The 72,089-nt window shown below is 32.2% G+C and overlaps 4 protein-coding genes across 7 annotated transcripts; 3 read left to right on the top strand and 1 right to left on the bottom strand.

The window, feature by feature from the left end:
- The first annotated feature begins 25,414 nt into the window (after positions 1-25,414).
- Positions 25,415-25,936, top strand: LOC141679517 (uncharacterized). Its single transcript, XM_074485999.1, has one exon. It carries the CDS (start codon positions 25,415-25,417, stop codon positions 25,934-25,936), a length of 522 nt encoding a protein of 173 aa, XP_074342100.1.
- Positions 25,937-27,168: 1,232 nt separating this feature from the next.
- LOC141677448 (scarecrow-like protein 13) lies at positions 27,169-30,831 on the top strand. 2 transcript variants are annotated; one of them, XM_074483391.1, is made up of 2 exons: positions 27,169-27,292; positions 28,807-30,831. In XM_074483391.1, exon 2 carries the CDS (start codon positions 29,044-29,046, stop codon positions 30,670-30,672), a length of 1,629 nt encoding a protein of 542 aa, XP_074339492.1. In that variant the 5' UTR covers positions 27,169-27,292; positions 28,807-29,043; the 3' UTR covers positions 30,673-30,831. The 2 variants fall into 2 exon arrangements, with proteins under 2 accessions (XP_074339492.1, XP_074339493.1); XM_074483392.1 differs by lacking the exon at positions 27,169-27,292 and adding an exon at positions 27,305-27,451.
- Positions 30,832-32,887: 2,056 nt separating this feature from the next.
- Positions 32,888-35,550, bottom strand: LOC141677447 (thymidine kinase-like). Of its 2 annotated transcripts, none has more exons than XM_074483389.1 (4): positions 34,972-35,543; positions 33,938-34,082; positions 33,543-33,664; positions 32,888-33,280 (listed from the first exon to the last, which is right to left on the bottom strand). In XM_074483389.1, exons 1-4 carry the CDS (start codon positions 35,304-35,306, stop codon positions 33,136-33,138), a joined length of 747 nt encoding a protein of 248 aa, XP_074339490.1. In that variant the 5' UTR covers positions 35,307-35,543; the 3' UTR covers positions 32,888-33,135. The 2 variants fall into 2 exon arrangements, with proteins under 2 accessions (XP_074339490.1, XP_074339491.1); XM_074483390.1 differs by having other exon boundaries at positions 33,138-33,293; positions 34,972-35,550.
- A 3,975-nt stretch (positions 35,551-39,525) lies between these two features.
- LOC141677084 (heterogeneous nuclear ribonucleoprotein 1-like) lies at positions 39,526-44,545 on the top strand. Of its 2 annotated transcripts, none has more exons than XM_074482819.1 (4): positions 39,526-39,646; positions 40,624-40,846; positions 41,092-42,298; positions 43,935-44,545. In XM_074482819.1, coding segments are annotated over exons 1-4 (1,446 nt in total). In that variant the 5' UTR covers positions 39,526-39,644; the 3' UTR covers positions 43,949-44,545. The 2 variants fall into 2 exon arrangements, with proteins under 2 accessions (XP_074338920.1, XP_074338921.1); XM_074482820.1 differs by lacking the exon at positions 39,526-39,646 and adding an exon at positions 39,653-39,938.
- The last annotated feature ends 27,544 nt before the right edge of the window (positions 44,546-72,089 follow it).

Below are 72,089 nucleotides of genomic sequence, written 5' to 3'. Positions count from 1 at the left end.
GCAGAGCGCAAGATGCTCGGACCAGCAGTGGTCCAAAGGACCAGGGATATAATAGATCTAATCAGAGGACGGCTGGTAGTAGCCCAAGATGGACATAAGAAGTATGTTGATTTGACACAAAAGGACAAAGAATAGGAAGTAGGGGACCTAGTGCTGTTATAGGTATTCCCTTGGAAAGGATGGATGAGGTTCGGAAAGAAAGGAAAGCTAAGCCCACGAATTGTTGGACCCTTGGAGATATTAAGACGTATTGGGAAGTTAGCATATGAGCTAGCCCTACCCCCGAACCTGTAGCAAGTTCATAACGTGTTCCACGTATCAATGTTAAGGAAGTGTAATCCGGATGCCAGACAAATAGGGGCATATGAGCGCATAGACATGCAACCAGACGTAACCTAAATGGAGCAACCATGAAAGGTTATAGATTGAAAAGGAACAAGTGCTTAGGAGAAGGGTTATCAAACTAGTCAGAGTTTGATGATAGAATCACAATGTGGAAAAATTGACTTGAGAGTTAGAAAGTGCAATGCTAAGAAAGTATCCCTATTTATTTTCTATCTGATTCCGGGACGGAATCCTTTTAAGGAGGGGAGACTGTAATAACCCCAATTTTTGGAATTTTTGAAACACGGATAAATAGTAACTTTTGCTGATGATGCTGATTAAGGAAAATTATCATACCATGCTATATAGGAGTACTTTTATGGAAATTCTAAGATCGTATTAGTATTCCATAAAGTAAATGAGTGTATGTAAAGGTCGTTAGAATTTGAATCCGGACACTTTGATTTTTCTCGAAAATCCACCAGATACCGAAAGAAATGAGTATAAGGTAACATGATTAAAAGGATTTAAATTCAAGGATTATAAGAGAGGATCATAAAAGGAATATAAAATATTGAGAAAGGTTTAGGAGAACCCAATTAATAAGATCCCAGATATGATCCCTCAAACGACGAACGAGAACGAAAGTTAAGCGAACCGTAAAACAAATAAGCGACCAAGAGACAAGCTTGTACAAGAAGCCAAGGATTGTGACATCATCAAACCACAAGAAAAGGACATGTGTTAAAAAGGTGACACAAGCATGATGACATAAGCATGACAAAAAGAAGTGTGTTGTTGGTTGATTCTTGGCCATGCAAAAGTTACCATGGTAAAAGATCAAAATTTTCCAAGCCAAAAAGGAAATCAACCAAGCAAAATATCATAACACAAAAATTAAAAATTTGACTTTGCTCCCATGAAGAGAAGCTCTCGGCCAAAATAAACCCAGCAACTTGAAATTGTCATATCTCCTTTAATACTCACTCAAATGTTGTGTTCTATAGCTCGTTGGAAAGGTATTGAGATGGCCTACAACTCTTGTTCACAAGTATCGTCCAAATAAGCATGATAAGACCCTCATTTTTACAGTTCTTTCAATCGTACTTTTAGAAATTTCAAAGCCTAACTTTGTGTTCTTGATTTCTTTGGAAAGATCAAGCTTGTAGGAGGCTGCCTAAGGCTTCCTAGCAACTTAACACCTACCAAGGAAGGTATAAACTTCAAACCATAGCCTTTAATTTTACTATTAGTGTGTTTGATGGTTGGTTTCCAAAATGAGAAGCATGATCTTTGATTATTAGTAGTTTGATTTGAAATTGGAGTGATTTGGTGAATGAATCCTGTTATAGTTAATAGAACTTGATTGTGGTTGGTTGAGATGAAGAATCTGGAGAATAAGGACTGGTATAGTATTATGTAGTTGAGGTTTTGATGTGTTAATAATTGTGGGTTATTTGGTGAGGTTTTGGTGTAGTGAGAAACTTGGAAAACTCGTAAATATAGCCGTCGTAATGCCCGTTTTCCTTAGACTGTTGTACATGAATCTCGGACCAGATAACACACTGACCAATCTTTAAATTTCCATGTTTAGGTAGATCATGTCGTAAGCTTCGTTTTGGTATATGGTTCGCTTAGATCCGATTTACGATTTAGGAGAAACGACCGTTTTAAGTAACGGCGTTTCACGAACGAACCTTTACCCCTCACTTTACTTTGAGACCTTGGTTAAGGCCCTTAAATGACTAATTGGAGTATGAAACAATTATGTAAAGTGTATTAGGCAGTTGGTAGAGTACTCGCGAAGAATCGCCTTAAAATTCTTAATGGTTAATTTATTAAAAATGGTGGAGCCGAGGGTACTCGAACGACTTATGTGATTCGTTAAGCGTAGGAGTGACCATATGCGAACGTTAGGGTTCAATTGGTTAAAGTCTAGTTTCTTAAGCGACCGGGGTTTAATTCCGACTTATGTTGTTGTTCATAGGTTATCGGACCCACTCTAAGCTTAAGTCTATCCGGGAACACTCAGGCAAGTTTTCTACCCGCTATACTGTTGTTGTGATGTATACATATGTATATGCATTATCTTGTGATAGATGCATGGTGGTTAATTAGCAAATCTTGCGATATATTGGAGCATGTGATATGGTATATATGCATGTCTGTTTTGTAATCTTGATATATATTGTTGATTCAATTGCTTATAAGTTGCATAATACCTATGCTAGAGATAAGCAGTAGTTGCGTATACCCTTAGTATAGGGGACCCAAAGGTGAACATTTTCTAAAACCGGGAGTCGATGTTCCCGAGTATATTATATATATATATTTATATATATATATAGATATAGTTTTCAAAATTATGAATCGAATAAGGTTTATTCGATAACTTTATTTTATTAATGAATATTATTTTGAATATTCATTCGAGGGCTTATGACTCCGTCTATTTTATTAATGAATATTATTTTGAATATTCATTTGAGGACATATGACACCGTTTATTTTATTTAATGAAAATTATTATTTGAATATTCATTCGAGGACTTATGACTCCGATTATTTACTAATTATTATTCTTTATTTTATTAAAGAATAATGTGTCGATAATCAAACTCACTTTTGATTATTCAAATAAAGATCCTACTTTCGTATAAGTATATCTTTGGTTATTTAATATTCATTTCAATTATGAGTTTTAAAACTCCTACCTCGATTATTTTTATAAGGATCACCCTTATGGGAATATTATTTAAATAATAATATTCAGATATTTTCTAATATATCGGGACTGATTTATTTTACTAAATCAGCATTACTCCAAATATTCTTAAAAATATTTTCGAGTCTTCAAAATGATTTTTAAAGGTTAGGGCGGATCCCAAAACTCATTTTTTTATATTTAAGATCTTCCTTTCGAAGGGGATTTAAATACTCGCTCAAAACCTGAGGGATCCGGCTCTGTGGTGTATTTTATATTCGCAACAAGGTTGTTGTGTTGATAAAAGAGTTTTTGATTACTTACCCAACACTCGGGAAGTAAAATTCTTGGAACAAGTTAATCCATTAACAGGCACCGCCTGGGAAATATCGGTGAGTTTTCCTTTCCAACTAGATACGACTTCTTGGTGGAGCCGTATCAACAAGTTTCTACTTGGGGAAAGGGGGGACAAGCTTTACGTTTCAGAGTCATGGATTTCATCTGAACTAGGAGTGGCGTAAGTGGTCGAGTGGCGCCGGCCCAGCCTTATTATATTGGCCCAAATGGCCTGGAAGTTCCGTTAAAACGGTCCATTCCTTAGGAGTCCAGTGTTCGGTTGACAAGTAAATCCGACAGGTTCTCCTCTACATGTAGAAAATGGTGGGGTTGCACTACTGCGACTGATTATCGTGAGTGGTCTTCCTGGCGCGATAAACTCCCGTAATGAGTTCATCATCCAATTGGATATTTCTGCAACACTACCCAGAGCACTTCGATAGAAAGGCTACGGCTGGGCGATTGTTGAGTGTTGGCAGGGTCGAGTTTTCAAAATGATGTTTTCATCAAATGAAGTATCTCGTAACTTCATTTCATTTTGATGATATTTTAAAGATTGATTCTATACTAGTTTTGTCTTGTAGCTTAATCTATGGGATGAACTATTTATACATTGAACGGTGGTAGTTCAAGTAGTAATCGGAAAAGATATAAGTATATTGGAGTATCTTGTAACTTCATCTTTTAAACTTATATCTAGTAAATGATTATCTTGTGCATGTCAAAGATTTTCAGAAAAACGTTGAGACAAGGTTAGATATATGAGATCACCTTGCAACGATATTTTTATACATTTATAAACTGGAACTCTGTGTATATTATACATGTCAGAGGATTTCAAAGATTGTGAAAAGTATATAGGTATATATATACTGAATATTTTGCGACTTGGTCGCGTTAAGATATCAACTTGGTTCATTTCTTCTTGACCAAGACTTTCATGAGTACTATGAGAATGCTCATATACTGTTAATTATTATACATATTATTTCGGTGGGCTTGTTGCTCACCCTTGCTTTCTTCTTTCATCACACAACAACAGACAGACAAGATGAACAGGACCACGCTCCCAATTTGCGAGCGGATAGGAAACGTTCCGCAGTTTCCTATAGGCGTTGATGTCGCTGTAGCTGAGGTAGGAACTACCAATAGGCTAGGCTTTCAACTTTTGATGTACCAGACTTATGTATCTTTATGAATTGTAATAATGGCAAAGAAATGTAAATTTATTTAGAAACCCTTTTAAGGTGTAACGGTTTATAATTGTGGAATAAAATGACTTGTGTTATTTTTGATATTCATCTCTGAGACTATAACTTGTGGTGTGTGTGTGTGTGTATATTGTGGGGTCACAGTACTCGGTAGTTGGTTGACTGTTAAGATTAAGTATTGATAAAGGAAATGGAACTCGTGACAACCCGAATCCCCGACCCCGGATTTGGGGCTGTTACAGATGTGAGGACCATTCTTAATGCAGTTGATGTAGCTTTCATCTTGAGAGAGAAGATGTAGATGCATCTTCAATTTCCAGTGATGATAATTATCTCTTTCCAGGATTAAAATCTTCACTCCAATATCCTTCTTACTCATGTTGTTAGTAGAATAGATCTTTAAACTCTTTGTAAGTCAAGAGCTTGTTATGATACCAATTGTTATTCCCAAGGAACTAACAATGAGATTTACAGAAGGGGGGTTGAATGTAAATCTCAAAACTTTTTCAAGTTTTGAGCAGTTTTAAAAGATAAGTGTATGATGAACAGTTGTGTGTGAATTGCTTTGAGCAGGTGCCGACAGATGTATATTCAAGACACAAATGTAAAGAACACAAAGGCTTTAAAAACTTTTCTGGTGGATTTGTTGTTCCACCAGAGATGTGTATTTCAGAAAATCTGTGATACAAAGAATTGATCACAGCTGCTTCCTAGTACAAACTAGATGATTTTCTCTCTATGTTTTTCTAAACAGCTCTGGAAAATTCACACCTAATTACTAGCTGCAACTAGGTTTATATATCACGAAGTTTTCAAGTGAAGACAAAGATAAAATACAATTAAAAATATTTATTCACATGTTTCTTCTTCATTTCTCTATCCAATGCAATCTAAGATAATATGTGAATCTTTGAATACCTCATTGTTTGCACTAGAATGGAAATGCTGCTTTTTCTTGATTCCTCCAAGAGGCTACCACATTCCAATTGTCTCTGTCAACCCATGTGCCTCTGTCAGCTTATGAATTATCACTATCAATTGCTATGGGACTAAGCATCCGTTGAAGCTTTCATCCATTGATGGCTTTATCCGTTGATACTTTAGTGACATCCGTTGGTGCTTTAACAGTTGAAACTTTATCCGTTGATGCACTCATCCGTTGATGGATGTTATCCGTTGAAGCTTTAAAGACATCCGTTGAAGCTTTGTTTCTCATCCGTTGAAGGCTTTTAATCTATCAGTTGATACTACTTCACTTATACAAAATTACAAGGCATGACATATTTACAATTAGCCCTCCTATTTGCATATCCACTAGTAGTCAACATGACTTATAATTTCCCACAACTTCTAAAAATTATAACTTAAATGCAGGGACAGAAATATGCTACACTACTAAACTTATTTCTAAGTAAAGCTACTCCATTAACGGATAGCCAAGATGGTCTTATCCGTTGAGGCTACAAACACTAGATTTCTACTTAAGTGTTTTGTTTAACTTATCGTCAAACTAATACATATATTCCTAATAGTTTTTGAGCCATACTATAAGGTAGTTGCTCTTACTAGGAAAGAGAGTAGCCTCAGTGACTTCTACTACAAGGTAGTGATCACTTTTACTTAGTTTCTGTATAGCACTTTAACCCTTTAATTGTCCCGTCTTCATGTTTTCTCTCCGAGACTTCGTATACATCATATAACCTTCATATTCAAGTAAGAATACTTACTTAACAATCCTTCTATTGATAGTACTTAGTTTCCCTTCACGGATCATTGACGCCTAATGCAATGGTCTGGTTCACAAGTGACTAGTTTTGCTCTCAGGATTTCATACTATAATCTTTCTATAACATTTTTAATTCTTCTACCATATACAATCAACTTCACATAGAATCCTTTAGGTCTTCACATTAATCTCAATAATAGGTGTTTAGTCTGAACAGAAGGTTGTTTAGTCTGAACAGGTGTTTCCACTTGATTTGTAGTAGTTTGTGCTTCTTGAACTACATCAAGTTCAATTTTGCTCCCACTGTTTCCTTCAAGGATAAACTCCTTTTCCAAGAAGGTAGCATGTCTGGAGACAAACACCCGATGATCGGTGTAAAAGTAATACCCCAAAGTCTCTTTAGGATATCCCACAAAATTACATTTTACGGATCGAGATTCCAGCTTATCTGAGGTCAACTTTCTTGACATAAGCTGGACATCCCCAAATCTTAACGTGTTTAAGACTCGGTTTCCTTTCTTTCCATATCTCATATGGTGTTTGAGGAACAGATTTGGAAGGCACCTTATTCAGTAAATATGCTGAGGTTTCCAATGCATAACCCCATAGGAATACTGGAAGATTCGCATAGCTCATCATGGACCGAACCATGTCTAACAAAATTTGATTCCTCCTTTCAGATACCCCATTTAACTGTGGAGTATATGGAGGAGTCCACTGGGAGACTATACCATTTTCTTTGAGATAATCTAGAAACTCTCCATTCAAGTATTCACCACCTCGATCTGATCGAAGAGTTATAATACTGTGTTTGGTTTGTTTCTCCACTTCATGTTTATATTCTTTGAACTTTTCAAAGGCTTCAGACTTGTGTTTCAACAAATACACATATCTGAATCTAGATTTATCATCTATGAAAGTAATGAAGTATGAAAATCCACCCATGGCTTGCGTAGACATTGGTCCACATACATCTGTGTGTACCAATCCTAGCAAATCTGCAACCCTCTCTCCATGTCCACTAAATGGAGATTTGACCATTTTACCCAATAGACAACACTCGCATGTAGGATATGATTCAAAATCAAAGGGGTCAAGTAACCCTTCCTAATGCAATGTCCGCAGTCTATTTTCACTAATATGACCTAGCCTACAGTGCCATAAATAGGTCAGATTTTCATCATCTCGTTTTCTTTTATTAGTTTGTTCAATATGAAGTAAATCATGCTCTACGTCATATACATACAGACCATTATTTAAAATGCCACGTCCAAAAAGAACATTATCTCTAAGGATAGAACATTCATTATTCTTAATAATAAATGAAAAATCATCCACATCCAACATTGGAATAGAAACAATATTCCTCACAATAGAGGGAACGTAATAACAATTATTCAAAATAATAGTCTTGCCCGTAGGCATATGTAAACTAAATGATCCTACAGATATGGCCGCAACCCTTGCTCCATTTCCCATACGTAGAATCACCTCATCTTTTTCAAGAGTCCTACTTCCCTTTAGTCCTTGCAACGAATTGCAAATATGAGAACCACAGGCGGTATCTAATATCCAATTAGAAATTTGACCTAGTGACATATTAACTTCGATCATGAACATGCCTGAATCAGAAGCGGTAGTCTCACTACCCTTCTTCTTCAATTCTGCAAGGTAAACCTTGCAGTTCCTCTTCCAGTGCCCCAACTTGTTACAGTGAAAACAAACAGCTAAATTAGGACCAGTCAACTTGTGAGCATCTAGTATGGTACGGAGTGATAGTGCAGAAGACATGACGAATATAGTAAATCTGTAACACATAACAACACTTAGCAAATATTCAATTCGATTTCAAAACACTATATGAATCGGGTCTTTATTCATAAGTGTCTCCCACTAGTTTATCTAATTTTTTCAACCCCCTAAGTGAAAATTAAGCATTCATAATGCTAGTGGGAATAGGGATCCTACATTCCATCACACAACCTCGGCTGTGATACAAAACATCATGTGATGTTCAATAGGCAGAAAACTCTTGTCAATTACATCTTATGTTATTCCCTAATATAAGTTTAGCCTCTTGAATAATTGAGTCACGGCTGTGGCACGACAAACTCAATATTCTAAGTCAAGTCTAACCCAACATTTCGTACAATTGAATCAGTCTCCAACAGCCCACGGCTATAGCACGTACCGACCTTTAGATTCTAATTCAATGTACACATCTCTATGTAATAGATAAGTATTTCTTATTTTGAAATCAAAGCCCTCGGCTGTAGCACGAAACGACAATGATTTAAAAATAAGAACCACTTTCTACCATGTTGGAAGGCTATGACCGACACAAGCCCGTTGTGTCATTGGCCAATTACTACTTGATATTATTTAATTTTAGAGGGATTATATTACGTTACAATTATAATCATATTATAAAGAGATTCTTCCTTTTAAATTAAATATTTCAAATCAATAATCGATAATCAGATGATTCCCAGATCGGGTGGAGCATTGTCAAGAGACGTCACTTAATAACCCTTTCTTACAGATAGAAATTTGTTGTTGACGAAATCATCCTTTCTCTCAATATTGAAAATTCATATTCAATTACGTGTTTTATAAACACAAGAATCTCATAATCGTATTCATAATATTTATTGTTAAGTCAAGAAACGATTTCTATTCTAGATTTTCTAGAGCACGCCTTATATTGATTTAAGTTCACCTAAATCTATCATCGCATGGTAAACATCGGCATATATCTCATATATAAAATTAAATAAACAAGTAAATGTAAAGTGCAATAAAGTAAATGTGTTTGGTTATGGCCCCATCCTATGTGATCTTTATCAAGCTCATGATAAAGATCAAGGTCAATCTAATATGGTGATGGAAATAAATACAACTATTTATTACATAAGTCTTGTTCTTTGTTTAGACTTCTTGTATGCCTCGTCTTCTTCTTTGTATCATCTCCATTGGATAGCCTTCTTGAGTCTTCAATTACATTACATGATTGAAAGTAAAACTAATCAAATGAACTTACAAGAATAACTCGAGTTACATTCGAGATTTATGATTACAAAGATTGACGACATGCAAGTCGTATTTAAAACCAAAACCAAAACCATAACACTAAGGTCGAAAGGCCATAACCATCCACCATGCTCATACAACACATAAAAGCATGTTAAAACACATAATCTGATCTTAACATATCATATTATCCATGTTCTAATTATAAAAAGAAAATATGACAAAAATCAGAAAAATCAGAATCAAATCAGAAAAACAAGAATCACTGTTTACGGGCAGTAAACGACGTCAAACGCCTTACAGACGAGTCGTTGATAGCTTTTTCTATCAGTTTTGTTAAGACGCTCGTTTACCTATGGAATAGGGTATTCGTTTGCGTAAATCGGACAGCAGACCCAGATTTCAGCAAATCTGCAGCAGCCAATTCAGAATCCGTATCTAATAAGATTCTCATAATTAGAACAAACATAAATCATGCATATATCAGTATATATACAGATTACATAATCATCTTATGATTATACAACCCACATGAATATCATATATTCAAAACCATACATATATAAGCATATTATATCAACATCAAATCATGGCGAATCACGTATATGCTCATATATCAAAAACAGTTAAACACATAAATGAATTAAAAACTTTTGGCAAGTAGCTCTGATGCCATTGAAAGGTTTTTAGCACATAAACGCAGCGAAAACGTAAATTTAAATCTTAAAAAAAAACGAAACCCTCCGCAGGATCCATGCGAAAAATAATATTTAATTCGTAGTTCAGTATGTTTACCTTAAGAAGCTTTACGTTAATGGAAAGATAGAGGTCTTTAATGGTGATCCAAAAACGATGAACGGAGATCCTTAGCAGCTGCTCCTCAAGTGTGAAGCACTCTACCGGTATCCACCAAGATAACGATGTAATGAAGGAGGAGGAGATGGAGAGAATTAGGGTTTTGTAAATCTTTTTGGTTGAGGCAAAAATAGGGTCTAGAATAGTATATTTATAGGCAAAATTTTCAGCTGAAAATTTTCCCATAAAATATTATTATTATTAACCCTTTATTATTCTCACTAATAATTAAAACACCTTTTAATTATTAATCCTTTTTCTAAACTCTTTAGAAATAATTCTCTCACTTGATTTAATTTCCAAAAATTAAATTCTTAATTAATAATATTAAGAACCTTTTCTTAATTAATTTATAATCAGTTAAATCTCATTTAATCAATTATTAAATTTTCCAATTAATTATTTATTTCATAAATAAATAATTATCAGCCATTATTAATTAATTCCTCCACCATTAAATCATTCTCTTTTATGGTGTGACCCTGTAGGTTCAATATTAAGCCGGTAGTAGAAATAAATAATAATAAAACTATTTTATCATTATTTATATAAATTCTCTAATTCATTAAATATGATTAATTAATTAATCATATTTATTCTACATCGTGAGGGATACTTCTCAGCATATCGCGACTATCCGGATAATACGAATTCACTGCTTAGAATACCAAGAACCTATTCAGTGAGTAGTTACCGTACAATCAATTTCTTCTACCCTGCAATGTCACGATTAAATACAAGGCATGGAACTTGTGTCAAGCCTATCTTATTTAATCACTTGCTTTCCCATTCACTATGCCTAGTTCTATTTAATGTAAATTAGAAACTCCTTTCAAATTTTATTCACTCTGGCCAGAGATTCCTGAACTAACATAAGTGAATCAGCATTGAACATTCTCTTCCTTCACTGGAAGGGGTAGATCCTTTATTGATCATACACTATCTTCGTGTATAAATTCCTATACCCAGTAGAGCCCTTATAATTGTCCCTTGAGACTAAGAACTAAACCAAAGTATAGTTCAGTGTACACAAGATGACTATGATGACCTCAAGCCTAAGGATACTTGTACAACTATCACTATGTGAACAACTGCTGACACGTGAGTGAACTCCATCAGTTGTTCAGCTGTGTGAGTCATGTTCAGTGAACTTATTCTATAATAAGCACCTACATACTAGCTATAGTGTCGCCACACAAATATCTATGAGAACAGTCATCCTTCATAATGAAGCAAGCATAGTATGTACCGATCTTTGCGGATTATTAATTACCAGTTAGTAATCCTACGACCAAGAACTATTTATGTTTAGAGTTATCATCTTTTAGGTCTCATTATTATGATCTCATCACAATCCATAAAAAGCTTTACTCTAAACTGTGGTATATCTTATTTAAACATTTAAATAGATAGAGCCCGCAATAAAAATAAAATAAGTCTTTTATTAATATAAATGAAATCAAAACAGATTACATAAAAGTTATTCCTAAATCCTCATACATGATTGGACTTAGGACATATCTCTTTCACACATTAACGTTTGAAACAACCTCAACAAATTACAACGGCTAGAATCCAATTCTACTGTTTAAAATCATTGGGATGGTTTCCAACGTTCATGTATATGTTAGATAGATTAGAAACAAAGATGTTCAATGTTCAGAAAACATCTCTTCTATATAGTAGAGTATAAAACGTTTTTACAGATAGAAGAAGATAGAGTTTGATAGAAAAACAAACTCCTATAATTTAGGAAATCAATTTGAATAAGTTAAAACAAATTATACTTGAGCTCTATATATATGATGCACGTATATTTATTAGAGAAGTCCTTACAACTGATATATAAGAAGTTCCTATAATATCTCCATGAAATTCGACTTCCTTGTTGAATCTGGACTGTGCATCTTAGCTTGCTGTTATTCTGAAAATTTTGATCATAGATTGCTGAAATAGATCATTGTCTTATGACAGCTTTCTGTCATGATACTTAAACAGTAATGGCATTAAGCTGTTATATCCGTAAAATATTCTCAAATAACAACATGATGGCTTGTTGTGTTGTGATCATCAAAACTAAGGAGTTACAAAATGAACAATCCTATATTTTGTAAATAATTTTTCAATATCACTATATAATCATAAATTATATTATTTGGGCCCGAAAACATGTTATTGAGATTCAAGGGATTTTTTTTATAAGTAAGTATCTTTTTATTGGAAACTAATTTTAAAAAAACGAATATTCAGAATTTCACATTTTATAGTCATGTGAGTATTTTTCTTTAAGAGGTATATACTATTTTTTAAAAAATAGAAAAACGAGCCTCTAGAATTTCACATTTTGAAACCATCCGAGTATTTTTTTTTCTAGAGGTATACTAGCCCGTCACTCCTAATTTTTCTAAATGGCACCATCTAAAATCTAAAACGTGCCTGCAAGGGTTGGCTTAGCTGGTTAAAGAGGGGATAACTATCCTCTTGGTCACAGGTTCGAATCCCATGGGAGGAGAATTTATGATTATGCCTCCTGAGTCAGAGTCTGTCGCTAAATACGGTTTACCTTAGTTCACGTGATTTGCAGGCTATTGCGTGAGCCCGTAGTGTTTACCCAGTGCGCACCCGAAGGGTAGCGGCTGCGGGTTATCTACGATAAAAAAAATAATCTAAAACCTAAGATAATAACTACTCACTTGAGCAAAATGAGTAATCAAATAAACTGCAACCTTCGTTACTTCATTTTTTACATTTTTTTCCACTCCGTTTCTTCATTTATTTACATTTTTTCACTGCTCGGCCCGTATTTTAAGACATATATAAAGTATATATGACATGTTTATGTGATGACTTATAAGTTACTTATAACTCGTAAGCCCGCATCAACTTATCGACTCAACTTATAGCTCAAATTTATAACCTATAAACTGATAAGTTGAATGTTGGCAACGACGTAATTCTTTTCAACTTATTTTGATTTTTCGCCATTTTATTAACTTAAGTTTTAGCATATATGTTTTAAAATGTTAAATTTAATTTAAATTCACGAATTAAGGTAATTATATTTAAGAATAATTTATTTTAATTTATTTATGTTAAAAATAATCTGACTTATAACTAAAATTATTTAAACACTTATATAACTTATTGTTATTAATCTACTTATCATTTTTAAGTGACTTATTCAATTTAAGTTATAAGTTACTTATTTTAAAATTTTATAAACATGCACGTAGTTCCATAATTTTTTTTAATTTTTTTTCTCAATAAAAATTTAAATATTAAATTTTTATTAATAATAGTTAAAAAATAATAATTTATGAAGTCTTAAAATATATGCCAAAATCATATTTGAGAGGGACGTATGGAATATAAAAGAAAAAAGGGATTTTCTGATAAATACCCAAATTTTATAAAAAAATTGCAAAAGTATTATCACTTTTTAAAAATATTTGCAAAAATACGTGCAGCCATTTTTGCAAACACGTTTACAATTTCAAATTATAAAAAAAATTACAAAAATACTTTTATAAATTGCAACCATGTATGGAACATAAGATGCAACCCGAAATGCAACACAAAACAGTTACACAATTTACACTAAATTGAAACTATTATGCAATATCATATTTTTTGCAAATATATTTCAGAATAAAATAGTATTTTTGCAAAAAAATCAGAATTTAGTAAAATCGCAAATAATGTTACAAAAAGTAATATTTTTGGAAGGGGCAACAACTTTTTGCCGGATACTCAAAAAATAAGAAATCTATAATAACTTAATAAGGAAAATAAGAAATATGGTGTGAAACTCAACCGGTGATTCTTTCACATTACGAGGACTCCTAACTTATCACGAAAGAGGACTGCACCAATATTTTGTAGCTACATGTTATATATAAATATTTTCATAATATTTTTATAATTTTTAATTTTCGTTTAAAAATGTCATGTTTATTAATTTAGTCTTTTTTTTTGAAAAAAATCAGAATTAGTTCAATAATGAAAAGTCATACGACATCTACAAGAACAATCGAGTCGAACAAACATAAAACATATCATATCGCTGATTAATTTAGTCTTTATGAAGACACAATCAAGCGATTTGTTGAAATTGATATATACACATGTATCGTCTTCACCAATTCACCAAAACCAGTTTGAGATATCGATCGTAATTGCAATCCCATATAAATCTTTATCACTGAATCAAACCTCTGAAAATCCGGCAAATCTAACATCCTGGACATCGAATCACACCAAAACACACCAAGCTCTTACAAGGAGAGAATAAACAAAACCCAAATAAATTGGGAACAAATCTCACCCAACAAAGATTTTATCAAACAAAAATACAATCTTAAACGATAAAAATCCTTACCCGGGGAGGAGTATTATTGAAAAACAAGACCAAAATAAGGAAAATAGATGATTTGGGGCTTTCCACTAGTGAAAACCGATGGAAGCCCCAAACGGCGGCTAGAAAAAAAAAGGCTGAGAGAGCTTTTTTTAGGGTTTAAGGAGGTCGGATATTGTTATAATTTGATTTAATTTAATTTTATAGTAATATATTTTTAAATATGTCAAGTAATATACAATATATTTCCAAGTTTTTTTTATATATTTTTCAATTTATTTACAACTATAATTTTGTAAAATATTAATTTCAATAAATCTAAATATCTACTTTTTGTATAATTTTACATTATATTTGTTAATTTATTTTTAATTGTTTAGCATTAATAATGAAAGTAGAAGTTTAAGTGAAATTTGTAACTAAAAATTTAAAGTTACTTTAAAAGTTTTTTTGATAACATGTCTATCCGATGATTATTATTTTACCAAAATAGTGTAATGAAATTTATTTTTACATATTTGTTATTAGTATTTTCTCTTATTTATATTTTTTAAATTATATTGTATAGAATACATTTTAAAACATATCAAGTAGCATATAATATTTTACATGTTACATTTTTCCGTTTTGTTAATTTGATTCTCTACATCTTAATATTTTTTTTGGAATTTATATTTATTTGTGTATTATATTTTGAATTATATTAATAATTTGATATATTATAATATTTTAACTTTAATTAATTTCTCTTTATCGCCAATAATTATATATTATAAATGTATTAGAAACAATTAGAGTTTTGTGTGAAAATTATCTTTTGTGGTAGTGGTGGGATAGTTTAATATGATAATAATATGAAATGACATTGTTAGCCATGATGACCAATCATTTTTTTTATATATATTTTATGTTTTCATGAATAATGTATTTTCCAAAAAATGAATTTTTTGTATTTATATATTTAGTTATTATTGTATTATTATATTTGACATTGATGACTTAAATATAATATATGTGTTATAATATATTTTATTTCTTTCATTTTTTGATTTTTTTTCACATTATAAATTTATGAATATAATATTTTAATCATATCTTATAATAGGTTTAGGTAATTATTTTTTGTTTATATATATTTTTTTTCTTAATCTAGTGGAGTTTGATAAAAAATTAGAAAGTTATTTGGGATTTGCATCTCTGGGTGTTTGTAATAATATTTTATAATTTTTCAGTTCCAATAGTGATTTTGGAAAAAAATACTTTACACTTAATTGTCATAGTACTTTTAAATATATTTTATTCGATTTGTATTTCAATTTTATGGGAATCATTTGCTCAAATTTTTTTAAAAGCCCGTAATTCCCATTGAAGTAAAACACATATAATATTTATACCTAAATACAATCTAAATGTGTTACTTATTTTATAAGATAAAAATTAAAATTATCTATTCAAAAATATTTTTAATCAAACTTACACATTCTATTTTTTTAAAAATAATGATACAACCAAATGATTTGTTGATTGTTACTTATAATTATTTTTATTAAGATAATTATTGCTTGTATTTTATATAACCCTTTAAATATTTTTTTATAACATTTAAGAATATATAACTATAGTTCAATTTCTTTATTAATTACTTGTTGTTACTTATATCAAAATATAATCTAAATATGTTTCGTATTTTATATGATAAAAATTAGTATATAATATTTTTTATTAGATTTGTATTTTAATTTTAAATTATAATAGTTTTATTATTTTTATTATATTTATTCATAGTTTTAATATTTTATAGGATTGATGTACTCACAATATGTCGGAGTTTGCATCTACAATATTTCATAATTTTTCGGTTCTAGTAATGATTTTGAAAAAAATTACTTTACATTTTTTTGTTATAGTACTTTTAAATTATTTTATTAGTTTGTTTTTCAAATTTGAATTAGAATAGTTTTTTATGATTATTATTATTATATTTCTTCCATTGTGTTTGTAAATTTATGTACTCTAAATTTGTAAAAGGCAATCTGTATTTTCTTTTTACAAAATGAAACAAAACGTTTTTAATATTTTTACCTAAATATAATTTTAATGTGATTATTATTTTATATGATAAAAATTAAAATTATTTTTTTACAAATTTTTTTAATTAAACTTATCCATTCCAATTATTTTTTAAAAAATAATATACTTTAACGCGATTAGCAAATAATTTGTTAATTCTTACTTAGATTCATTTTTATTAAGATAATTGTTGCGTGTATTGTATATAATATTCTTAATATTATTTTATATCATTTAAGAATGTGTATTTATAGTTTAATTTCTTAAATAATTACTTTGTTATACAGATTACTAAGTATTATAAAGGAATATTATAATAAATAAAATAAATATAGTATATAACATATTTTATTTAGATTTGCATTCAATTTGAAATTATAATAGATTCATTATTATTATTATTATTATTATTATTATTATTATTATTATTGTTGTTGTTTTTGTTGTTGTTATTATATTTCTTCCTCGTTTTTATATTTTTATACGATTGATGGTTTCTAAATCAGACTTACACTTTTCAATTTTTTGTAAAAAAATGATAATATTTTTAACCCGATTAACAAATGATTTCTTAACTTTTACCTATATTTATTTTTATTAAGATAATTGTTACTTTTTTTAAGTCCGGAAGATAATTGTTACTTGCATTATACATATATACACTATATATGTATAATTCCACATGCACTTCCGCAATAAATCATTGAGTATAAATGTGAACATAAGAAGTTTACGTTAAAAATTGTTTATTTATTATATATGAATATATATATATATATATATATTTTAAATATAATGTACAAAATTCTCCATTTCGAAAAAATGATAGAATTTATACTCAAAGTAATTCATTCGTGGTTCTAATGCGTTAAAATAGTTTGATATATAATTGTATATTATTCTTTTCTAACCGGACTTTATATCATAAATAAATTATTCTAAATTAACATTATATTTGTTAAATTATTATTTTTTATTTTTTAGTGTACTTATTTTACCAAAATAGAAGGTAAAATAAATAATATTTATGTTCAAAAAATTTTAAAAAATGATATCAAAAAATTATATAAAATCAACAAGGGGTATCAAATTTACAATGAATTTTAAAATTTATTATTAATTTTTTTGTGACACAAAAAATTTGTTTAAAAAAAAGAAAAAAAATCACCATTTTCGCAATGATTCATTGCGGAAGCATATACTTTCGCAATGAATCATTGCAGAAAGAGAGAAAACTTTTTATAATTCGCGCGTCACTGGCGCGTTGGTTGGTTAGAAAATTGAATATTCCTTCCGCAATGATTCATTGCGGAAGTATTCAATGCACTTTCATCAACGTCCTTCCGCAATGAATTATTGCGGAAGCATTAAATACATTTTCACCAACATTTTTTTTCGAATTTTCAAATATAAATTACATAAAAACATTATAAAAAGTTGAAAATAATATAAATTTGGTCAAAAAAATTACACTTTTTATTTTCTAAAAATCTAATATTTTACATTATTCTGTAATTTTTTTATTTTTCCTTTTTTATTACTTAATTCTAATTTACATATTTAAATTACTTAAAAAATGATAAAAAATAAAATTAACATAAATTTAGTCAAAAAATTACAATATTTATCTTTTAAAGTTTTTATTTTCCAAAATTTTTCTGGAATTTTTTAAAAATATTTTTATTTTACCTTTTTTTTATCACTTATTTCGAAATTTTCAATTTTTATTACTTTAAAAATCATAAAAAATTGAAAATAATATAAATTTACTTGTGGAAGGAAAATAACAAGAAATTGCCTCTTCTATCGTCTTAATTATTTGAAATTATCTCGGTTATACCTAATTGTGAATTTTAATCGAATAAAATCAGTTAATTATAGAAAATAAAAATTATCAATTTTTGTCTTCAGCAATAAATTATTGCTGAAGGTCTTTCCGCAATGATTCATTGCGGAAAGGTTAGTATTTGTGAAACAGACCCCAACCAACCATGGTTGGGGAAGGGAACAGTACAACCCGCTATGATACAACGACCAAACCATACCATCAAAACTGCCTTACTAATTGAATTATGTATCATATCTTTATACTCTTGCGATGCACAGGATGATTCTAAATATTATTTATAAAAACTTTGAAATCAATAATTATTCTTTACTTTACTAAATTTTAATACAAAAATTTTATTCCATAGATTTTTATATTTCTTAAGTATTTTGTACTTATATGTTTAATTATTTTTACATTTTTATATTTTATTAGGACAACCTTTGTATACTATATTAATAATTTTTAAAAAAATATTACGGCTTTTAAAGTGTTATTAATATGTATAATTATATTTCACAATTATGCATAATTATTCTTTTATTTTATTCTTAAATATTTTAACATTCTAATAACATGTAATATATATTTGTACATATTTATTTTTAAATGATTTATTTTTCAAAAAACAATTATTTTTCAAACGTGTTCATTTAGTTGTTATTACATTTTTATATTTGATTGTGACACATAATTAAAGGAGTTTGAACACGAATTGAAATGTTGGTTATAATTTGCACCTTACTACTTTTTTCAAGTGTGTTTTTAAATAATATTTTATAAATTCTCAGTTGTAATAACATTTAAAAACATATTTTACAATCTATTATCACGCTTATTTTTTTTATTTTATTAAAATTATATTTTATTTTAAGTTGTATTAATATTTTATAATCACTATACTTCTTTTCAAAATTTATTTATTGTAAAATTCGTAACATTCATAACTGAACATATAGTAAATGTTTTCATTATTAAATAATATAAAAAATAATTTTACACATGTACCATGCACATGAAAATTTATAAATAATTTATAATTGTAGCAGTTTTATTATTAAGAATATTTATCTATAATATGTAGATTAATGATTTTGCAAAGTTATTCTCAAATTAAAAATATTTTTGAACTATATTTGATACAAATAAAAAGAATAATAACTAATCATATATTTAAAAAGATTAAAATTATTATTATTATTATTATTATTATATTAGGTTGAAGTTTATACATGTATCCTAAAATAAAAATAAAAATATTTTATTTATAGATATTTTTAATCAAACTTACACACTCTATTTTTTTTAAAGATGATCTACTTTAACCTGATTAGTAAATGATTTGTTAAATTTTACTTAGTTTTATTTTTATTAAAATAAATGTTGCTTGTATTATATATATAATATACTTTTAATATTATTTTATATTATTTAAGAATGTGTAATTATATTTTAACTTCTTACTTAATTACCCATTGTGTTTGTTATACAAATTATTAAGCATTATAATAAAATATTAAAATAAATGAAATAAATATAATATATAGTATTTTATTAAATTTGTATTTCAATTCTTAATTGTAATATCCCGTATTTTTAGAATTATTATAATTATTATTTGTATATATATATATGTGCTTTTATGATTTAGAAGGAATAAAATGGTGTATATTTTATTTCTGTTTGACGAGTTGGTGTTATTAAATGGTAATGTGTTTATTGTTAAGTGTTGTATCGATCCTTGTTAATTTATGAATATATTTACTTAAACGTATTATTTTCAAAAGTTTATTTGAAAGCCGATCATTTTATTGATATCGGTAAATTTAGTTCGTATAGTAATATTAGGGATTGAGTAGATATCCTGTCAGTTATGTGTTATATGTAATATTAATTGTGTATGACTCAGTTGTGATTGAGGACTATTTGTATTATTAATTACTGAGTCGTATCGTGTTGTTCTTGTCTTTAAAAGTGTTTTTATTTAAATTTAATTTTGATAAATATTTAAATTATCTTTAATATTATTTTTTTATATTTTTATAATTTTAATAATTATTTATGGGAATTTGTAAAATTTAGAAATCAATATTTCATGGATTATTTATCCCTGAGTGGTTTTCTGACTGTATTTTAGTATAAATTTAATATTAAATTCCAGGATATTTCAAAAATTATGAAATTCATATTTTCTTAAGTTTTGAATATTTCGAGAATTTAAAAAGTATTTCGGGAATTTTTCCGATTAAATTCACCCGCACATTTATTCGTTAAATAGTTAAATGCGGGTATAAGTTGCGATTAAAAAAATGCTTTAAAAACTATGAAAATTTTATTTTGTTAGTTTTAAATTATTACGAGAATTTTAGAGTTTATTTGATAATTTTTCTGATTAATTTCACTCGCGAATTCGTATCGTTATTTTCATAATTGCGAGTCAAAATCAGGCTTGCAGTCAACAGGGAGAGATGTGTTGAATTTTCAGGATATACACTCACCTGTTCCAATCTCTCTCTCGTTCTTATCTCTCTCTCTCTCCTTTTTATCTCTCAAAATCTCTCATGTACTCTTTCCCTTTCTTAAATCTCTTCCCCTCATCTCTCTATTTTTTCTCCTTCTCCCTCCCCGTTTTTCCCTTGTTCTTCCCTTCCAACCGCTTGATTTTTCTGGTTGTTTTCCGGTAATTGTCCCGCCGCCGCCTTACCTTCCGATGCGGATCATTCGAGTTGGTCAGGACAAGACGTTGGATAAAAAGTAAGATGGAATGGTATTGGGTATCTGGCTTCTAGCAATCGCAGAAACAGCCTATCAGTAAAGTGTTGAAAAGAAAGATGAAGATGTTTTGAGATTTCTTAAATCTCTTCCCCTCATCTCTCTATTTCTTCTCCTTCTCCCTCCCCGTTTTTCCCTTGTTCTTCCCTTCCAACCGCTTGATTTTCCTGGTTGTTTTCCGGTAATTGTCCCGCCGCCGCCTTACCTTCCGATGCGGATCATTCGAGTTGGTCAGGACAAGACGTTGGATAAAGAGTAAGATGGAATGGTATTGGGTATCTGGCTTCTAGAAATCGCAGAAGCGGCCTGTCAATAAAGTGTTGAAAAGAAAGACGAAGATGTTTTGAGATAGAATGTCAGAATAGAGGCGTTTTCACGAGTGTGACTAACTGCTAAAAACCCAAAGGCAAGTATCCCTATCATCACTTATTGTTCAAGTGATATTTATTTTAAATCTTCTCATGCAAGTATTGTTTTCCCTATTCTCAGTTCAGAATAGATAAATATTTTACATATCGCTGAATTAAATGATTCTATTTATGCAAGTACTCTTCTGCTATTCTAGGTTCAGAATAGCTAAGTGATTTTACTTATCAAATCACTGGATTTATAAATGTTTTGGACTTTGAGAAAGATGATTTGGTTGCGAATATTCCTACCCAAGTAAATGGGGGAAATAAAATTATTTTGGGTGTCGATTATTATGACCCCTTCTCAATAAAAGGTTTTAAGATTGGATCATAAATGCGTAAGTGACCGGGACAGACGGTCCAGCGGAGGGCTATTTCTAAGTGTCATATGGAATATTATGACACAATTTTTGCCACAGGCAGGTATATTGCCTTTTTATTTGAGTACTCGTATTTTGGGGACATGTTTCTACGAATCATGACCTTATGCTATCACACGGGCTGATCAGCATGTGATAGTACGTCCGTCGGAGAATGATCCCAATCTAAATTATCATATCATTTTTGATATTCATAGAATAAATGATTTATCAACTGTTTCTGTTTTGGAATAATGGTAAAATGCAGTTTTGATTCAGATTCTGATTTATGCTGATACTTACGTTGTTGTTAAATATCAAAGGTGGTATTAGTATAGATGATTGATGTTGACTTCCGTATGGGATGTTGTGAGCATCAAAGTTCGTATTGATATCTAATTTGATATGACAGCAAAATAAGTATTAATTTCAAGAGTTCGGTTTTGAATAAAGTTTATGATTCAATCCATAATCATTGTTTCATATTATTGTTGTTTACGATATTTCCGTAAACACTGTTTTATGAGTTTTATTCTCGTCAAGATTGAAAGTATTGCTGAAGCATTTCGCTCGAAAATATCAAAAAGAGTTTTGAATACAGTGAGAAACAATTATCCGATTCTTTATTAAATTTTCTGTTTCAGCAATTATGATTTTAAAATGTTTTGCGCTATTGCAGATGTCGGTTTTATATCAAAATGACCATATATATATTACCATGATCTTGATGAGTATTTCTTTCGCTCATACTTGCCTGTTTTCAAATTTAACCTCCAGTGAGGATTAGCTTGCGCTGTTTAACCGCGTAATTCGAGAAAGTAAAGAAGAAGCTTTTGGAATGTGGTTGGTCCAGGGTTTGTGAACTAGTATAAGTTTTGTTGTATAAAGTTGTTTATATTATATTATATTATAGTTGTATATTTTATTTGGGCCTAGTATACTTCATTTCGAAGTTATACTAGTGGGTTTAGTTTTGAGTTGGAATTTATTGAATAGAGTTTTAAAAGAAAGTGAAAAATTATTTATGTAAATTGGATATCTTGTTTTTAGAACTGTAACCTTAAAAGATCTTGGATTAGTTTGGGGTCATAAATGATAAATATCTTCCGCTGGCATTTGCATTTTGATTTAACAGGTTAATTTGGATTGAGGTTTTATAGTGACGACCAAATCCTCTGACCCCGGATTTGGGGGCGTTACATTAATTGTAATAATTTTATTATTAAGAATATTTGTAGTATGTAGATTAATGATTTTGCAAAGTTATTCTCAAATTAAGAATATTTTTAAACTATATTTGATACAAATAAAAAGAATAATAACTAATCATACATTTAAAAAGATTTAGAATTTTTATTATTATTATTTTCATATTAGGTTTAGGTTTATCAATACATGTATCCTGCTAAGCACATCACACCATGTTTTAGTTCCCGGCTTTGTATTTTTTCAAAGTAATCACCAATCTCTAATTACAATATTGAGGACCAAACCATACCATTTTATCTCCTTTAATCCAATTATATATAGGATATATTTAGTATATAATCTGTGTAATAGACGGTCATATTTATTATTATATATGATAATATGTTGCTGGTAGGATTTTATCTTATATCACTTAAATAATAACTTTTAAAATTATATCTAACAGTTTTCATTATTTTAATCTGATAGTTCTAGATTAAGTTACTAAGAATCAAATAGCATATTTTTAATATTTCGTTTTTAATATAATATTAGCTTAAAACCCGTGTGATGCACGGATTATCCAAATTTTTTTTAATATTATATAATTTTTTTTTAAAAAATTATGAATTCAATTCTAAATTTTGTTCATTTAAAACTTTAAATGATAAGACTTCATGATAATTATATTAGTAGATGTATATGTTCATAACTTTTTAGAACATTTAAACTTTTTTAAAATGATAGCTTTGCATCAGTAGGGGAAAAAATATTATTATAACAAAATTATTATTTTATTGAGGGTAAAAATATAATATCTCCATTATGTTGGGACCTTAATTTTTTTTTTATTTTAGCATGGTTATTACTTAATCGATTAACTATAATTTTATAAAAGATATTTGAAAAGGTTTATATTATCGATTGATCGATATAGTTTTATTGATAATTCTATATGTATTTTTTAAAAATAATATTTAAGTTTTAATTAAAATTTAATTTTTTTAGTTCACATCAATAAGATATGAATTATACTTGGTTTAATATTAATTTGATTTATCTCGGATAAGGGGTTTACATTATTTTATTTTAGCCCGATGTTAATACACCGACCAAATAAAACTAATAATTTTTAGTTTAATATTATTTTTTTTTAAATCTGGATGAATAAGATAATTTTGATTTAGACTGAATAATTAGAATATATGATTTTGTTTTTGTTGGTCGAATTGTATTTTTATTTTAGTTTTGTGTTAATCTGAATCAATTGTATAATGTATTTTTTTTATCTTGTATAAATATAATATATTATTTTCTTTATACAAGTTCATTACTATAATTTTTTTAGGAGAATTGATATTATTAATATTTTATCTTAGTCCGAGTCACATTATATCAACTAAATCTTAATAATTATATTTAATTTGTTTAAATTTAATTTAACTTGAAGTAACAAATTATAATAATATAGAACTCGATATGAATTCAAATTTAAATTGATAGAAGAAGTTGAATCTAATATAAATTATAATGATATAGAGTTAGATATAAAATAGAATTGAAATTGATAAAATAATATAGGAAGTTGAATTAATATCAATTAGAATTAGAATTGATCAACCTAATAGAATTAGAATTAGAATAATTAAGTAAGGTTAAATATTTTGCACACGGGAATTTTATGAATGCTAATTTGGGTCACAACCCCATTTTCATTTGGAGGAGTATCTTTGAGGCGAAGCAACTGATTCGGGATGGAGTTCGATGGAGAGTAGGGAATGGTGTCAAAATTAAAGTTCATGGCCAACATTGGCTATCTACAGGAGAAAACCCTTATATAACCACTGTTTCTCGAGTTGTTAATGATATTAATGTTGCTTCTTTAATGTGCACGGATAAAAAGGAATGGGACGTGGATGTTATTTGTGATGTTTTTAATAGCAGAGACCAGCAGAGAATTCTCGACATTCAGTTGGAGGATGCTATAGAGGAAGACGAACTATTTTGGCATCTGGAAAGTTCGGGGGTGTATTCGGTCAAAAGTGCTTATAATTTGCTTCAATTGCAAGCTGGGTCATGGAATATGTCAGACAATTCAAGTGTTTGGAGAGCTCTTTCAGGGTGCTTACCTACTTTGTCTCAGTTGCAGATCAAGCATGTCCCAATTTATCATTGGTGTCCAGTTTGTAATGGAGAGGCTGAGACCATTCTTCACAGTCTGGTAATGTGTCCTTTTGCTCAACAATGATGGCGTCCAATGATAATAAACAAAGGGCGGAGGTTGTGGTCGTGTGTTGGGCCATCTGGAGGGCTCGTAATGATCTTGTTTGGAACCAAAAGTTCTCGACTCCGAATAGAGTAGTTGCAGCAGCAAAACAATTCCTTACACAATGGAAATTATCCCAGAGTAGATCGAATGTCGCTCTTAATCAACCTCAAGTCGAGGGGGACGGAGCTTCAAGCTGGGTTAGACCCCAAACAAATTCAGTTAAGGTTTCGACTGATGCAGCAATCTTTGAGGATCGAGAGAGTGTGGGTTTTGGCTTGGTTGCTCGTGATTCAGAGGGAGGTCTGTTGGAGGCTAAAGCTTTAGTTCACCATGAGCTACTCTCCCCGATGTTGGCGCTGAGCTGGATCGATAGGATGCAGTGGAACAACGTGACTCTCGAGTCTGATTGTCTTGCAGTAGTGCAGGCGATCAGAAGCAAGGCTCCCATGCGTGCTCGTTTTGGCGGAGTGATTAAGGAGTGTAGGGAGTTATTCAGATAAACAATGTTAAGTTGTTATTTGTTAAACGGTCAACAAATGTGGTTGCCCATCAAATTGCTAGGGATTCATATTTATACCCAGGTCGTAACTTTGATAGGAGGACTGTTCCTTCTAGTATTTTGGATTGTATTAAGTTGGATGCTTTGATTTAATAAAATCTCTCAGCTTTTTGTCAAAAAAAAGTAAGGCTAATTAAATAATTTCAGCAAGTACCGACCGACCTTTTTAATATTTCGTCTATTATAATATAATAAATATACATTAATATAAATAAAATGTTATATTTCCTACACTTATATAATCATATCTCCCAATCGTGAATACAAACGTAAGCACACGGTTAACAAGATAAATTTAGCATTTCTCCCTAGAATCTAGATGCTCCATTAGGGGTGTACACGGTTTGGCCAATCCGACCAATCCAAATAGAATCGATCCTATTTCGGCCGAACCAAATCGATTTTTTTCAACCCGATATATAGTTGGTTGAAAAAATGTCAACCCGATTTAATTGGGTTGGATATGATTCTCGATAATTTTAAACCAATCCAACTCAACCCGATTAAAAAATATATATACATGCTAATAAGTTAATCTAAAATTATGTTTAAACCATTTACATAGATCCATATATCTTTAACTCTAAATGTAATTTATAACCTCCGTGTTCATAGTTCATTTCGTAGCAACAATAGATGTTTGATTAGTGTTATATTTTTTTGCATTTATGATTCATTCCAATATTTAAAGCGTAAGCAATATTATTAGTACTTTTGATGTCGAAAATTAGATGCTTAAGATTATTTAATATGGAGGATTGTAATATTGTTTTGAACTATTTTTAAGTGTTTTAAACTTTGAAACCTTATGTTTTATTATAATTTTTTATATTAATTTTGTATATTTAATAAACCGATCAAACCGATCCAAACCGAACCAAACCAAACCAAACCAAACCAAACCGAAGTATACAAATTGGTTTGGGTTACAAATTTAAACGGTTTGGGTTGGGTTGAAATTTTGAAAACCCGAATTAATTGGATTGGATTGCTAAATTTTCCCAGCCCGCCCAACCCGATCCGTATACACCCGGTGCTCCATTGTCTGATCCAGCATTAAGCATCTCAGAACCACCGACCACACGTGTTTTCTCAAGGTATTTGGCAAAATTGTAATTATATCAGACATTAAGGCCATTTATTTTAAGTAGAACTTTAAAATAAAGACAAACGCAATAAGCCACACGGTCTGAGTAAACAACAATTTCTAGGCACAAGACAAGAACACATTGCTTATTTGCTTACAACAAACAAGGTTTACTCTGTTTCTCAAGAATCAAAGTTTGAAACTTTTAAGGTCAAACCTTCAATCTTAAAGCTACTTGCACATGATCATATTTGTTTCCTTTATTTCTTTAGCTATGTTAATATCATTTATATTTGTGTGTTCATACACCTGTTAAAGTTGTTGGATCATACTAGATTTGAGCACAACACTGTTTCTTTATCTATTTATGTATGTATCTTGTACTTTTATTCAGTTACTATTTTTTGTTGATTTCAGCTGATTTTAGTGTGATGTTTTGATGCAAATCTCTTTATTGTGTGTGTGTTTAAGGTGAATATTAAATCATGGTAACTTGAACCAAGTTATTAATAGGCTAACACATATATATGGTGTGTTTTATGTTGATACGGTAGCTGAATTTGTGAATTATGCATTTCTTAGGATTTTAAGTGAAAATCGCTTTGTCGAAAGAATTCTGATACCATGTTAAGCTAACGACTCTTCCATAGGCTTTTGGTGTTAAGGAGGTCCGAAGGATAGGTTCATATTATGCTTAGTGGTTCATAAATGAAAGTTTTTGGGTTTAAGGGGATTTTAGATACGCATTAGTGAATTGATTGATTAATGGTATACGAATATTCGAGTTTGTGGTTTCTACCAATCTTTTTTCTTCTGCCCACTACTAAATTGATTGTATTAAGTTTATGATTCAAGTGGTTAATTAATTGTAATAACAAATGTCACCACTTGGTAATGTCATGATATAAAAGTCAACCTTTTCTTTCCAAAGTTGCACGAGTTAAAAATCAGCACTTGTTTCTCTAGAAATGATGGACGGTAGTTCTTTCCTAATTTCTGCTTGTTACAGGGAGTTTAAGTTGTATTTTTCGCTTTGGATTTGATATAGACTCTTCTTTCTGCAAAGTCATTGCCATGACCTTACCATTCTTATTAACACTCACCAGTGGCGAATCTAGCCTAAATAAATATCCCAGCTGAATTTTTTTCTCGAAGTGAATAATAGACTTCATATATTAAAAAAGATCCAATAAAGCAATGAATATGAGGCTTGAAGTTTTACCTATGATTTAGTGCTCGTCCCCAGCTCTCTCCTCTCTCTGTTTGTGAATTTTTTAACTTGTATAGTATAATTTTCCAAAAATATATGTATTTTTACCCAGCAGAAATTTCTTTTTCTATTTGAAACTTTAAAATTTTGTCCAGCTGAAGCTGGGCCCGCGTCCACTACCATCCGCCTCTGACACTCACCGACCTGCAATATTTTTTGTATCTGTGTTGTAGATGAATTTTTATATATTCCTCACAAGGTTAAGTGTCTCATATGGTCTTTCTAATATTAATTTTTTACCCTAGCAAGTAAACCGACGAATGTTTGAGCTTCAGTTGTTTTGAGTTGAGCATCTTTCTGTCTTTCTGTTCTCCTTTCCTTTCTTCCCCTTTCACTTTTTTCATTATTGAAGTTGCATTGTTGAATGATGTAATGTATTTTTTTTTTTGAATTAATTTTGCAGGCTGCACTTTAGTTCGCGGCTGTAATGTAGTTTTTTGAATTAATTTTGCAGGCTACGCTTTAGTTCGCGGAAAAAAGGAATCTTATCCGGAGGCAACATAAGTAGATAGTTTACTGCAACCCTGTTCTGCTTTCATATGTCAAAAATCAAGATCTGTCAGTTTATTATAATTCTCCGAGATTTAGTTTGACAACTCTACTGTGCGGTAGTTGTAATTCTTTTCTGAATGTTTTCAGAAAAAGTTGCAGGTATTATAGTTTCTCATTAACGTCAAATAATAAGTTTGGGATGCAAACATACCAGGGAAGTCAGACTTCAGGAGCTATCCATAGGTTGTATCACCAACCGATGCAGCATGTAGAACCATATTGTGCATCTCAGTTTCAGATTTTGAACAACAGTGTTTCCTCAGATAATAGCAGCCAAGAGACACCAGATTCATTTCATTACAATGAACAGTTTTTCACCCTGGACTCATTTCCAGCTGATTATGCAGGGTATCATTCCCCTTCTGCTGCAAGCACGTGTAGTCGAAGTCCTTTATCTGCTCAATTTTCTCTGTCAAACCGGTCAGATCAACATCAATCCCCTGACAATACTTATGGATCGCCAACTAGTGGTTCTTCCTTGATCGATGATGGCGATAAATTGAAGCATGCCCTGAAGCAATTGGAAAGCAAATTAGTTGGGCCTCGTTCTGATACTGATGATGTTTGTAGTTACTCCACCAGTGTAACCCCAGAAGTAACTTCCATGATGAAGTATAATAAATTGTCGCAAACAATATCAACATTAGATGTGAAACAACTGCTTCTTGCCTGTGCTGAAGTAATATCAGATGGTGATATATCAAATGTAGCTCCGCTGATGAACATATTGGAACACATGGTTTCAGTCACAGGAGAGCCTATGCAGCGGTTGGGTGCATACATGATGGAAGGGATCAAAGCACGATTGATCTCCTCAGGGAGCATAATTTACAAAAAGCTGAAATGCAAGAATGAGCCCACTAGCTCAGAACTGATGTCTTACATGGGTGTTATTTATCAAATTGTTCCATTCTACAAATTCGCTTACATGTCTTCCAATGTTATAATTGAAGAAGTCATGAAAAGTGAGTCCAGAATTCATATTATCGATTTCCAAATAGTGCAAGGCAGCCAGTGGGTACCCCTCATCCAGGCTCTCGCTGCTCGGCCTGGAGGGCCCCCAATTGTCCGTATTACAGGTGTGGATGACTCCAATGCAGCTTATGCTCGTGGTGGAGGACTTCAACTGGTTGGAGACAGGTTGTCAAAGGTTGCAGAATCATGTGGGGTGCCATTTGAATTCAATGGTGCAGCCATTTCTGGATCTGAGGTTAAACTTGAAAATTTAAGGGTACAACAGGGTGAAGCTTTGGCTGTGAACTTTCCATATGTGTTGCACCATATGCCAGATGAAAGTGTAAGTACCACAAATCATCGAGATCGTCTCCTTAGATTGATCAAGAGTTTGTCCCCAAAGGTCGTGACCCTTGTTGAACAAGAATCTAATACCAACACTTCTCCATTCCTACCTCGGTTCCGAGAGACACTAGAGTATTACGAAGCCATGTTTGAAGCAATTGATACAACTCGCGCTAGAGATGATAGGCAGCGGATAAGTGCCGAGGAACATTGTGTGGCACGTGACATTGTTAACATGATAGCATGTGAAGGGGCAGAGAGGGTGGAAAGGCATGAACTCTTTGGAAAGTGGAGGTTAAGACTTTCAATGGCTGGATACACACAATGTCAGCTGAGTTATGATGTGGATGGTGTCGTGAAAAATATGTTGAAGGAGTATGATGGGAATTTCAGGCTTGAACACCGCAACGGGGCACTATATCTTAAATGGAAAAACAGAGACTTAGTTACTTGTTCTGCTTGGAGGTAAAAACACTAATCTTAGCGTCCGCTATGCAGGAACTGTAGCTTTTGTGGCGGTGATATAACAGTTTTATGTAATGCTAAATGGTCTTAATTCTTAAAGCTTGTATCTTCTTATAGTAGTTGGTGTAGACTTGATATATACCAATCTCAGTTTTATCGTTTATGGGGATGCTTTTATTATTTATTGCTACCGTATTTCTTCCCTAATTATGCACACACAAAATTTTCAGAAGTCACAACCCAAATATTGAGGCCCAACATTTGTCCCCCCGAACTAGTGTGAAGTCCTTCAGGTCTTCTTCAGTTTGACTTTTGGGCTAGAGAATTTGATAATAAGCAGAAAGTCATCTTAATAGATATTGCAGAATTGTGTGGCATGTACCCTGGTTGTACAGCTAATGATCAAGTACGGAGTTCTCTGGTTGTACCTTGAAATGTTGGATTTGACAGCAGGAGTTCTTGCCACTAAAATTATTGAGGGACTGTCTTAGATGGGCTGCAAGGAACATTTGTTCCCGTAAATGTACCCTAGTCGCACAACTAACAGTCATTTTGTATGTGGAGAATTCTCTGCAACAAGTCTGAAAAGACTGCATTAATAGTGATTATGCTGATGACCAAGACTAGTGCAGTAGAGAGCCTGAGATTAGTTGCAACAATTTGATCACGTAAATGTCATGTCTACTATGTTTGCATATTCAGACAACTCACGTCAAGAAGGCTCAATCCTTAGACAAAGGATAATATCAAGAGCTTAGAAGGAAAGCTCTCTGAATGTGAGCTTAAAGATTAGTAATCCATATCTTGATAAATACAAAACCGACAAGAAGTATCAAATGATTGTGAGAGGTATAATCGGTCTCCTGTTTTGAGCTCATACTAGTCAAAGTTTTTAAGCTCCTAATTTCAGTCTTGACCTTGAACATATCGAGATATGGAGCTCATATATGACATGATTTAAATCTTCTCTGGTTAGCCATACATGTCAGGGCTCGTATTTTCGAGTTTTGACTTAGCTCTTGGCGAATTTGGAGATTTGCTTTTGGAAATTTTGAATGTGCGCATTTGTTAAGTTTAACAACCTTTTGTGATCATTTTATAAGACCTTATCAGGACTTTGTGAAATTTGGAGAATTTGCTTTGCATAAAGGCCTTTTAAAGATTCATAACTCATACTTGGCGTTTTATAGCTTTCAATGGAGAATCGATCTCATGTGAGAGCTATTTACATTTCGCCGTCGTTACCTCCCTCCGGGAATAGGTATTTATACACGACATCATTTCAGTTTATTTTGGTAGTAATTCTTTATGATCATGAAACATGTAGAATAAAATACCAAACATCTTTTTGAATGTCTTTCCTCCTTGAGTTGCCTTCAAATATGATTGAAAATTTGGAAAAACTTGGCCTCGGGGACGAGATGTTTCCATCCTTAAGCGAAGAATAATACATTTGTTGATCTCCGAATTTTTTTTTGTTTACAGATAAGAGGATTCAGTCCTGCAACAACGAACATGTGATCGCAGACAGTCCAGGCGCAAGTATGAAGCGTCTGAAGTGTCCGGTGCAGCATTTCAAACTAGATCAAAAGATGATTTTTGATGTCCTCCGAGTATATTTAGTTGTAAGATCAGAGGTGATGTCTCGGAGAACGCTAGTCACATGACATTTTTCAAACTACTAAACTATATCACTAATCAAAACCGAGCTAAACCACGAGTTGCAATCCAAGATCACAAATCACATCCACAAAATTCATTTGAAGGTCAAATCGGCAGTTGAGATTAACAAATATATGAAGGAACAAAATTAAAGAGGAAGGTAAATAAAGAACATAGAACACCTAATCAGGGAGAAATAAAACACTTCCCCTCCTTCTAGCGCCAAATGTTGGAATTGAGATTCCGGTTTTAGTGTTTATACAAGTGTTTATCCGGGTGTTCTTTCCCCTCTCCTCTAGCTGATTTGCAGCTTTTATATTATTGTCATGGATCCTTTTTCGGGCATTGTTGTAAATGGACTTCCATTATAACGACCCAAATATTGAGGCCCAACATAGATGTACATCTGTTATATTTGCAAGTTAACCGTATGCACATCTTTATATTGCATTAGCCACAACTGCTGCAGATCGACTCTTCGAGAAGTCGCATTCATCACATATAAAACATTTATTCTAGAAGGTTAGTTCATATATTAGTATATTATTACACTGGGGTTCAATCTCTTAATAAACAGGATTTTGAGGCTTTAGATGGATATTCATGTCAATTTTGAGGTGTGGATTTTAATCATTGAAGTTTGATGTTTAAAGCCTTAACAAACCTATAACCAAATATAACAATAGCAGGGCTATGACGACGATAAGCTGCACTGAGCTTTCTGCTTTTCCAAGATGGTCCTTGTTGCCTCTTGCACTCCTCGTCCGCTCACATAATGCTTTCTACATACAGGCATGTACACATCTCAACCAGCTATAACTTCTGCTTTTGTCTCCTCTGTCTTTCTTAATGTAAATAAAGCACGTTTACCACAAAGTTCACAATGGGCAGTTAACTTGGTTACAGAGTCGGCAATGGGAATTATATCAAGTACAGAACCAAAATTTCTCCTGTAAAACATGCCTTGAAGACAACATTAAGACAAAATATGTTGATATGCAATCACGAAATATAAGAATGATACAATACAGTGTGTAGAATATTGATATGCGATGCGTGTAGAATATTGAAATGCGATCACGGGAAGATAAAATTACCACAACCTTTCCAAGTTTTTTTATTAAAATAAACTATATGTTCCTCTAGGCTCTAGCTGCCAGAAATCATACACTATCAAACATAACGATGAGATGGAATAAAAATATGTATTACCTCAAATAGTCGCCATCTAGGCTAGCAACTATTACAGTCTTCCCATCATAGTCAGCAACATTGCTGCAGAAATCATAAAGGTCCTCAAAAAACTGAGCTTCATCAATTCCTATCACCTCTAGCTGCCGTAAAGAAAAGGAGTAAATGCTCAACGAAACAGTAAGCATGAATTTTTTTTGAAGTTATTAAGTTTTTCCGTTAAAAACTCAAGGTCTATGGCTAATTTCTTTTTGGAAAGACTATCTACGATGTACGATTCACGATCATCAGGTCAGGAAACCAATTTTCTCCGATCCTCTTGTATTAATGAAATTGTAAAAAAATTACAATGAGCTCACAGTACAACTACTCGGACCATACATGGTATAATGTATCAAGTGTCAATACTGAAATACCTTGTCATAAACATCTAGGCCAATTCTCTGTTTGAAAGAAGATAGATCTGATAATGGCCAACATGGAAACTTCTCTCCATCATGAGTCACTATAGACTCCAAACCATATCTTGTATCTTTGTCTGATTTTATTATTGCTACACGTCTGCATAGAGCCAAGGCAAATAAAGATTAATATGCAACAAGCACTTACAATTTGGTAATATTCGAATTCACACGTGACTAAAAAAGAATGCAATCGGCATCAACTACTAGATAACATTCATTTCAAATTCAAGAGGGAGCTTTTTTTCTTTTCCTGTAAATAAAAATATCATCAATGGGATGCTTTAGGTAATAAGTAGTTGTGTCATGATGAAATCTTTTAAAATTACATGTAGCAAGGAAAAAGCTTAAGGAGTAGTCTTAACTTAAGACTCTTTAGTGGTCTAAATTGTTAAAGTACTTGAGCAATATAATGTCTGTGAATCTAGATCAAGGTACAAATTTTTATATTCATGTACATATTACATATACAAGTATGCATACCAGGAAACAAATTTATCAGCATTCATCCTCAAGACTGCAAGTTTTCTTATATCTGTATATCATCAAAGCCTCTGGCATTCTATTAAAAAATATTATACAAATTTCTAAATAACCAAACTTAACGACTTTAAAAGCAAAGAGGAAATCAGAGGGTCGAAAACTTCTACCATTGCTTAAAACACTAATCTCTCAATTTTTCCTCCACTAAAGAAATACTTCAAACATCATAGAGATATGATCATGAAATCATAAGTAAATTGCAAAAAACAATTACAAATTGTTTTTAGCACCGAAAAGGCTAGGTGTCTACTTATCCCTACTTCAAAGTTTAGAGGTAAACATCTTACGAACTAGCATGATCTAAACAGTTGCCAATGAACCTAACTACAATTGGTTTTGGAAACCAAAATCTTTCCTTTTTAACCATACTATCACATTTAACTTACAAAATAAAAAAGACACATTAAACCAAGAAAATCAACTAGAATTAACTCCAAATTCCTAACCTTCCATTGATACTTTCATCTCGAACACGACGAAGCAGAGTAGAAGTTTTTCCAGCAAACATAGGCCCAACAATGACATGAATTTCACCATCAGATTGCTGAGAAGCCTCAGTATGCAAAAACAGACCTTTATTAGGCCTTAAATTAACACAATTCATTAATGTAATAGGCTTCACTTTTAAAAAATTAGGGTTTTGGGGAAATTTTAAATTGGAAAAATTGAGCAAAAAAGGGAGAGATTTTAAAGGAAAAGATAATTTGGGTTTTGAACGAATTGGGGAGAAAGATGAGGAGATGAGTGATTTCATTATTGAAATAGTAGTACAATTTAACATGTGTAGGTTTAGGGTTTTGTAAGATTATAGAGATAGTGAGTCTATATATTTTAGGGGTTTAAAATGGAGGGAAAGTAAAGTTAGTTACGGTTACTCTTCCCCACAAGCTAGGGCTGTCCGAGAAAATTGACGCGAATCTAGGGGTCACCCTAGCTTAGTTCTTTGGTTTCAGGATCCTTTTATTCTTGAAATTTTTCATTGCTTAAATTTTCGGTTTCAGGATTTTTTCTATTCTTGAAAGATTTTATCATAATGAAACTGATGAAGATGGTAAATGTACCTCTCTTGCTGCCCTTATGATATGGAGACCAGGTATGTCAACAGGGACATCTTTATGCTGAGTCTGAGTTACTAGATTACTCTGAGAATTAGACATTTGATCTAATTCTGCTTCTCTCTGCAAGGGTGGTATGATATTGTTCATCTCTAGTATGATATTACTAGATGATTCAAAGTCCGTTCTGAGCTAAGTTTACTTCGCAGACTCTAGTACGATGTTACTGCATTTAGGAACTATACTTATATGGAAACATAGGCCCTCTGCAGCCCTGCAGGTTCATTGCACTTGCTTTCTGATTTAGTAAATGTAAATAGATGGAACAATTGTCAATCTGTAGCAAGCAATAAACACTTCTTGTATGATAGTACTTCAAATTGGGTTCTCAAGAGTAATAGACTTTCGGTTGATCAAATATCATGCCTTATGATAGTAATTAATCATAAACAAATATTTACTAGGAGGAAATATATTGTTTAGTCCCAAGTTCAAACCGTGCCAAATACGTCCCTAAAAGAAGGATTTTGCTTAAATTTAATACAAATTATTTTGGGATAATAATTCATTGCAAATGCATAAAGATGTGCAATGATGATGTAGTTGAATGAATACCATCAAGTTCCAATTGACATTGACCTTGAACAGAGAAACAATAAAAACAAAGAAAAGGATTTTGAGAGCCAATGTCCCCAGAGAGATGCATCTTTTATTGACCTACCAATCAATTTCTTGATTTCATACTCATCTAGCTTTTCCAAGTGGCCGACCATTACCAAAAACATTCATCTTATATACTAGTAATATATATACTGAGGAAAAATCTATAAAGATCATTTTTTTCATCGGAGATCTTAAAAATTATATATGTTTTATAATTAAAACACTTTAAATATATTACTGTATGAAGTATGTTTTACAAGTATCACTAATTTATTAAAATTGTTGAAGATCATTTAATTTTAATAGGTAAAATTTGTATGTTCTGCAAGCTAAACAAATGTTCTGTAAACTTAACATGTTTTGCAGAATAAAATATTTTTGTAATGTTTTATATGCGGAACATATATGATATTTAAGATTTTGAATAAAATAAGGATTTTTGTAGAGCGTGATTCGAAAAATAATATATTTTGCAATATTTTTGTGCAATATTTTGTTTGCAGAACATAAGTGATCTCCAAGGTCTCGAAAAAAAGTGATCTCCATAGAACTTAACTCTCTATATATATATATAGGAGAATGATCAAATACAAACTAAAATTAAAATAGAAACTAGGAACCAATCTAAGCCATTAGATCTACGTAAACTAATGATCCCCTAAATCACCCCACCCAACTATTCTGCACCCTCCCACACCCAATTTCAGCTTTTCCCCTCCGTTTTTAATTTGATTTTAATAGAAATTAATTTAGAATAGAAACTAGAAACCAAATAATTTTTTTTTTTTAAAATTAATTCGAAATATAATACATATAATATGCAAATCGATCGTTGAGAGATATAGAAAAATATAGTGAAATCGGATTTTAAAAAAAACTTACGGTTCGACTAAAAAAATCAAATTAAAAACGGAGGGGAAAAACTGGAATTGGGTGTGGAAGACTGCAGAGTAGTTGAGTGATGTAATTTAAGGATACCGTTACATTAGGTAGGTCTAATGGCTTAGATTGATTCCTAGTTTATATTTTAATTTTAGTTTGTATTTGATCATTCCCCTATATATATATATATAGGGAGCTACTCCCACAAAAACCAATTTAGAATAGAAACTAGAAACCAAATAATTTTTTTAAAAAAATTAATTCGAAATATAACACATATGGTATGCAAATCGATCGTTGAGGGATGTAGAAAAATACAGTAAAATCGGATTTTAAAAAAATTCACAGTTTGATGGGAAAAATCAAATTAAAAACGGAGGGAAAAAGCTGAAATTGAGTGTGGAAAGGTACATAGTAGTTGAGTGAGGTGATTTAGGGGATCATTAAATTAAATAGATCTAATGGTTTAGATTGGTTTCTAGTTTCTATTTTAATTTTAATTTGTATTTGACTAAACAGCCCAAATGATATTCTTATAGTTTAGAAATAGTCAGAATGTCATTCATTTTCTTTTTTAAATGAAGTTAGTTTGTTGAATGAGCACTTTTGTCATAGTTTACAAGCAAACAGAAGTTGCAAATCTATCATATTGTTCTGCACACCATGTCTACAAAAGACTGTCATGTTGCATGCCAGAATAAATCATATCTGAGATATGCATTTGATATAGTCCTGGTGTGAAAGATTGTTCTTTTATATTTAACAGCTATTTCAGTTGGTTTTATAAATAGCGAAGCAACAAAATTTTATTGACAAGCAAGCAAGCTTTGTTTAAAAGCAAGAAAACTTCCTCCAAATGCAAGAGACAAACTTTCTGTTTTAATTCCTTCAAAACAATCTTTACAAAGTAAATAAAGATAAAACTGCTACGTTAAGTTTTCTGGCAACTTGTGCGAGAGCATTATTATACACCAAATACGACTTTACGATATTTAATGCAAATTCAGATTAAATTTGTGCGAGAATATTATAAACTGAGTATGACTTTAAAATATTTAATGCAAGTTATATTAAGTTTGTAGGCACCTAATCTTACAATAATGCCACAATACTACCAATGGCAAACAAACAATTCTGATGTAGGTTCTTGGATAAGAAGTAGAATTTTGATGGAATGCCAATTTTTGGATGTCACAATGCATATTGGCCTCTTATCTGTAATATACTTGTACAATTCATAGAAATCTCCAACTCACCAGATGGTCGATAAAGATAAGCAATTTACATCATACATGTGCATCATATGTAAACTAATATATTATCATGAATTTACATGTCTACCTGTTTTTTTATATAGATGAGTGGGCACACTAGCAAGCCCTTCTGTCTCTCACACATATCCCACTTTATTTCAAGTTATTATATATATTCTAAAGTGAAATATAAAGTTGCTTGTTTTTTTCATAGATGCAATGTATATTTATAGATTTGTAAATAAATTTTTATATTGCATTTACAACCCTAGACTTTAATGTATTCATCACTTAATAATCTTTACACACAAAAGAGTCCATTTGTTACAAGTAAACATGTGATAGACAGTTTGGCCATGTTTTGGTGATTTATGCTTTCATCCCTTGCCTCCACATGAAGCAAGTGGGTTGTGGATAAAAGGATTTTAGCATCACAACTTTGTTGTTACAACTTACAACATACAATTTTTTTTTTAAGTTTTGGTATTAATTTTATTAAAATTATAGTTTGCAAATATAGATGTGCTTCATGATATGGTTGGCTCGCGCATCTTCCAAACATGTATATTGATTGTTGTTCATTTTTTACTTCGAGCTTTTCTTTTTTTACATTTCTCGAAAAAAACATTTAAATTGTGATAATTTAAAATTTTACATTTTGAAAAATGACGGAGATCCCGGATTTTGTCTCCGAGTTTTACTTAATAATAAGATTTTCATTTACTTATTATTAAGATGATAATAATTTTGAATTTGTTTTCGGATTTTACATTACCTTGATCATCAACGTAATCAAACAAGACGTATATTTATAATTTTTCTTAAACATAACTGATTGACGATGTCGCTTGGTACCAAATTATTTAAACTGATTTCAATTAAATATACATAATTAAAATTGATAATACTGTCGCGTGTCAAATCATCCGATGAAAAGTTTTACTATTTTTTTCTAATATATTACATTCATGAAAAATATGTATTTTTCATACAAACACAAAGTAATTAAAACATGTTTATACCATTCTTGATTTTCTATTTTTACAAAATAATTTAAAATGGGACACAACTTAAAAATATTCCCACGTCAAGAAAAATCAGAAAATGCCATATATGGAAATAACAAAAATAAGAAAAGAAAACGGTGACCATCTTCCTATGTCTTCGGCTCTACAATTCTTACACGAGACGATAGCTAAGCCAAACACACACACACAAACATAAGTATATATAAACAACTCATCATCATTACAAAAGCCTAAGCCCATGTAAGAGAATCAGCTCATCCTCAAACTTATTTAGTTTCTGTTTTTTTGTGTCATTTAATTTGTTTCCTTAAAAACTTAATTTTTTTTATTCATTCTTGCCATCTTCATCCTTCTTAATCTTTCTTATAAATATTCAGAGCGAGAAGAAAAGAGGGTGCCTCTCGCTCCCTCTGCTCTTCTTTATGCACCCTTTTTAGATCTTTATATATCTATACATACGTAGATTTTATATACACGCGTCCATCTTCTTCTCCTCATCATCTCTCTTCCAATTTCTTGCTCTTTGGTTGAGGTAATTTATTGTACATGTCTTTTTTGTATTTGATGATTTTATGCTAAGTTAAATTGTTTATGTTTGTGTGTTGTTGTTGGTAAGGATTATTTGGTTTTTGATCGTGGGAAATTGATTTAAATAAGAGAGAGAGAGAGAGATTGTGTTTGCTAGAGAGAGAGATTGTTGATTGTTGGTAAATTGATTCGATTAAGAGGGGGAGAGAGAGGGAGAGAGAGAGAGAGAGAGAAAGAGAGAGAGAGAGATTGCTGATTGTTGGTAAGTTGATTCATATAAGAGAGAGACAGAGTTAGAGAAAGAATAGAGAGGGAGGGAGGGAGGGAGGGAGGGAGAGAGAGAGAGAGAGAGAGAGAGAGAGAGAGAGGGAGGGAGGGAGGGGGGGGGGGGGGAGAGAGGGAGGGAGGGGGAGAGAGAGAGTTGATTTCTGATTTGATATTGATCAAAGTTGATTATTATTTTTTATTTAATGGTTGAATGCATAGATAGTTTTTGTGATTGTTATGTATGTATATGTGTGTATTTGTTTGCTAGATCTGCTATATAAGTTTGTTTGATGTGGATCATGTGGGATGGTTGTTGTGTGTATAAAGTATTGATGTGGGTATATGTTAATTTGTGATTTTTAGGATTTTGTTGTTTTTAGAGGTATGTTTGAGTGATGGAATGATTGAATTACAACCTGCAGGATGGAAATGGAGCCTGGGAAGTTGTTCATTGGTGGAATTTCATGGGACACTAATGAGGACCGTCTCAAGGAATATTTTCAAACGTTTGGTGAAGTGGTGGAAGCGGTGATCATGAAAGATCGAACAACGGGTCGCGCTCGTGGTTTTGGTTTCGTTGTTTTTGCTGATCCTGCTGTTGCTGAAAGGGTTGTCAAAGAGAAACATATGATAGATGGAAGAACTGTAAGCTACCTATCTTTATTTTATGTTTGTTTAGTTATTTTATGACTGAGAGCTACATTGATGATATAATTACACAAGAAAACTTGTAAACGTTAGTACTTGTATCCCTTTTCGATTTGCTAAATGCTTCAATTTTGCGATGATAGTTTTAATTTTTTGTAATTGTGAAAGAATTTAATGTTTCTGCATCATTCTTTTTTGGTACTGTATGTTTCTTTGCAAATATTTCATGTCTGCTTTCTCAGGTGGAAGCCAAAAAGGCTGTTCCTAGGGATGATCAGCAAACTCCGAATAGGATCTGTGGTAGTGTTCAAGGTTCCCCAGGTCCTACCCGTACCAAAAAGATATTTGTTGGAGGTCTGGCATCCACAGTCACAGAGAGTGACTTTAAGAATTACTTTGATCAATTTGGGACAATCACAGATGTTGTCGTAATGTATGATCACAACACCCAGAGGCCTAGAGGTTTTGGATTCATCACCTTTGATTCAGAGGAAGCAGTGGATAGGGTGCTGCTTAGGACTTTCCATGAGCTTAATGGTAAAATGGTCGAGGTTAAGCGGGCTGTTCCCAAGGAACTATCCCCAGGATCAATTAGGAGTCAGCTAGGGCAGCTAGGCGGGCAAAACTACGGGCTGAGCAGAGTGGGCAACTTACTTAATGCCTACACTCAGGGGTATAGTCCAAGCCCAGTCGGAGGCTATGGACTAAGAATGGATGGAAGGTTTAGTCCAGCTGCTATTGGCCGCAGCGGATATTCTTCACTGAGTCCTGGATATGGTCTGGGATCAACTTTTGAACCAGGTTTGGGACTAAATTTTGAAGGATCTGGGCACTTTGGTTCTAATATTAGTTACACTCGTAATATGAATGCTTTCCAAACCGGGAGTCCAAACAGGTATGGCAGTCCAGTTGGGCACGGTATAGGTGGAACCGGTTCTGTGTTTAATTCAATGAATCGCAACACATGGGGGGATGGTGGTCTTAATTACACTAGAAACTTAACTAATTCTGCTGAATTTATGGGCTCTGCTAGCGCAAATACTGGGTTAATCAATGCATTAGGTAATATTGAAGCCATTTGGGGTTCCTCGCCCATTTCAGGTCAAGACAGAGGCATCACTTCTTTTAACAATGATAACATTAATTATGGCAATGCTGAAAACAGTTTCGACTTGGGTGGAGTGGGTTATGCACGGAACACTAGAGGCAATATGGCTCTATCTTCAACATCATCTTTTGCTACTGCAAATAGTGGTTATGAAGGTTCTTATGCTAACTTCAATGGCAGTGGTTCAGTCTTTGGGGACACAACTTGGCGTTCATCATCTCCTGATCTTGATGGCCCTCGAACTTTTGATTATGATCTCCGAAATGCACTTTCAGAGGCTACACCTAGAGATGCTGTTGGTTATGTTGGTGGTTACAGTGTTACTAATAGAGCAAATAGAGGTATGTGTTTCTCTATTTAAAATACCAATTAATTTCCATTTCTATTCTCTCTTAATCTTCTAATGTTGTGCTAGAAACATTTGACAATAATCATCGAATCAATGTTTGAACTTGTTCTCTAACTTTTAAGTCTCCAGATGTCAAATAAATATAGCTGTCATATCCTTCTCATGTCACTAGAAGAAATAAACTTGCACTCCAGATCTTGCTCTAAATATTTATTATGTCTGTAAATACAAAGAGTTCCAGCATAGTTGCTTTGGCTATCAAACCATATAGCTAATTAAGTCTTCATCTCATATCTCAAGTATTGTCTTTCTAGTCAGCTTGTTAATGCAACTCTAAACTTCTAGAGATATAGCTCCATTTCATCTTGAAACTTTAAAAACAATAGCTTTCTCATATTGAGTAGATAGAGACAGAGTACCCTCACCTTATTCTTTGTGGCATCTCTGTTTGCCTATAGTTTTGCTGGAATATCTTTCTCCAGGCAATGATTACTTTTCCCAAACATCATTTCCCTTGTTTTTCCTACTGAATAGAACTAATGGATATAAATTACACCTAACTAATGCCATATGGCGAGTGCGGAAGCACAATTCGAGATTAATGAACATAAATTACACCTTGCTGAACAAATAGGATCTGAATACTTGTACTTTTTGAATGAAAAATATATAATAAAGGATTGGGGAAGATAAGTTTCTGAACTCTTTTGTAAAACCTCAAAAGTTATAATTCAATCATGCATAATACAATGTGCTCTCATTTGGGTATTTCACCACTAAATTTTTGTGTGGCAATCTAAAAAGCAAGAACACTTGGGTCGCAACCGATTCCCCGTGTCGGATACTAGGACACATGTATCCCCATATCGGACACGCGAATTCTTCCACGATACTAGTCTGAAATTTTATCTTCAGAAATTGTAGTCAAAATCTATTTTAGCAAACTACATTCAAAAATTAAGTATTCATGTCTATTAGTCACTACCAAAGTATTGATTATCGTGTTCATTTTTGCATAAACTAAAAGATTTTACATGTATTTTGGTGTTTTAGATTAATAAATGATGCATCTGATTCATTTTTCATACAATTTTTGGTTTTTTAGTAGGTTTTATTATGTTTAACATGAAATATAAAGGAATTTTTTTTGTTTATTTTTCCCGTATCGCCCCACACCCGGATCACCATATTATAATATTTGTCGAATTCCCGTATCCCTGTGCTGCGTACTTGCACTCCCGCACCCGTGTCCTTGCTTCCGAGGTGGCAATAATCTTAAACTGCAAACTCCTGCATTCTGCCAAACAAGAGACTTGTTCATGATATTTTATATATTTTTAAAGTGTTTAAAGTGTAACTGCAAAGTTTTATATGTATCTTATTATTGTGTGTATTTCTTAAATCTTATGCACACTGCTTATAGATGTCTGAACATTTTTGTTTTATGTTTTATATATCCATGTGAATACTGTATTTCACAGAGTGATTAAGTGAACTTTTTCTTATGTTGATCTAAATCTGACTGATCTTGCAAGTTCAGTGCTGTAGTTTTAATGTTCATGAATGATCTCTGAGTATCTTACCATTTATTGGTTTTGTTCTGATGTTTTCTTTGGCGTTTCATTCAGGAATCGCTACCTAGGAAGATTATTACGTCACAATGTTAAGTAGGTAAGAATATCTGGTGAAATCAATATGGAGGACTGTGAATTACTCATTACTCAGCTTGGAGATATATCAGTTTAGAAGTAAATTTGATTAGGGACCTGTTCATAGAGCTCATCAGAGGAGAGCATTTTACAAGAGATTTAAAATCTGTGCAAGGCGTAAGCTCAAGGTTTTTTTCATATAGATTTTCTTCTGGAATTTGAATGAGATGTAAAATTGGATTGCAGCACGTGGTCAAGAACACTTGAGCAAGCATGCATCTCCGGTAACGTAACAATGCAAGAAAAAACATAAAAGATAAGAACTACTTTTTCAATTTTTATTTTTTCCATTTGTTTAGTTCAATGGCTACGATTCTAGCAAAGTTGCTAGTTGTTGTCATGTATGTTCCTCTTGGGATTTTTATTCATGGGTAGATAGAAGTAAGAAACATTTGGTTGATTTCCTTGTATGAAGAAAAAGCTGTTAGGGGTATGCAGTAAGACCCCAAAACAATAATCTTAGTTGATACTTATTTTCTTTGCATGCAAAGTATGATACATTAATACTATGCTTGTTTTTATTTCCTTTTTTTTACCCCCATTATATGTTGGAATGAATTTTTGTGCCTGCTTCTATATCCAATGTAAATGAGGCTAATGACAGAGTTCCAAATGTAGTAGCGTCATATAAATAGGTTCCTAGAGGGCCTGTTCAGCCAGCATAAATTTTCTTCGTGCCTATTCTATTTTCGTGTAGGCTTTAAACCTTGTCCCGCTCTGCGGGGAAAAGTTAATTTTTTTGCCACTTTCTCCTCATTTAATAGATTTTTCTATTTTGAAAATCGTTAATCTAGTAGATCTTTTATTATTTTTAGATGACTCTTAAGGTTAAGGTCTATGGAGACCACTTTTTTTTAAGACCTTGAAGTTCACTTATGTTCTGCAAAAGTTAAATATTGTATAAAAACATTGCAAAATATATTATTTTGCGAATCATGCTTTACAAAGATCCTTATTTTATTCAAAATCTTGAATATCATATATGTATTGCATGTAATACATTACAAAAATATTTTATTCTGCAAAACTTATTCTGCAAAACATGTTAAGTTTGCAGAATATTTGTTCAGCTTTGAGAACATACATATTCTACTTATTAAACTTAAATGATCTTCAATAATTTTAATGAATTAGTGATACTCGTAAAACATACTTCATAAAATAATATATATTATAGTGTTTTGATTGCAGAACATATGTGGTCTCCAAGGTCTCCGATGAAAACGTCGGCTCCAATAGAACTTTCCTCGTATACAAATATAATATATAAATATTCAATACATTTCTAGATAATTAAATAATTTAGGAATAAGTAATAATTTTAAGTCTTTTAAATGTAAATATGTTATATGCTATATATAAATCGTGTATATAATTCGTGTAAGGGAGTTAATATGGCAGAGATTGTGTGATTGCGTATTCATGACTAATAATGTGATTTCACAAGTGTTAAAATGGTATAAAACTCCCCCACCCGTGCGTAAAAAGATAATTTGATCTTTTTACAATAAACTCTAATCGTTTCTAATATAGTTTCTACTACATTTATAATATGTAAGTATTGAAGATAAAAAATAAATTAATTAAATTTAAACTATTATAATATATCAAAATATTAAGATAAATAAAAATATTTAATACATAAATTAATATAAATTCCAGAAAAAATACTAAAATATAGAGAAATAAATTAACACGAAAACGAAAAAATGTAACATATTTATGCATAAAATATAATAACCATAACATAACCACTACAAAACAAATATAAAAAACTTGAAAATATACTATATATTACTTGACATGTTTAAAAATATATTCTATGCAATATAATTTAAGAATAAATATATTCTATGCAATATAATTTAAGAATATATAAATAATAGAAAATACTAATAACAAATTTGTAAAAATAAATGTTACTACACTATTTTTTGGTAAAATAATAATCACCACACAGGCATATTATCAAAAAAAGGTTTAAGGTGACTTTAAATTTTCATTATAAATTTCACTTGCACCTATATTTTTAATGTTTATGCTAAAAAATTAAAAATATATAATGTATAATTATACAAAAAGTAGATATTTAGATTATTGAAACTAATGGTTTGCAAATATATAGTTGTAAATAAGTTAAATGTATAAAAAAACTTGAAAATATATTATATATTATTTGACATATTTAAAAATATATTATCATTGAAAATAAATAAAATAAATTTATAAAACTAAATTAACAAACATAGAATTTTTTAAAAGAAAATTAAAAATTATAAAAAAATTATAAAATTATTTATAATTATCCCGTACATTACACGGTATAAAGCTAGTTATTATTATGTAAATGATACAAGACTTACTACACTTTGATTTATTCAAATACAAAACAAAACTAAATAAAACAAACAAAAACAAGACATGTTCGCATTAAAGGCCCAACATTACCTAGAACAAATCATGGTTCTAAGATGTTTTTGTTCACACAGAGTCTAACGTATATAATTGTTAATTGAAATGTTTAATGCAAAAGTTTCTCAATTAATTAACTTAAAAATTAGCAAATATTTAACATCATTTTAAAATCATTTATCTGACCTGCCAAAATTCCAACTGCAAAATAGTAAATGCATTGCTAAAGCACATTTTACTCCTTTCACTCTAGGAATATAACAAATTCAGTCGATTTATTCGATCAAATTTATGGTCAACCTGAATGTTTGATTAAGTACGACTAAATACAAGTGCCAACGGTTGAATTTAAATCCGGTTGAAATAGTACGGTTGAATTTACTAATAAATTTGACCGGTATTTTTGTGTGGTCGAATATAGCTTTGCCAAAAATGGAGGGAATTTTTCCACTAACAGAATTATTTTGCGCTTTTAAATTCTACACCTAGCGGTCGAATTTAGATTTACCAAATGGCGGGATATTTTTCCGCTCTTTTTGTTTGAATTTACTGAAATGGAACCAAATGCAAAAAAAAATATTTCAACTGAAATCGGTTGAAATATTTAAATTGATTGCAAGTGGTTGTATCTAGTAAACGAAAAAGCACAAAAAATATTATGGTGGCGAAAAAAATACATATTATGTAAGATTTTTTTTTATGTTTGATAATATTCTAAAATTTAAATATTTGTTTAATATATTTGAAAAATTACAAGAGTTGCACGCTTATGTACTTCATTCACTAGTCAAATCACTGGTTGACAGTTAAAATAATAAATCAAATAAATTTTTTTCTAAAATTTTTGTCATTGTACTAATATATAAGGAACATTCATAAATGTTTTTTAAAAAAATCGAAACATCGATAATGGACTTAACAACAATAAGTAATACTAGTCAAACCACTAGTTGATTGTTAACATAGCAAACCGATTAATTAATTTATTTATTAAAAATTTTATCATATCACTAAAATATATAGATATAAACAACTATATGGTTGGATTATTCATAAGTAGGTTTTATAAAAATTGAAACATCAAAATAAAACTAAACACTAATAAGAAGTATTAGTCACCACTGGTTGATTATTAAAATAGCAAACCAAATAAATTTATATTTTTCTGAAAATTTTGGGATATCACTAATAAATACAGATCTTGACATTAGTACATCATTCATAATTATTTTTTTGAAAAATCAAAATATCGATTTGGGACTTTAACACTAATATAAAGTACTAATTAAACCACATGTTGACTGTTAAAATACAAAACCAAATAAATTTATTTTTTTCTGAAAATTCCGTCACATCACTAATATATATGGATCTTGACATCTGTACGGTTTGATTATTTATAAATATTTTTTAAAAAATCGAAACATCAATATGGAATTAAAGACCAGTGAGAAGTACTAGTCACCATTGGTTGATTATTAAAATATCAAACCAAATGAATTTATTTTTTTTTTGAAAATTTTGGCATATCACTAATATATACCGATCTTGACATTCAAATGCTTGGATCATTCATAAATATTTTTAAAAAAATCAAAAAATTAATATGGGACTAAAAACTAGTAAGTAGTATTAGTCAAACCATGAGTTGACTGTTATTATAGGAAATTAAAAAAAAATTATTTTTTTCTGAAAATTTTATCACATCACTAATCTATATGGATCTTAACATCCGTATGGTTTGATCATTCATAATGTTAGGTCACACACACTGTAGAAGGGGGGTTGAATACAGTATTTATCACAATCAAATCGAATATAAGAATACAAGTAACAAAAAACAGATTTTATTCAACACAATAAACTCTGTTACAATATGGAACTGTCCTCTCTCAGTGATGAACAACTTATCACGAGAGCTGCTAGGGTTACAATAAATAATAACTTCGATTATGATAACACACATAGTGTAAACCCTATGTCTGTGTTTATATACTACACGGTTACAAGATAATCTCTAATTAATATTGAATATGATTATGTATGATTATGTATCCTAAAATATATCAATTAGTTATCTTTTCTTCCAAGTATTCTATTCTTCATAGAATTTCTTCTTCATGCATATCTCTTCTTGTATTTGTCTTGATCTTCTTTCCTTTCAATCAGCCGCCTTCCTTATCTGAAAGTCTCCTTAAGTCCTGATATTATCTCCTGATAAATATCTCCTGATAACTTAAGTTCTGATAACTTAAGTTCTGATATCTTAAGTTCTGACTTCAGTATAAGTACTGATTTCCAGTTAAGTACTGATTTGTCCTGTTAAGTAAGATCTGAAAACTAAACACAAATCATATTAGTCATGACATTATCAAATATATCTAACAATCTCCCCCAACTTGTAAATTAGCATAATATACAAGTTTAACAGATATTTGATGATGTCAAAAACATTAAGTACAAATGCATGAAAATTTGACTAGATAACTATAACTTACAGTCCTTGTAGCTTTACCATCCTCAAGGTCTGATAACAGCTTCAATATGTATACACTTCAGAATTTAAGCAGTTGTAGATCTTTGACTTGGCTTCAATTACTGATCTCTTTGATATCAGGAGTTGTTCTGAGATAATTCCTTAAAAGACTTCTCTCAGCATATTCAAGTTTATTGACCATCCTCCTTTTAGCATTCTTCAATCCAACTGTATCTTCACCAATTTGAAAGATAGCAGCCCTGAGATCATTTATTCTAGCTTTTCTTATGTCCTGGTCCAGTCTGATTAAATATGCCTTGTCAGACTCAAGATTGAATTCCACAGCCTTATAACCCAGAAAAGTAGTTATAATCTTAGGAGAGTTAGACTTCATCTCGATAATATCACCTTTGTGATCTCTGTACTTTGGACAAGATGTGTTGTTAGACTTTACAGAATAAAACTTCTTCTCTCTTTGAATTTGAGTCTTCAAATAATTTGCAGCACCATCTGTTAATCTGTTCTTCACTTGAAGTAAGAAAAGAACATGTTCCAATTCCTCAAAATACTTCAGTGGTATAACATTCTGCCTAATATGGTATACCCTTCCATCTATCATAAAATATAACAAGATGTGTTCTTTCAAAAATGTATGGTAAACCATCTGTATAGATTCAAGCTGATTCAATCTTTAAGGAGTTGCTCCAACACCTGGTTCACTTAAAGAAGTTGGATCATTGGTTGTGTTCTGTATTCTTCTTTCATTAGCACTACCCAATCCAGATTTATCTCTTGCTTCTTTTCATGTAACCACTCTTGCTTCAAAACCACTTGTTGCAGTCTTCAAAGATTGAGTCTGTTTAGCTTTGGTGAATCCTGGTAGGAGTAACTTTGAAGGTTTAACATGAGCAATGTCAGATGTTTCCTTTTCCTTATCTTCTGATATCAAGCCAACTTGAGCTAAGTCAGAGGTTGCTTGCTTCACTGTTATATCAGAACTTACTATGTCTTGACTCTGAACAATATGTGCCATGTCAGAGGTTGTTTGAGAAATCTTCCTTTTTATCAGAGTAAGACTAGCATCTTCATCGGATATTTCTTCATCCACAAATGGCACATAAACCTTTACAGGTTCATCAACTTTTTCTTTGCCCTTGGACCTTGGATCTATCTCCACTTGTGATTTGGCTTTAGTTGCCTCAGGATTTGTTCTTTCTTTTATCACAATGCCTTTAGCCTTAGGAAGTTTCTTTTCAACAACAGAAGCTTCAGATTTGGAGTTGACTTTTTCTATCTTAAGTCTAGCTTCTTCTTCCTTTAGACTCTCAAAGTCCATTCCTGGATTTTCTTTCAGAAATAACTGTCTTGAAATTTTCTCATCAAGTTCCAGATGTTCATCAGAACTTATCCTTTTACCAGTATCAAAACTTATTCTTCTCCCAGTATCAGAACTTGTTCTTTGACTTGTAGTTCCAACTTTGCTTGATGAAAAACCTTTACCTTGACCATGACCTCCACCCATTCCAGGGTTTCCATGGTCATCTTTTTCATCATCCTTTCCCTTCAGTGTCTTAGCAGTTTTGCATTTGGACTTAATTACTTTCTCCCCCTTTTTTGACATCAGCAGGTAAAAGAAGAGAGAGAAGCAATTCCACTGAGGATTGGATCTCATTGAGTTGATTTTGATGAGAAGCTTGATTCTTCAAAATTTCATCAATCTGAGCCTGTTGCTTCTCCTGAGTTTTCTCAATGTACTCAACTCTGTCAAAGGTAGGTTTGAAAAACCTTTTCTTGTCCAGCTTGACAAGCATATCTTGCTGCTTTAAGGATTCTTGAATCTTGTCTACCTTGGCCTGAGTTACAGATTCTTGACCTTGAAGGTGCCTTGTACTTAGTGTAGTAACTCTGAGCTGTGTCTTGAATTCATCATTGAGTAGCATCTCATCAGCTTTGGTCAAGTGGTCAGCAAGTATGGTTGAAGAAGGAACAAAATCAACTTTGTTCCATTCCTTAGTCCACTCCCTTCCTCTAGGAGTTTCACTCCAAGGTCCTGGTGCCTCTTCTCTAACAAACTTCTTGATTAATTTAGCTTTGTTTGGAGTTTGTTGAGGTGCATGTCCTGATGGACCAGCTGCATCAGCATCTACATTGGCAGCAGCTTCACCAGTAAATTCATCATTAGCATCATCAGAACTTATAGAATCAGCATCATCAGTATCCTCTGATAAAAGAATAGTATGGGAGGCTATTGACGCTTCAATATCATCCTCTAAGTGCTGATCTTCAACTAAGTTCTGATCAACAGCCAAACCTTGATGCCCACCTAAAATCTGATTTTCATCATCCAGATTCAGAATTGGTGTAGTAGGAATATCTTTATTAAAATCTGCATCTAGAATTGGTGTTGTTGGTGGAGTGATTTGAGTTGGTGAAACTTCTAAGTACAAAACCTCAGGCACAATCAGGTTATGAATATCAATCTCAACACTTGTACCTGGGTCATCAGTATGTACTTGTTCAATGATAGGTGACACAGGAGGAGTAGGCACTCTGTCTTGAGTAGTTTCTCGTTGAGATGAAGGAAGTAATTTAATAACAATTGGTTCTGTTGGGATCAGAGATTCCTGACCCCCTTCCTTAGCTGCTTCCTCATCTTCTGATTCTGTCTCAACTGTGTCCCTGTGAGCTCTTTGCTTTTTCATTTTCTTCAAGGGTGGAGACACTATATGAGCTTTATCATCAGGATTTAGCTTTCTAAGCCTTTTGAGAGGCCTAGAACTCCCAGTTACAGTGTCTTTCTGAGAAGAGATCTTCTCAGCTTCTATTACAACAGGTTCAGATATGGGAACCTGTTCCTCATTGTCTGACTCATCTCTCAGAACAAGTTTCCTTCTCTTCTGTTGAGTCTGAGGTACTATCTTAGTCCTCTTGGGTTTGGAAGATGAAGGCTTCACAGGATGTGCTAAAGGTGAAGGTTGAGATGTCTGTTATGGTTTGAAATATGTCCTGATGGAGGGTTGAGTAGGTTGAGGTTGAGAATTTTGAGGTGTAGTTGTGGTATGTTCTGATGGCTGTTGTGGTGGCTGGGATGTGGGTTGAATATCAGGGTAAACAGATGTGTAGGTTTGAGGATCAGCATTTACCAGTATCTGTTTCACTAACTGAGGTATTTGTAAGGGTGTAACCACTTGTTTCTTAATGTCAGCATTTAACAAATCATTAAAAGCCCTTTTTGCAAGCTTAAAGGGTGGAATTAAATCAGTGGTATGTTGGGGTTCATTAGTACAACAAAAATTATATATAAGCTGACAAAATCTAGAAAAATATACTACATTCCTATCCTCTGTCATCCTATCCCCTATGAAACCTAGCACTGCACTTGCAAAATCAAAGTGAGTTTGATGAATAAGAGCATACCCGATTTGCTGACTCGTGATGGGAATAACATCAAAGTTGGAGCACTTATTGGCGAATGCCTTAGTGATACAATCGAAGAAAAAGCTCCATTCCTTCCTGATATTTGCTCTTTTCAATTGTCCAAGCTTTCCCAAACTTTTCTCATAACCCAAACTGGCCATAAGCTGCTGTAGAACAGGGTTCTCCACTGTTAAGAATGTACAGCCTTCTGGTAAGTGAAGAGCTTTACGAACTGCTCCAGGAGTAACCAAATGCTCAACATCATTTACTTCAAATACTATGCTTGGAGTACCAGTAGCACCACCATCATCAAAATGCCCAGTCCACCAAAACGTCAGTACTTGTTGGCTTGAAATAGTTTGAGGTTGGGTCAAAGCATACCCAATCTCACTATTTTCTAAGAAATCTTGCACAAAGTGCAAATCTGATGGAGCTTCATCCTTGTTCAAGATTGCAGCATAGTTGTTTGGTACAAACTTGGCTCCATTAACAATTAAATCCTTGGGTGCCATAAGAAATAAGTGAGAAATAAAATTTCCTGAAAGGTGTTTGATAAAATATCTGTAAAGAAACCGTCAGAAAATGTGAGAGAATAAGAAAAGAGAGAGTGAAATAGAATTAAAAATATGAATAAAATATTTGAAAATCTTTTATCTCTTTTACTTAGATAACCCACGTTACAGCAGTTAATGAGTAATGGAACAGACTTTACACTTGTCAAACATGCAGCAGTTAAGGCAAAAGTTAATGGGCACGGTAAATAAGCAATTATGACTTTGCACGTTCAGTTTTTTTTAAAAAAATTGTTCCCACTAAACAAATGATTATTACTGCTTTATCTCACATAAACCAATATTCAAAAAAATGTGACCGTTGAGGTAATGACCAAAAATAAACCAAGTAAATAAGTACTGCCACGTCAGCATCAGAACTTGATTATTATCAGAATTTAAAAGTCATCAGAATATGGCTTCTTAACTCGAAAAGTGAATGTTTATTCCTGTAATTTTTCACATAAATACTAATATGGGTACATCAGAACTTAATCATTAGAACTTCCATCAGAACTTCCATCAGAACTTGTCCTCGGAATTTATGCAACCTGACACTTAGACTGTTCATCTAAAACAACATTGATCACCACAGTAATTTTCATCATTCATATGGAGTGTACGTGTGTGCATTAAGCTAAATAGCAGACAAAGAGTAAAGTCTGATTCACTTCAGTACATCTTAGAAATAAGGCATAACTAAGAACTTTGCTCAAAATCTGTCATTATTCTGAAGTCTACTGTAGAATGAGTTCATGCATGAGTCCACCTCAACTGTTTTGTGCTCATTTTATGCATCTTTTTGAAATTCCTTTTTATAGTGGATTCTCAGTGTAAGTGAGTCACAATTGCTTATCAGAATTTATACTATTATCAGAGTATTTCTCCAATAATCAGAGAATGTGAAAAGTCACCAGGAAAACTTTATTTTGCTTTTCTAATGCATATTACTTAATACCAGCAATGCACTTGGGTCTTCCCTTCCACATTTTTACTCTAGATCTCAAAGGAGTACCTGATTTTTATTTCTTTTCCTTTTTTTTGATAAGTGAGGCTTATCAGCACTTAGTACATCCGCCAGATTTACTAACATCAGAACTTAACAGATAAGAAGCATTATTATAGTTTTTGACTTAGTAATAAGATACACAAAGTAAACTTCAACTAAGCTCAATATCAGAATTTGCTTGTGTTAAGAGATTTCCACATAAACAATTACTTCAGACATGGGATATCAGTATATTAAAGTTTACTAGGTCAGCATCTAGCACAGTTATCCTCATTGGATTGAATAGTCACAGAACCATTCATATCACTATCAGAGTTTAGAAATTCACATCAGACAATAATCGACACTTTGAATATTTTCAATTAAACACATAATACACAAAGATAGTAATATCTGTAAATACTGATTATAAAGTCTGATGTATCAGAACATAAACTAAGCAGATTTAGAGAAAGAACCTGAAACCATTCCAAGTTCATATACCAATTTTGTAAAAGTAGCTTCACACAGTGGTTTTGTGAAGATATATGCTAGTTGTTGATCTGTTGAAATAAAATGCAATTCCACTGTACCTTCATCCACATGTTCCCTTATGAAGTGGTACCTAATACTAATGTGCTTTGTCATTGAGTGTTGAAATGGATTATCTGTAATAGCAATAACACTTTGATTATCACAGTAAATAGGAATTTTAGAAAATTCTAACCCATAATCCAGTAACTGATTCTTCATCCAAAGAATATGTGCACAACAGCTTCCTGCAGCAATGTATTCTGCTTCTGCAGTTGACGTGGAAATTGATTTTTATTTCTTGCTAGACCAAGAAACTAATCTGCCTCCAAGAAATTGGCAGCTTCCACTTTTGCTTTTCCTGTCAATTTTGCATCCTGCAAAATCTGCATCTGAGTAACCTATTAGCTTAAAGTCTGATTCTCAAGGATACCACAATCCCAGGTCAGCTGTATCCTTAAGGTACTTGAAAATTCTTTTCACAGCTGTTAAGTGAGGTTCTCTTGGATCTGCTTGAAATCTTGCACAAAGACAGGTAGCATACATGATATCAGGTCTACATGCAGTTAGATAGAGTAATGAACCAATCATACCTCTGTAATCAGTAATATCTACTGATGTACCAGTATCCTTATCCAATTTTATTGCAGTGGCCATATGAGTGGATGCACTTGAACAATCTTGCATTCCAAATTTCTTCAACAAATTTCTGGTGTACTTAGATTGACAAATAAAAGTTCCTTCTTCATTCTGCTTGACTTGAAGGCCCAGAAAATAGCTGAGTTCTCCCATCATACTCATTTGATATCTTGACTGCATCAGCTTGGCAAAATTTTTACAAAGTCTGTCATTTGTAGAACCAAAAATGATATCATCAACATATATCTGCAACAAAAGTAAGTCCTTTCCATGGTTGAGATAAAATAATGTTTTGTCAATAGTCCCTCTGTTAAATCCACTTTCCAGAAGAAACTGAGCTAGTGTCTCATACCATGCTCTTGGAGCTTGCTTAAGGCCATAAAGTGCTTTGTCAAGTCTGTAGACATGATTAGGAAATTTTACATCTACAAAACCTGGAGGTTGTTCAACATATACTTCCTCTTCCAATTCTCCATTGAGAAAAGCACTTTTCACATCCATTTGAAAGACTGTAAACTTTTTGTGAGCAGCATAAGCCAAAAATATCCTTATGGCTTCCAATCTAGCAACTGGTGCAAATGTTTCATCATAATCAATTCCCTCCTATTGAGAATATTCTTTTACAACCATCCTTGCTTTATTCCTTGTAATTATGCCATCACTATCAGTTTTGTTTCTGAACACCCACTTTGTACCAACAACAGATCTGTTCTTTGGTCTTGGCACTAGGGTCCAGACTTTATTTCTTTCAAATTCATTTAACTCTTCCTGCATTGCTTGCACCCAATCAACATCTTGAAGAGCTTCTTCCACTTTCTTTGGCTCAGTCTGAGAGAGAAAAGAGTGATAAAGACATTCATTTGATGTAGATGTTCTAGTTCTGGCACCTGCATCATGATTTCCAATAATTAAGTCAGGTGTATATGCTTTAGTCCACTTCCTTGCAGATGGAAGATTTTCTCTAGAACTGGATGCTCCCCCATGATCCATGCTGTCTTCATCAATATTTTCTGATGCTCCCCATGAAATTATGCTCTCTATATTGGATCCTTCAGAATTTGAGTTTCCAGAATTATCAGAACTTGGCCCATCAGAACTTGATGAATCAGAGCTTGAAGAGCCTGTTGTAGGTTCTGATGCTTCTTGAGATGTGGTTGTATCTTCAGTATGCTCCCCCGCACACAGGTGCATCTTCCTTTGGCGTAGTCACCACAGTTTCAATAACATCAGAGTTTAATCCATCAGAGTTTGCAGTATCAGGATTTTCCGTTAGGATTTAGACCGTTAGGATTTACAGTATCAAAATTTAAAACTTCATTCTCAAATCTCAGCTGATCATGATCATTGAAATCTTCAAGTCCTGTAATCTTCTTATCATCAAAAGAGACATTGATAGATTCCATGACAACCCTTGTTCTTAAATTATAGACTCTGAAGGCTTTTATGGAAAGTGGATATCCAACAAAACTTCCTTCATCAGCTTTTAGATCAAATTTGGATAGCTGTTCAGGATGAGTCTTAAGAACAAAACACTTGCATCCAAATACATGAAAATACTTCAGATTTGGCTTCTTTTTCTTCACCATCTCATATGGTGTTTTTCCATGCTTGTTAATGAGTGTTGCATTCTGAGTAAAACAAGCAGTCTGCACAGCTTCAGCCCAAAAGTAGGTTGGCAACTTTGCTTCATCAAGCATAGTTCGTGCAGCTTCAATAAGAGTTCTATTCTTTCTTTCAACAACTCCATTTTGTTGTGGAGTTCCAGGAACAGAAAATTCCTGCTTTATTCCATGGTCTTTGCAGAACTCTTCCATGATCAAATTCTTGAAGTCAGTGCCATTATCACTTCTTATGATCTTCACAGAATCTTTGACCAATTTATCCAGTTGCTTGACATGATCAATCAAAATAGATGCAGTTTCACTTTTTGTGTGCAAGAAAGACACCCATGTGTATATGGTGAACTCATCCACTATGACCATAGCATATTTCTTCTTTGCAATAGACATGACATTCACTGGACCAAATAGATCAACATGTAGTAGGTGATAAGGCTCAAGAATTGAAGATTCAGTCTTGCTCTTGAATGAAGATTTTCTTTGTTTTGCCTTTTGACAGGAATCACAAAGGCCTTTAGGAGCAAATACTGATTTTGGAAAACCTCTCACAAGATCTTTCTTGACTAGTTCATTTATATTGTTGAAATTTAAATAAGAGAATTTCTTGTGCCAATTCCAGCTTTCTTCAATTGATGCTCTACTTAACAGACAGATTGCAGAACCATCAGTACTTGTTAAAAGCTTGGCTTCATAAATGTCACCATGCCTGTATCCTTTCAGAACAACTTTGCCTGTAGATTTGCTTACAACTTCACAGTGTTCTTCAAAGAAATCCACATGATAACCTCTGTCACAGATTTGACTAACACTCAGCAAATTGTGTTTAAGTCCTGAGACTAGAGCTACTTTTTCAGTGATGACATTCCCCAGATTGATATTACCATATCCCAAAGTTTTTCCCATGTTGCCATCTCCATAAGAAACACTTGGTCCAGCTTTCTCCACAAAGTCTGATAGCAGGGCTTTATTTCCAGTCATATGTCCTGAACATCCACTGTCCAGAACTAGGATGTTTTTCCTGTTGCCCTGCAATCACAAAGACCACTAATGATTAGTTTTAAGGACCCAGACTTTCTTGGATCTTTTGGCCTTATTAAGTTTGTTAACATTTGCAGCAGATTTAGCATCATAATTTATGTTAACAGTTTTCTTATCAGCATTTACAGTATCAGACTTTGCATCAGAACTTACACTAGAAGGAATAATGCTAACTTTCTTTAAAGAAGGTTTTATTTGATAATAATCATAGTACAAACTATGATATTCCTTACAAGTATAAATGGAATGCCATAAACTACCACAATGAAAACAAGGATTTTGTGGCCTATATCTAACAGACTGACTCCTAACTCCTGACTTTGAAGGTAAGAAGTTTATGTTCTTATTTTTCCTGCAAAAAGAAGCCAGATGGTTAGAATTTCCACAGTTATAACATTTCTTTCTTAGAGCATTAGGAACAGGCTTATAATCATTACTTTTATTCACACCTTCCTTTCCATTCCTATTTTTCCTAGGTGGCTTTACCTTGTTTACATTCTTAATATCTTTCATCTTATGCTTAAGCTGCTTCTTTGTCATTAAGCCTATGTTTACTTCAGTTGGCTTACCCTATTTTGGTTTGTCAGAAGTTAATTTCTCTTTAACTTTTGATTTATCAATATCAGACTTTACAGCTACAAACTTAACAGGATTTACCTTTGGCTTTTGTTTAACAACTATAGGCTCAATCTCTACAGTTCCCTTATCATTCTTATCATCTCCATAACCTAAGCCCTCTTTCCAGTTTCTACTACTAAGAATATCCTGAGTTGCTTTACCAGAGTTAGTCCAAGTCCTGATAATCTCTCTTTCCTTTTCTAACTCAGTTTTTAGAGATTCATTCATTTTAAGTACTTCATCCCTAACATAGAAAGCATCATCTCTATCTTTCTGAGTTTGATGAAACATGACTAACTCTTTCTAAATAATCATTCCTCTTTTTTATAAGCAAGATTTTCAGAAGTTAATCTTTCACATGATAAAGTTTGATCTCTATAACTAATGAACATGGTTTTGAGATATCTTCTCAACTCATTAATATCATCAGTATGAAAGGCATAAGTAGTTTGAGGTACCTTTAACTCAGCAGCATCAGAACTGCTATCAGCATTTGCCATCAAGGCATAGTTCACCTCACTTTCCAAATCTAAAGTGTCTGTCCAACTTTTCTTCTTTGTGACAAGAGCCTTGCCTTTGTCACTCCTCACTTTCTTGCAATCAGGAGATATGTGGCCTTTCTCACCACAATTGTAGCATTTGACATTTGTGTATTCTCCTCTGTCAGACTTCCCTCATTTGCCTTCAGATTTTCTGAAACTCTTCTTATCAGAACTTGCACCTTTCCTGGAAGACTTCTTTCCCTTTCTGAATTTCCTGTATGCAATCCTTGTGATTCCTTTCACAATAAGAACACACAGCTTCATCATCTCTTCATTAGGATCCATCTCAGGTAAGCTTTCAGTTTCTGAGTCATCATCAATATCAGAACTTGATGATTCAGTATCAGACTTTGTGATCAGAGCTTTTCCCTTGCATTTCCTTGAGGCAGCTGCTTTGGGGGATTCCTCCTCAGCCTTAAGAGCAACTGTTCTTCACTTTCTTCCATTCCTCTTGCTTCTTTGTTCCATCTCAAGTTCATGAGTCTTGAGCATCCCATAAATTTCATCAAGAGTTGTTTCTTCAAGAGCATAGTTGTCTCTTATAGTGGTGGCCTTCAAATCCCAACATTCAGGAAGAGCTAACAGGAATTTAAGATTTGAATCTTCAAGATCATATTCCTTGTCAACTAGTGACAAATCATTCAAGAGTTTGACAAATCTGTCATATAAACCAGTTAATGACTCATCGGGCTTTGAGTCAAAGTGTTTATACTCTTGAGTGAGTATAGTCTTCCTATTTTTCTTAATTGAATCAGTTTCCTGGCATCTTATCTCCAAGGCATCCCATATCTCCTTTGCAGTCTTACATTTGATTACCCTGTTTGACATTACATTATCAATGGCACTATGCAGCAAGTGTCGTACCTTAGCATCCTTAGCAATTGATGAGATATCTTCAACAGTGTAATCACTCTTCTCCTTTGGTACAGACTTTACTGGTTCACCTGCAACTACAACAGAGAGTTTGGGTTGCTTGTGTGGTCCTTCATTGATTCTGTGAAGGTATTCTGGATCAGTAGCTTCCAGAAACTTAAGACATCCTCACCTTCCATATGGGATATTCAGATGGTTTCAGTATGAGAACTCTAATAGTCTCATATCGACTGTGGATTTGAGTCTTTGGAGGTTCTTCAGTTTTGGTGGGCTTGGTTGGAGTTTGTTCTTCTTCAGACATGATTGTTTTTGGATCTTAAACTGTTTGTGTGTTAACAGATCTGCTCTGATACCACTTGTTAGGTCACACACACACACTGTAGAAGGGGGTTGAATACAGTGTTTATCACAATCAAATCGAATATAAGAACACAATTAACAGAAAACAGATTTTATTCAACATAATAAACTTTATTACAATATGGAACTGTCCTCTCTCAGTGATGAACAACTTATCACGAGAGCTGCTAGGGTTACAATAAATAATAACTTCGATTATGATAACACACATAGTGTAAACCCTATGTCTGTGTTTATATACTACACAGTTACAAGATAATCTCTAATTGATATTGAATATGATTCTGTATCCTAAAATATATCAATTAGTTATCTTTTCTTCCAAGTATTCTATTCTTCATAGAATTCCTTCTTCATGCATATCTCTTCTTGTATTTGTCTTGATATTCTTTCCTTTCAATCAGCCACCTTCCTTATCTGAAAGTCTCCTTATGTCCTGATATTATCTCCTGATAAATATCTCCTGATAACTTAAGTTTTGATAAGTTAAGTTCTGATATCTTAAGTTCTGACTTCAGTATAAGTACTGATTTGTCCTGTTAAGTAAGATCTAAAAACTAAACACAAATCATATTAGTCATGACATTATCAAATATATCTAACACATAAATATTTTTAAAAAAAATCGAAACATCAATATGGAACTAAACACCGACGAGAAGTATTAGCCACTAGTTGATTATTAAAATAGCAAGCCAAATGAATTTATTTTCTTCTAAATTTTTTGGTATATCACTAAGATATACAGATCTTGACATCCATACGGTTGGATTATTCATAAATATTAATAAAAAATTGAGACATCGATATGGGACTAAACACCTAGTCAAATCACTGGTTGACTGTTAAAATAGACCTTAATTATTTTAACAAATTTAGGGGTTGACATCCTAACCCTAGAATGTTCCTCGATCCAACCGTACAAATGATAAAATGATTAAAAATAAATGTGAAATACAAAATTTCAAGAATTTTTAATCACTAGACCTTGATTATTTTAACAAAATCAAATTTTGGGGTTGAGATCCTAACCCTAGAATGTTCCACCTATTTGGAATATATGTTACAAGATCCAATCGGACAGATGTTAAAATGGTTAATAAATGTTATATGCAAAATTTCAAGAATTTTTAAACACCAGACCTTGATTATTTTAACCAAATGAAATTTAGGGGTTGAGATCTCGACCCTTGAATGTTTCTCCTATTTGGAATAAATATTAAATGATTCAATCGTACAAATGTTAAAATAGTTGAAAACAAATGTTATATATGAAAATACACCTAGAAAGGGGTGAATATGTGATTATGGCTAACTAAGATTAGTCTTAAATTTTAACCGATAATAGCGTACTGAGATTTTATTAAGAGTTCAATAATCTGACAATGATAGCAAGATGAGATGACTAAATGCAGTGCAGAAAAGTAATAAGAACACACAAGAATTTTAGCCAGTTCGACCCCTAATCCCCTGTGGTCTACGTCTTGGTCCCTTACCAGCTTGGTAAGAGAATATATTATTGAATCACAATAAGTTTACAACTACAAGATACAATAATATATCTCCCTTTATCCCAGCTGCTGATAATGGCTTGCTGAAACCCTATTTCTGAACCTGCTCTCTAAGTACTATACTATCCCGTAGTACAAACTTCTCTAGCACTAGTTCACTAAACCCTTATTTCCCTAAGCCAACTATCCAGCAACTACACAATACAAATTGAACAATACAAATCGAATAATAAAGAGATTACAACTCAAACTATAGACTCTCTAAGATATAACGTGTATATATAATTCAGAGCTCAAGAGAATCTTTTGTTTCAATGAAAGCAATGAGTTGTAGGTGTTCTTGCTGCAATTAGTTCATAAAAACTACAAGAAACCTCAAATATTAACATACACTAACATTCAAAACAATCTCAACAACTTACAATGGTTAGAATTTAATTCTAACATTTAAGTTCATTAGAATGGTTTACAACATTAATGTATCCGTTTGATATAAGAGAGAGAGAAAGTTTAACATTCAGTAAAAGCCTCTTCTATTTTGTATGAATATAAAACGTTTTAATTAGGTTTGTAGGAGATAGAGTTTGATGATTAAACAAACTCCTACAAATTAGGAAAAATATTTTAATGCTTGAAAACATTTTATATATGAGCTCTATCATATATATAAAACACATATAATATAATAGAGAAGTCCTTACAATTCGTTAAAAGAAATTCCTAAAGTTTCTCCTTAAAAATCTGTTTCCTTGTTGAATCTGGACTGTTCATCTTGGCTTGCTGTTATTCTGAATAACATGATCATAGCTTGCTAAAATAGATCATTGTCTTATGACAGCTTGCTGTCATGATACTTAAATAGCAATGTCATTAAGCTGATATATCCTGCAAACAGTCTTAAATAACAATATGATGGCTTGTTGTGCTGTGATCATCAAAACTAAGGAGTTACAATCTCCCCCTTTTTGATGATTACACACATTTAGGAGAATTATAAAACTCCCCCTAAATCTATGCATATCTCAAAATTAAGCAATACTTTATAACACACCACTGCAAATAATTAAACTGCAAATAGCAACAAATGTATATCCAACACAACCAACATAGCAGCATATCATTACATCACCAAGTCTTAACATAACCAAAGCAAATCAAGTCTTAAACAAAAACAACCATCATAAACCAAGTTCATAAATCAAGTAGCAAACCACACCAAATTAAACATAAACCAACAGATGAAACAAGTCTTAAATAAACCTTAAACCAACATAAATCTCCTAAATTTCTCCCCCTTAAAGCATCAAAAAGATCTAGGTTGAGGGCTGATCAGACTTATAAGATAAATCATTAAAACACACAAACAAGTAAGCAGCAATAAACATATAATGGCATGTCAAAATTAATAAATCAAATTAAACACAAATTATGACACTTAAGAAACAATCATAGTACGCTAACATGAAAATTGATAGTAAGCTAACATTGCCAAATTTCCAAAAATAGCTTGCCATTATACATTGCACATGCCAAGTTCCCTTCGAATGGTAGAAAATCTTGCTTCACCAAGGGGTTTTGTAAAGATATCTGCCAATTGATATTCAGTAGACACAAAAACCAATTCAATCTTACCTTTGGCAGCATTATCTCTCAAGAAATGGTGACGAACATCAATATGCTTTATTCTTGAGTGATTCACCGGATTCTTTGATATGTTGATGGTGCTAGTATTGTCACAATAAATTGGAACTTTTCCACACTTTATTCCAAAATCTCGTAGAGTCCGAATCATCCACAAAATTTGAGAGCAACAACTACCAGCTGCCAAATACTCACCTTCTACTGTGGATAATACGACTGAAATTTGTTTCTTACTTTGCCAAGATACGAGACTGTGTCGTAAGTATGTACAAACACCACTTGTGCTCTTTCTTTCAGTTTGACATCCTTCATAATCTGCATCACTATACCCCATAAGATCAAATGTTCTTGTAATAGAATAAAATAACCCAAGATTAATAGTCCCACTTAAATATCGAAATATTCTTTTAACTACATTTAAGTGTGATTCCTTAGGTTTAACTTGAAAACAAGCACATACTGTTGAGTAGCATTTATGACACTTTATTACGCTCCGTAAAGCTTTGAATTGGTGTATTTGTACTCAAGTTGTTGGTGTTTTTAAGTGTTTTTGTAGTGTTTTTGCATTACAGGAATTTTCCAGGTAATCAGGTAAAATGGCATGGTTGTAGTGCTAATTTGGTTTTGGAATAAAGGCTCGTGAAAAGACCGGCTCAAATCAGCAAGGAGAAAGAATAAGTCAGAATTTCATGCAGAAGGACGGCGCGCCCGCGCTGGTCAAGCGCGCGGCCGCGCCCAAAGAACAAAAACTCAGCGCACCCGCGCTGGTCAAGCGTGCGGCCGCGTCAGGTCGGGGTAGCAGAATTCTATTTCTATTAGGATTTTGAGAGTTTGAAGCCCTGGTCAATTATACAACATATATATACATAAATAAAGACGTTTTGCATAAGGAGAGACGAAAGTTGGCATCTATTCAGCTTCTATCTCTTTTATGGATATCTGATAGTATGGTACTCGTATAACGAAAGTTGGTGTTTATCAGTTTCGTGTTATCTGATTAGTGTCATCACCATTGAATGATAAGGTTAAGAACAAAAAGGCTATTCAATGAAGTACTTAATGAAGTTAGAATCCCATGTTTGTGTTATATATTATTCAACTCTCTTTACTCTCTTTAGTTAATGTTCTTTAGTATAATTCTCAATAGTTAATCGTAGTATAATCAAAACTCAATTTGTTATTCGTCTTAGCATTGAATAATAGCCATATCATTATTGCATAGGTATCACAAAGTTAACCTAAAGCAGTCTCTGTGGGATTGAACTAGAAAAAATTCAATATTACTTGTGAACGCGTATACTTGCGTGAATTTTAGCGTGTGTTTAGCGACTAACAAGCTTTTGGCGCCGCTGCCATGAACTGCAGTGTTAACTTTTAGTTTATGTGTTTGTCATCAGTGATCGTTAAAGTTCATTGATCTTTGGAAATTAATATTTATTATTCGAATAATAAAATATAGTTGAGGGAATACGATCTTTGGAAATCGTTTTAATAAAAGTTCGAGGTATTTAATGTTTCGAGTCCCTTGGAATAAAATAAGTACGAACTTTTAATGATCCAAAACATCTCCGGGATGATTCCCAAATTTATACTTTATAAAACCTGACCGACTCTCGGTCTTATAACTTATATATCACGCTCTACTATAGCGTTTGTATTATTAAATAAAACACCTCCGGAATACTTTCGGGTTTTCATAAAATTATACTGACCGATCCTCGGTCTAAAATATACTCCTCATATATATAACGCTACTCTCTAGCGTTATCGATTGAAATTCGGTAATATTCATATACCAAAATCATTATCATATCGTAAGATATTATATAATATAATTCGTAAAATATCGTAAATATAGCATCATGTATATATCGACATTATTTGAAAACAAACACAACACAACAGTTTCAAAACAAGGTAGGGTTTTAAAACTTGCCTGGAGTCCAAGACACGTTTCCCGACTTCCTCTCGTTCCGGGTTTTCTAATCAACAAACATCATAATCTTAATCAGTATTTCTACTCTCATCACCAACTTATATTCAATACTTCATAACTTTCATCATTCGACTGACTCGAAATAAGTATCACTCCTTGGTCGAAACGGACGGTCCAAGTGGTCTTCTAGATTTGACTTTACCGAATATTACTATTACGCGACTCGCACTCCATCATTTTTAATAAATCGTAAAATTAATATTTTAATACGAAACCACCTCGAAGAGCTTCTTGAGTGCTTGTAATATTTATCCTAAAATTTTCATTTTGATAAAATGAATTTAATTAGGTGAAAAGTATTTCAAAAGTTCGGTCAACTACGGAGTTTTACTATTCAAACCGCTTTCACTAAAACATTGATATCTCTCAAACCGTTAACTCAATTGACGCACCATTTTCGTGTGCGCGATCTAGAAAAAAATTAGAACACATTATTTGAAAATGGTTTTCTGGTAATAGGGGTGAAAATCCTGAAATGGCAATTTCCTAACAGGGGGTTGTTTTTGACATTCGTACTCCGCGCGACCTCGGCTCCGATATTTTTATAAAATTGAAAAATCAACATTTTTACTTAAACATTTTATAGCACCTAATAAAGTCTATTTATTACTCTCTGTAAAAATTTCATGATTTTTAAATATTTTTAAGTCGATCATTTATATTTACAAAGTTCATAATTTGTAGCAGTTTTGTCGCGTAAATCCCTTTTACTAAAATGGTCATAACTTTTGATCCGTAAATCAGAATCAAAAAGATCCTCATAACATTGTCTATTATAATCAAGTCTCACTTTTCAGGAAACTACAGTTTATACATTCGGGAACTTCTGCAGAAACTTAAGTTGAGTTTTATTCTTTTTAACGAGGTTACGATTACGATTCGAGTTTCGTTTATGTCTTAAATCATTATACCACCATCAACAATCATCAAATCATCATCTCAACACTAACTCCTCTCAAGAACATCATGTTCTTAAGGCAACAATCATCAACCTTAAAACTAATTAACTAAACATCAAGATAATATCAAATCAATCATCAAAACCATACTTATATCCAAGATCCTTACTTTTCTTGAAACTTAAAACTTAAACAAATTTGGATGAATGTTTATACCTTTCTTGAAGCTTGTTAATACTTAATAAAGTCCTAAGATCCTTGATGAAGCCTTGGTCTAGCTTTTGGAGCCTTAAACATTCATGAAAAATCAAGAAAACAAGTTAGTAATTTTCGGAGTTACTATTCACCACCAATTTTGAGCAAGGATTTGACTATGCTATACTAATTCAATGGCCATGAAATTTTGAATGTTCCTTGTATATGGTATTAGAAACCTTTGGTTAAAATTTGGTGATTTTTGAATGAATAGATCATGAGATATGAATTTTTCTTCCCATCGTGTTCTTGGAAATCAGCATTGGGTTTTTGGAGAGAGAGAGAGAGAATTGCCTTGCTTGCTTCCTGGAAATGTGGTGGAAATAGGCTTTTGGGACTTTAGAAAGTGTGTAGGATAAGATGCATCTCATTTTCAAAGGCTAGGCTTAGCTAGGTGTCTCATTTGTCAAAGCTTGCATGATAAGCTCCTTGAATTTATGTTTATCAAAATTTGTTATTTAATAATTTTTGTAACTAGCATCCTAATTTATTACTTGTTAAATAAATTTATAAAATACTTAATTTCCTAGGTTATCACTTGATTTTGTCATTCTGCATTATCTCGCTTTCGTTCACGTATGTTTAAATCAATTTCCGTAAATGCTACGTCGAAAAATTCTGCTAATCGTAAATCATTACCATTTCCAGTGCTCGTACTTGGTTATGAGTTATGAAATTATAATTCTCAAGATTTTCTTGGTCTTAGTATAATTATCTTATTCCTCGATGGCTCGTAAAATAATATCATTTGGACTATTGGTTTTCTTCGAAAACTCACGACTTTGCATACACTCATTTAGTACGTATAACTATAATATGAACTCGGAAACTTAAATGAAACACTCGTATATGGTTTGGTCGCAAAAGTTTTAATAAATCGCAAGGTTACTATTCCTAAAGGTTTTTTTTAACTGACGTCAAAAATTTGGGTTCTTACAGTCTTCCCCCTTAAAAGGATTCCGTCCCGGAATCAGTTCAGAAATAGGCGGGGATATGCTTCTCACAGGACCACGTCGAGTTCTTACGTTAACTTTACAGTATTGGATCTCTTCATAAAATTTGCACTCATCCGTCAAATATATTTCCGGGTACTCATTTTAAACTTGGTGACTGTTCGATGTTGTTGCTAATTTATATGCCAAATCTCTTATTCCTTTAAAGATTTCAACCAGTCCAATAATCATTTGTAATATCCCATATTTTCAGATATTATTTTTATAATTATTTGGAATTGTTTATGTGAATTTTGGTGAATTATCTGATAAGTGGAATTGATGTTTGGGTGTTTAGATGTGATATTACTTGAGTATTTTAATTTTTATATGTCCAGAATAAACTATAGATAATTGTGATATTTTTCTGGTAATTTTTTTGGACTGTTAGATGATTTTATATTGATTTATGTATTATTAATTATTTTCTGAGTAATTACCAAAATTATTTTATAAAGCCGGGAATCGTCCAACCTCAACCGTTTTTGCGTTTTTATAACCCGAAACTCTTCCGAAAACTCCTACCTAACCTAATCTGGTAATTCCGTACATTTTCCGTGTTTTGACTTTTTCCATCCGGATTACGGTTTGACCCGTGCGTGGCCCGACGCAATATTTTCGATACGATAATCATTTCGGTAATCGACAAAAACCCGTATTCTCGAGAGACGGGATATTTTTACGTTATTTTCGTATATAGTGTTTTATAAAAAGCTCGGTTTTGATAATTATCCAATTCTGGTATTGAATTGTATCGTTTTTATAGTTACTTAGTGGCTAAGTAACTAATTTAACGATCCAAAACGATCCAGAACGATCCAATATTTCATAAATATAAATAGCCTATTTCTTATTTCTTTTATTCCGTTTATTCATTTGCAACCAGTTAAAACACCGTAAATACAGAGAAAAACCTGAGAAACCGATACGTTCCCGAGAATCAAACACACGAACGAAGGCGTTATCGAACTCCGATTCGGGCGTGCAGCATATCAAAACGAAGCTCTCGAAATCTTCTTTCTGAATCAATCATCAGTTTCTGCCCAGAAATCATGGTAATTTTCTTATTTATTTATTTGTATTCGAATTATTTGATAATTAAATTATGAAAATTTGTTCTTGATGTTGTTGATGTGATTTGATGCTTCCATGTTGTAGAGTATGTTTTTCTGGTCGATTTGGTATATTATACTTCAAAAATAGAGTTCAATATCATATAGAAATAAGGTTTGATTTTCTGGAAATTTCTTGAATATGTGTTCTTGGTGTTCTTGGAGAATTCTGAAAATCAAAGTCAATTTTGAAGGTGTTATTGAACACCAAATCACAAGTATGAATATCCGTTGTGAAGCCCTCAATCTGTTCTATCTGATTTTTGCATCAAAATCAATTGAGGTTTGGTAAATTTTAAATTCGTAATTTTAGGGTTAATATTCGAATTTGGGGCTTTTCGTTTAACTGATTTTTGGGTTATTTTGATGTTATAAATTGATTGTGCATAATCAGAGCTTTAAGTCGAGCTATGTTTCATGAAGTTTGGGTTAGGAACGACTGAATTCGAGTTTTTGCCGGAAAACTCGAAGAAACCGCCGGTTTCAATGGTGTTTTTACCGGAATCGAAGCTTTAACGATTGTTTGTTAGTGTTGTCGACGTATTCTGGCTGCTGGGACGTTGTTGTTGTTGTTTAGACTGTTTAGCAGATTAAACGGTGTGATTCCGACCAAGAACGGAGCTCGCCGGGATCGGAGAACCCCGCCGGAAACTGGTGATGTTTCCAGAATCCGGTCGGTGTTCGACCTGACCCGGATTCGTTCTTGGATGACCCGTTTCGTTTAGTTCCCGACCCGGTTTCAATCCCAAAACTCCCAATTCTGTTTACAAAATTCTGTTTCTGAGGTTTTCTGTTTTAAAAATAATTCAAAAATCCTATTTTAATTTCTGAAAAATTCATTTCTATTTTAAAAATCATTATTTTAATTCTGAAAATTTATTTTAATTCAAAAATATAAATCCAAATTACTTAGTTAATTAATTTTAGTTGATAATTAATTATTTAATTAGTCAATTAATTTAAAAGTTAATTGATTAATTATTTTAATTAGTTATTAATTAATTTTAATTGATTATTTAATTAGATTTAATTATTTATTTTTGATTTAAAAATTCCAAAAAATAGTTTCGAGCTTTAAAATATTATTTTAAAATATTTTCCAGGCTCAATAATTCATATAAAAATTATTTTTGAGTGTTCGAGCCCTATTATTTAATTATTAAATGTTTCGGAGACCCGTTTTAATTCCGAAAAATGTTCAAAAATTCATAATAAATCAACCGTTCGTCCGTTTAATACGAAACGAACGCGTACAGACTCAGAAAAATATTCCGCTTTCAATAAAAATACTTTCGAGACCAAAATCCTTTTTGTTTCGAAAGGTCGCTTGCTTTCTAAATCGATTCTGAGTCGCGTAGTGACTGAAAAATCATATTTTTAATCCGATTTCAGTTTTAAACATATCGAGTCAACCCTTCTGATGAACTGAGTCTTATGTGATATGAATTATGTGATACATGAGTTATGTGCTTACGTGCTATGTGAATTATGTGCGTACGTGGGTCAAGAGTCTTGTGTTTGACTGTTTCCTTTATGTGTGGGCTATCGTATGGGTAGACATTAGGGTTTTGACGCGTAGTTCGTCGAGTCATTATCGTTTAGACGATTAAAGTTCTATATTTTAATTATAGATGCGGATCTCTCGAGCTGGTCGGGACAAGACGTTGGATAAAGAATAAGATGGAATGGTATTGGATATCTGGCTTCTAGCAATCGCAGGAGCAGCATATCGGTGAAGTGTTGAAAAGAAAGACGGTGATACTTTAAGACAGAATATCAGAATAGATGTGTGTTTGCGAGTGTGACTAACTGCTAAATCCCAAAGGCAAGTACCCTGACATCACTTATTATTCAAGTGATATTTATTTTAAATCTTTTGATGCAAGTATTGCGTTCCCCATTCTCAGTTTAGAATCGATAAATCTTTTACATATCGCTGAATTAAATAATTCTGTTTATGCAAGTACTCTTCTGCTATTCTATGTTCAGAATAGATTTACAAATGTTTTGAGTTTTGAGAAAAATGATTTTATTGCAAGTATTCCTGCCCAAGTGAATGAGGGAATAAAATTATTTCGGGTGTCGAGTATTATGACCCCTTTTCAATAAAAGGTTTTGAGATTGAATGGTTACTGGTTGCGTAAGAGGCCGAAGCACCGGCCCAGCGTGAGCTATTATACAGAAGTGTAATACGGAAGTGTAATATCTTATAAGGCTTGTTATGCCTTTTCTGGTGCCCTATAGGTACCGTATGTCTTCGGGATACGGGTAGTACCTATATTAACGGTATGGCTGCGGGATACCGGTGTTGTTTCATGACTGATCACCAGGAACATCATAGTGCATAATTTGGTTCCAATCGATATTATTATATTGCTTTTGATAATCTTATAAGGAATGATTTATCAACTGTTTCTGTTTTGGAATAATGGTAAAGTGCGGTTTTGATTCAGATTTTGATTTATACTGATACTTACGTTGTTGTTAAATATCAAAGGTGGTATTAATATAGATGAATGATGTTGACTTCAGTATGGAATGTTGTGAGCATCAAAGTTCGTATTGATATCTAATTTGATATGACAACAAAATAAATATTAATTTGAAGAGTTCGGTTTTGAATAAAGTTTATGATTCAATCCATAATCATTGTTTCATGTTATTGTGGTTTACGATATTTCCGTAAACACTGTTTTACGAGTTTTATTCTCGTCAAGATTCAAAGTATTGCTGAAGCATCTCGCTCAAAAATATCAAATTGGTTTTGAATACAATTAAGGAATTAAATCTAGGATTCCTCAACTAAAATTTTATGATTCAACAATTATGATTTTAAATGTTCTGCTCTAATGCAGATGTCGGTTTTATGTCAAAACAACCATATATATATGTCATAATGATCTTGCTGAGCATTTCTTTCGCTCATACTTGCCTGTTTTTAAATTTAACCTCCAGTGAGGATTAGCTTGCTGTTTAGCTGCGTAATTCGAGGAAGCAAAGAAGAAGCTTTTGGAAGGTGGTTGGTCCAAGGTTTGCGTGCTAGTGTAAGTTCTATTATATAAAGTTGTTTATATTATATTATATATAGTTGTATATTTTATTTGGGCCTAGTATACTTCATTTCGAAGTTATACTAGTGGGTTTAGTTTTGAGTTGGAATTTATTGAAAAGAGTTTTAAAAGAAAGTGAAAAATTTATTTGTGGAATTTGGATTTCTTGTTTCTAGAACTGTAACCTTAAAAGATCTTGGATTAGTTGGGGTCATTTATGCTAAATATCTTCCGTTGGCATTTATTTATTGATTAAACAGGTTAATTTGGATTGAGGTTTTATAGTGACGACCAAATCCTCTGACCCCGGATTTGGGGGCGTTACAGGTTGGTATCAGAGCTGAGGTTATAGTAAACTAGAAACGAGAGTGTGTAGGAGTGTGTATAGTTATGTGAGGACGCTTGAGCTCATATCGAGTTCCTGTTGGACTATTGGATATAGTACCAACGAATAAGTTAAGATAGGCGTATTTGTTTGAGATGGTTTTGCTGAGCTGGATGGAACTCCTGGCAGTTGCAAAACATCTATTGGGAATCTTTCGAGACTACGATTC

Source organism: Apium graveolens, chromosome 8, assembly GCF_009905375.1.
Source record: "Apium graveolens cultivar Ventura chromosome 8, ASM990537v1, whole genome shotgun sequence".
NCBI classification, from domain to species: domain Eukaryota; kingdom Viridiplantae; phylum Streptophyta; class Magnoliopsida; order Apiales; family Apiaceae; genus Apium; species Apium graveolens.
This window is presented reverse-complemented; position numbering and strand designations above follow the sequence as displayed.

Excerpts from the sequence above, each read along its gene's own strand:
- LOC141679517 (XM_074485999.1), top strand. The coding sequence starts at position 25,415 with ATGGCGTCCAATGATAATAAACAAAGGGCGGAGGTTGTGGTCGTGTGT.
- LOC141677448 (XM_074483391.1), top strand. The coding sequence starts at position 29,044 with ATGCAAACATACCAGGGAAGTCAGACTTCAGGAGCTATCCATAGGTTG.
- LOC141677447 (XM_074483389.1), bottom strand. The coding sequence starts at position 35,306 with ATGTTAAATTGTACTACTATTTCAATAATGAAATCACTCATCTCCTCA. Across the intron at positions 34,083-34,971 it reads GATGAAAGTATCAATGGAAG|ACGTGTAGCAATAATAAAAT; the intron begins GTTAGGAATTTG and ends GGCTCTATGCAG. Across the intron at positions 33,665-33,937 it reads GCCTAGATGTTTATGACAAG|CTAGAGGTGATAGGAATTGA; the intron begins GTATTTCAGTAT and ends TCTTTACGGCAG.
- LOC141677084 (XM_074482819.1), top strand. Across the intron at positions 40,847-41,091 it reads ATATGATAGATGGAAGAACT|GTGGAAGCCAAAAAGGCTGT; the intron begins GTAAGCTACCTA and ends CTGCTTTCTCAG.